We start from the raw sequence: 72,089 nt of genomic DNA, 5'->3' as shown, positions 1-72,089 counted from the left end.
CATTGGACCAGCTATGCCTGCCTCTTTGTTGGATATGTGGAACAGTCCATCTTCCGCAGCTACGCTGGCACCACCCCCCACCTCTTCCTCCGCTACATCGATGACTGTATCGGCGCTGCCTCGTGCTCCCACGAGGAGGTTGAACAGTTCATCCACTTTACTAACACCTTCCACCCCGACCTAAAATTCACCTGGACCGTCTCAGACTTCTCCCTCCCCTTCCTAGACCTCTCCATTTCTATCAACACGGACATTTACTATAACCCGCCTGACTCCCACAGCTACATAGACTACACCTCCTGCCGTCCTGTCCCCTGTAAAAACGCCATCACATATTCAGAATTGTATGCCTCCACCGCATCTGCTCCCAGGAGGAACAATTCCAATACCAAACAACCCAGATGGTCTCCTTCTTCAAAGACCGCAATTTCCCCTCAGACGTGGTTGACGATGCTCTCCACTGCATCTCGTCAACTTCCTGCTCCTCCGCCCGTGAACCCCTGCCCTCTAATCACCACCAGGGAAAAAACCCACTTGTCCTCATCTACCACCCCATCAACCTCCAAATACTTCGTATCAGCCTTTGTCATTTCCACCACCTCCAAACGGACCCTATCACCAAGAATATATTTCGCTCCCCACCCCTATCAGCGTTGCGGAAAGACCACTCCCTACGTGACTCCCTCGTCAGGTCCACACTCCCCACCAACCCAACCAACACTTCCGGCACCTTCTCCTGCAACCACAAGAAATGCAAAACTTGTGCCCACACCTCCCCTCTCACTTCCCTTCAATGCCCCAAGGCCAAATCCGTCACAAATTCACCTGCACCTCCACACACATCGTTTACTGCATCTGCTGTAGCTGATGTGGCCTCCTCTACATTGGGGAGGCAGGGCGCCTACCTGTGGAACATTTCAGAGAACACCTCTGGGACACCCGCACCAACCAACCCAACCACCCCGTGGCTGAACACTTTAACTCCCCCTCCCACTCCACCAAGGACATGCAGGCCCTTGACCTCCTCCATCGCCAGACCATGGCAACATGACGCCTGGAAGAAGAGCGCCTCATCTTCGCCTAGGAACCCTCCAACCACAAGGGATAAATGCAGTTTTCTCCAGCTTCCTCATTTCCCCTCCCCCCCACCTTACCTCAGTCCGAACCCTCGGACTCAGCACCGCCTTCTTGACCTGCAATCTTCTTCCCGACCTCTCCACCCCCATCCCCTCTCCGGCATTTCACTCTCACCTTAACCTCCTTCCACCTATCGCATTCCCAAGCCCCTCCCCAAGTCCCTCCTCCCTACCTTTTATCTTAACCTGCTTGGCACATCTTCCTCATTCCTGAAGAAGGGCTTATGCCCCAAACGTCGATTCTCCTGCTCCTTAGATGCTGCCTGACCTGCTGCGCTTATCCAGCAACACATTTTTCAGCTCTCACCTGGGATAATCCATCAGACAACCATTACCACCAAGCCAATCTACGGTTCAGTGCTGTATGAATGAACGTGCCAGTTTTAGAACCATGTGTGCCTAAACCTGATGGAAACCCGCTGAACCTACCACAACTGACTGCATGTATTCCAAACAGTAGAACTAACATCTGATAGAGAGGGTGCAATTCACCCGTGGCCAACTGACCAACCATCCTGCCACATTCAGTCATAAATGTCGATGGACCATGAAACAGCTCACTGTCAGAGAGGGCTCCACAAATATCACCATCCTAAATAATGGAACAGCCCTGTACATCAATGTAAAACACAATAATGTTTTATCTGCACCATCTTCAGCCAGAAGTGTTGAGTGGATGATCCACCTTGCCCACATCATGATTCCAAAGGAATCAAAGATGCCAGTCTTCAATTAATTTGATTCACTGCACATGACATCAAGTAACAGCTGAACACAGTAGTTACGAGAAAGGCAATGGGCCCTGACCCCATTCCTGCAATAGGACTGAGGACCTGTGTTGCAACAAGCCGTGTCCCTAGGGAAGCTTTTTCATTCCACTTCCAACTCTGACATCTCCCTGACAATGTGGAAAATTGTTCAGCTATGTCCAGTCCTGTAAGGGGGGAATACTTGCAATTTGACCAGTTATCGACCCCTCAATGCCATCACGATAGTCAAATTGGTGGGAGTTCTTTTTGACAGAGCTGTTAAGCAGCACAGAAATAACCTGCTCAGTGTGGTTTCCGTTAGGTCCCCATGTGGAGATGGTGCTGTTGTGGAAATGGTATTTTATTACTAATCCAGATCAGGCTAATGGTCTGGCAGCTGATGGATGTTAAATACAACTAATGAAATACCGACATTTAAAATCTGGTGTCAGTAGCAGTTACCCTGAAAGCAATGATAATTGTCAACTTCAATTTGCTTCCCCAATGTACTTTAGGGAAATGAACTCTGTTCTGGTAAATTCTATCCTTTCCTGGCCTGGCCTAAAAGTGACTCCAGACACACAGGCATGTGATAAACCTTTCAATGGTCTCTAAACCGGTCAATCAAGACACTAAATTGTACTGATGTGCTCCGAGGTTTGGGAGGGTAATACCGACAGAACCCCCAGCTGCAACCTCGTTTCGGAAAAGAGAATGGGAAACACAGTCGTGTTGACCCCGCAGAGACCTCCTTCCAAATATCTCTGAGGTTGTGACAGCCATACCCCAGCTGTCTCCTGATCCTTTTAGTGTCTAGAAATCCTTATTCATATCCCGTGATTTTCTTCCACAGCCTGATGCGGTAGAGAATTTCCGAGAGTCACCACGCTCTGAGGGCACCACTCTCATCTCAGTACAGAGCGGCCTGCCTGTATCTAACACTGTGACCTCTTTTTTTAGACAACCCAACCAGGGGAATTATCATCCTTGCTTCCAATCTGCCTCGCCCTGTCAGTGTTTTAAATATTTCATTGAGATCTCCACTCATATTCCTAAAGCCCAAGGAATACAGGTCCAGTCACCCCAAACTCTACTCCCTCAACAAGTCTGTCATCCCAGAGATCAGTCTGGTCATCCTTCACTGCTCTTCCACAATGGCAGGTTTGTCCTTTATTAAGTAAGGAGACCAACATTGCACACAATATTGCAAAATGTTCGAGAAGGGCGTCTCCCCAAGGGTCTGTACAGTTGCAGTAAGACACCCTTACTCTTGTGTTCAAATCCACTTGAAATGATAGTCAACACACCCTTTACCTTCCTACCTGTTTTGTGTTTCTGCAATATTGCTTTCATGACTGTTGTACAGGGAGATCCTGAATTTTCAATGCTGCAGCTACTCACTTGGTAGGTCTGTGTACGCTGGTTAATGTGCCAATATCATTCCCAGTATTGACTTCTGGCTTCAGAACTCGTTGCCCTGCACTGACCATGGAGGTCTGCGCAGAAGAAACTAAAAAATTAGTGCCGTCAACAGACTGGGTAATACTGCAGTTGATTCTCTCGACCAAATGTTTGTGATGTATTGGGAATAATTGAGGCCAAAACACCGATCCCTGCAACACGCAAAGATCCTTGCACTTCAACACAGAATGTTCTATTCCTGTTCACTGTTTCCTGTCAGCTCTTCCATTCTAAAATCATGTTCATATTTTAGCCCCAACCCTGTAACATTTGACTTTGCACACAAGGCCAGAGTCTTTACCAAAATCTTCCTGAAAATCCAAATGCACTACATCCATTGCTTCACCGTATGTATAGACCAGGCATTTTCTCAAATATGATTCCCATTTCATGTTGACCCATTACATAAGAACTACGAAAATTAATAAGAACATGGCTGATCTTTTCATGGCCTCAGCTCTACTTGCCCGTCCGCTCACCATAACCATTAGTTCCTTTACTGCTCAAAACATTATCTATCTGAGCTTCAAGCACATTCAATAACAAAGCTTCAACTATTTCACTCAGCAGGGAATTCCACCAATTCACAAGCTTCTTGGTCAAGATATTCCTTCTGAATTCAGTCCTGAATCTGCTCTACCTAATTTTGAGACTTTGCCCTTTTGTCCTAGTTTCACCTACTACTGGAAAGGTCCTCTCTATTTCTATCTGATCTATTTCCTTCATAATTATATATGTTTCTATCAGATCCTCCCTCATTCTTTCAAGTTCCAATCAATATATACTTCCAGTCTAATCAGTTTCTCCTCATAAGCGAACCCCTTCAACTCTGGAACCAACCTAGTGAACCTCCTCTACATCCACCGCAGTGCCAGGACATCATTTCTCAAGTGAGGAGACCAAAACTGCACACAATACTCCAGGTGTGGTCTCAACAGCACCTTGTACAGCTGCAACATAACCTCCTGCTTTTAAACTCAATCCCTTTAGTAATTCTATTTGCCTCATTAATTACCTGTTGCATCTAAAGACCAACTTCTGTGATTCATACACAAGGACACCCAAGACCCTCTGCATATAAACATGCTGCATTTGTTTTAGCATGCAAGCAATAGTCCTTTCACTGGTATTCCTACCAAAATGGATGATTTCACATTTATTACAATTGTACTCCATCTGTCAGACCTTTGCCCATTGACTTGAACTATTGATGTTCCTTTATAAAGTTTAACATTCCTCTGTACACTTTGCTCTGACACCCATTTTAGTATCATCTGCAATCTTTGAAACACTACACGTGGTGTCCACCTACAAATCGTCCATGTAAGCTGTGAATAATTGCAGTCCTAGCACTGATCCCTGAGTCACACCACTAGTCAATGATCAGAAACCAGAAAAAAAACACACTCATGTATTCCCACTCCTTGTTTCTTGTTAGGTAACCAATCCTCTATCCATGTTAATGCATTACCCGTAATGCCACACATCTTTACCTTATGCGGCAGCTTTTTTGGCGGCACTGTGTCGAATGCCTTTTGTAAATCTCGGTACACCGCATCTACTGGGTCTCCGTTGTCATAATGTCTTCATAGATTTCCAGTAAATTAGTTAAGCATGATTTGCCTTTCATGATCTGATCCTGTGTCAACCCAATGGGACGATTCCTCTCAAGTTGCTTTGTTATTCATTCCTTGATTACATGTTGAAATATTTTCCCCACTCCACTTAATGGCTAACTGGTCTATAGTTCCCCACCTTTGTCCACATCTCTTTTTAAACGGTTGTGTCTGATTTCCTGTTTTACAATCTGCTGGAACTGCACCAGAGTCCAGTGCATTTAGAAAAATTTCCACAAACGCATTTACTATTTCTCCCACTACCTCTGTTAGTAAATTGTGATGCATTCCATCAGAGTCAGGAGACTTATCTACCTTTGGCTCCATTAGCTTGCTTAACACTATCTCTTTCGTAGGAATGATTGTTTCCAGTTCCTCGCCTATCTTTCATCTGACATGTTACTAATCTATTTCACAGACAAGATCGACAAAATATGTGCTCAAATCCGCGGCCATTTCCTCATACCCCATTACTGAATCCCACGTCTCACCCTCGAAAGGACAATTGCTTACCTTAGCCACTATTTTTGTTTTATATATTTGTAGAATCTTTTGGTACCTGTCTTTATATTCTGAGGAAATTTACTCTCATAGTCTATCTTATGTTTTTTGATAGCTTTTTTGTTGCTTTCTTTTCACGTTTATATTTTTCCAAATCCTTTAGTTTCCCAGTGGTCTTTGTCATTATTTATGCCAGTTATTTTAATTCGATAGCTTCCCTTATTTCCTGAGAAATCCACGACAAATTACCTTTTTCCTACAGTCCTTCCATTTCCCTGTTATATATTGTTGCTGAGCACTTGGAGAAATTGCATTGAAAGCCAGCCAATGTTCATCAACGGTTCCACCTTAAAGTCTTTGCTTCCAACCAACTTTTGCCAACTCCTCCCTCATCCTATTGTAGTCTCCTTTGTTTAAGCACAATATTCTGGTATTGGATTTTATCTTCTTACCTTCCATCTGTACGCTGAGTTCAACCATACTTTAAGTCCCAATAATTTATTCCAATGCATTTACTTGTTAATCTCATTCTTTATCTATCGAAGCTAAGGCGTCCCAGTCTTGCTGGGAAGATCTGACTTTCTTTTCTTCTTCTGTGAAGACAGAACTAACGTATTTGCTTCTTAGTTCTGTCACTTCTCTGCTGTAATGCTGTATTTTCTGGTTTCAGACTGTAACGAAGTTGCACTTGTTTTCTCTGACCCTTTCCTTTGACAGTTCACTCCTATAACTCTTGTTAATAATCGCTTCAGAAACCCACCAATTCATGTTCAAACCATGCAATCACAGGAGCATAGACTTTGTTCTGTCAGAAATTTTCATTAGAAAAGGACATCAGATCCGTATACAATATTCCAGGTACAGTCTCATCAACACTGGAACTCATGCAGAATGTCTTTACTTCTGGTCGGAATAAATTACTGTAGAAGCTTCAATCTGTACTGAAACCAACACGTGGTAGATATCACAGTAAGTCAGACAACATCGGTGGAGAGAGAGCATGGAACTTTACACCGCCTATATACTGATTTTCTTTAAACAAAATCAAACCTAAATTTTACCTTGCTCAATGTGCGTATGTTTCTCCCAGTACACTTTGTTTTTTTTCTCTCTGCTAACTTACTGCATGAGTTCTTGAAAATTCTTCTGACTGTCCAACTATACCATATTCACTGGTTTCCATTGTTTACATTCACAAGGGCTACCTTCAAGCAAAAAGTTTGCAAATTTTGACTATCCTTTCAGAAATCTAGAATCATTCTCTTGACGTTTGCTATTGCTCTCTCAGTGTCGAATATCAGATTCTTTATAATAAATTTCAACAGATTCCCTACGTGGATAACAGGTTAGCTAACCTGTAGGTATCCACTCTCCCTCCTCTTCCCTTCTTAAATCCTTGGAATGCATTCATTATCTTCCAAATTGGACATGGAAAAATACAATGATCCTCAATGCAATCAATCTGTGCACTGCTGCTTTCTCTGAAATTTCAGTATGAATTGTATCTGGTCTGTCAGACCTATCAATGCTCAATACACATATGTTTTCAAATACTACCTCATCACTGATATGGATGATTTTAGCGTTTAGTTACACAAGTCCCATGATCACTTGATATTTCCTCCATGAAAACAGACACTAAATAACTGGTTAGTTTCCCTGTCCTTTTTTCTGTTCTCTACAATAAGTACTACCTTCTGATCACACAACACCAATTTCAAAACAGTCTGAACTCTAGCTCGGTGTTCAAAATACTGTTAAAGCAACCCATCTCACACACACTCATGAAGTCCATTTCGCAAGCATTAAAATTCACTTGGATTAACACTGTTCAGATATAACTCGAAGCTGTCCATTTTTATTGTAGTACTCACAAAACTTGGACATGCAATTTCCTGTTTTGACATATAAACAACATCTGTAACACAATTTTGTCTTTGAGATATAACTCGCACCAATGTTTGCTTCTACTTGCTGTTTCAGAGCTCCACCTTACCAGATTCTGTGGAATCTGAGTGACATAGGCTCTGGGGAGATTAATGGCAGATTCAGGCAAGATGTGTAGTGAGGCATATCCCAACATTGATGTCATCTCACCACATCTTACCCATTTCTCTCAAGTGTCATTATGACATTTTCACCAGATCTCCGGTTATGCTGGTGAAGTAGAGAAGGGCAATGATCTTTCAACATGCTGTGTATTCCCCCAAACAGCTGAGACTGCTCTAACCTTGATGGGAACCTCACAGCAGGCTGGCGAAGTGTTGCTGCTGATGTACAGGATCTCGGTGAGATCACATCTGGGGTAGTGTGTACACAATTAATCTCCTCACTGGGGAAATTGGAATTAACTCAGAGATTATTCCCTCAACTGATTTGTGCAATGACGGTGTTAAACGTAGAATTCCTGCTTTGTGGAAGCAGGCCATTTGAGCCATCGACAGCACACTAATCCTCCAAAGACCATCACATTTAAGTCCCACTATATGCCCCTGCCCCCTAACTCAATCTCTGTAACCTGACATTTTCTTTGATTAATGCTCCTCACCTGCACATCCTGGGACTGGGAGGAAACTGGAATACCCGATGGAAACCCTTGCAGGCACAGGGAGAATGTGAGACAGTGACTCGAGTCTGAAATTGAACCTGGATCTCTGGTGCTGTGAGGCAGCATTGCTAACCACTGAGCTACACAGCATGGGAAACACAACGTGCCCGCGCAATCAGCCCTAGAAATGTGACTTAACAGCAGGGAGATTCTGTAAGTCCCCAAACCTGAGCAACAGAAGGAGGATATTGAGACCTTGAGCGGCTTCGTCAGGAACAGGAGCAAGACATGTACGCCATAGAGAATATAATGAAGGAACACCAGGAAGATATTCAGCCCATCGAGACTATAATGTAGGAACATCAGGAGGACAGTCAGCCCATCAAGTGTGTAAAGCAGGAACAGATTGAGTCCATTCAGCCACTCATGTCTATTACACAGCAATTTGAGCAGATCATTTATGACCTTGTGAATTGACATGGAATGTCGAGGTTATAGAAAGGGAAGAACTTCGAATAGCCAACTTCACTAGGGAATAAAAGGTGATGAACAAACTGTTGGGAATTTAAGACAAATTGATAGAATCAGTAATTAAGGAATTAATAACAGGAAATGTTCAAATCAAACCACAATCCATCGCAGTCAACATGAGTTACTGAAGGATAAATCAGGTTTGATTTTTTTGACTTACGTTTAAAAAAAAAATAATCTGACAAACATGGTGGATGAAGGGGAACCTATAGATGTCTTAGTTCTGGACTTCCAGAAGGCATTGCATAACGTGAGGCACAAAAGATTAATAGGCAAAATAAAAGCAAATGAGATAAGGAAAATATATTTTGTTGGAGAGGCGCTAACGAATAAAAGCCATGATATGGAGATGCTGGTTTGGACTGGGTTGGACAACGTTAGAAATGGCAAGATACCAGGTTATAGTCCAATAGTTTTATTTTGAAAAACACAAGCTTTGATCCCGCTGTTCCTTCATCAGGTGTTAGTGAGAGCAGAAGACCTTAGATATATAATTTATAAGGAAAAGATCAAAGGGTTGTACAATTCATGCACATGAATTTAACACATCGAAGATGTCTCCCAAATCTTTTATCAGTTAGAATGGAGGTGCGGGTTTTGATTGATCAATATGCAAAACTGAGAATTTATTTCAAGTCACTGCCTGGAGATAATGTAAGGCACTAACGATGTAAAGGAATGGACCCCTCCGGACAGGCTATGTTATTGAGGCGTGAGGTCTTGTTTCGAGTCTGTCTTTGTCTTCTGGTGTCAGACTGATTTTATTTTCAAAGTATGAGTTTATAAATTACAGCATTGACTGACCGTATACAAATTATATATTTTTCACAAAATCTGATTTGTTGGTATGAGAGACGGGAGTGTGTGGATGTACATGTGAGAGAGGGGAGTGTGAGTGTGCACGGGGAGGAGAGGGAGAGGTGCATGGGTGTATGTCGGGGGAGAGCGAGAGGTCGAGTTAAGACAGCCAGATTTGGCAGATCCCTTTTCCCCATACACTCACTCAGTGGGTTCAGAGCTTCCCCTCCCTGAATCTCTGCTCATTTTTTGTTGCTCATGTTACAGAACCAGATGCTGTAACTACAGTCCCTATGCTCCATTAAGATTTGGGTCACCAACTCATCAGGTCTCTCTGAATGTGAGAGGTAGCTCACAGCACGACCTGCAGCAAACCATCCCCAGCCCATCTACTAAGGTTTCAATAACAGGAGACAGTCTGAAGCTCTTCAGTTACAAGTTAGATGCCTGGTCCTTTATAATGATAGTCGAGGGGTTCCCTCGTGTTAATGACTGCACTGTTAGCTGAGAGCGAAAAACACAGGCGTTGAGTGGACAGGCACGTCTCTCAAAGCTACTGGAACCACTTGTCCAACATGGATAAGCACATGGGACACAACAGGAAGTCAACAACAGCTCAATAAACACTATTTCATTGTTTCAGAGTTTCACAATGCCAACATTCGATACACTCAGAAGCCAAACATAAAACACCAAGGAACGATACATAAAAACAAACAATGAATTATATGATAACATGTTGTGAAAAAATGGATAAGGAGACAGTGGAGTGAGAATAACTGGAGAAGTGAGACAATGGTGGGTCCAATCACAAAAATGGGAACATCAAATGAAAATATTGGCAGATCAGTTGAAATGCTTCATTACATCAAAATCTGAATCTGCCTCACAGAACCACCCCAGACACTGTACCCTGGGACAAGGTACTAGCCAGAACGGAGAGCTGTGCAGACCATGCTAGTGAAGTACTCCACAAACTGGACTACCTGCCCAGCATTGGGGCCATTGCAAATCAAAGTATATTGCTACTATACTTGCACTACCGAAATGCTTTTGACGGGAAGATTTGCAACCCATGCAGTGAGTGACAGTAAATGGGCTCCCACAAATATATGGCACTGTATCTCCACTGCATCAATATAAGACGAGAGAGAGAGAGAGAGAGAGAGAGAGAGAGACAGAGAGAGAGACAGAGAGAGAGAGAGAGTTTCATGGCGATAAGTATGAAAATTGTTGTTTGAGAGAAAACACACATGGAGGATATCAGTTTAAATGAGAACAAATGACAAGGGTTTGGGTAATCAATATAGAGACACTGATGGTTGTGCCACAGACAGAGGAAACGATGTGCTTCAAAATATTAAATTAAAGGCATTGACAGACCCAGCAACAACATAAATCGATCCTCACAGAAATGATGGGATTTTGGCGTGAGATGAGAACAGAGCCATGGAATATCGACTTAGATTTTCAGGTTTGAATTTGGGAGTGTCAGCAGCACATTATTGGGATCATTAAGAATACATTTCATAGCTCAGGCTTCAAATAGAATAAGCCAGTGAAGTATATTCAGGAGATGTTAATCATTACAAATCGGAATGGTTAAGAAATGTGTCAGGAATAAGCTCATGGCCAAAGGGATCACCAGAGTTGTTACTCGTCTGTTTCAGCCTCAGGTAATGGCCAGGGATGGGATAAAGTCAGAGGAAGGAAATGGTGTTTGTAACCAGAACAGAAGACAGTGACCTGCAAGCTTTCAGTATTTTAATAGGGCTGTGATACAATGAATTGTGTTCCATATCTGAAACTGAGTAGGTCAACCGACAAGGCGCGGAGCCAGATTGAAAGAAGGAAAGTTGTTCGTGGTGGTTTGGAGAGTGAATGTTTACAGAGTACAGTAATTGAAAAGAACAATAATACAGTCACACATGATTAATGCACATAATAAATGGACAGTGAAACTTACCAGGTACACCAACAAAAGCCAGGGTAGGATAATAAAAATATTGAATAATGTAAAGTACATATTCCATCCGCCATAGTAATGGCCAGAAAGGATATGTAGAAAGGATCCATACATTATAGGATAAACTCCTGTCCATTGTTGTTACATTCCAGTCTAATGTTCTCAGAGTCAGATCTCCCATTCCCCTCTCTCTGTAACTGCTGATCCCTGTTAGTGCTGTTGGTGATACTCCCACTCATACTATGGAATAACACATTGAACGGTGTCCATTGAATCTTTAAAATATGTAAACCCTCCACTGGGATAAGTACAATCTCTGGAGACTGCCATTCATCACAGTCACCAAACAAACAGGTTCAGTTAACCAGTTCCTTACATCTTTTTACACGTCCCAATAAAAGGGAACATTTACTCAGTCTGGACTGAGTGGATGACTGTTGCCGAAGGATAGATCATAAATCTTTTAATGTTTTTAATCATTCTACATTGTATGTTAGAGTATTGCTGGAACATTGCAGAGTTGTATATGTTCCACCCTGTTTATGACAGGAGACATGGATAGAATGACAGACCAGATGCATAAAATGCCTGGTAGGGAAATGTCTAGATACCTTGAGTAATGGTGCTCGTAGATTGAAATGCCCTGGAATCAAACCATTTCATAGCTTCGAGGCACCATTCAGCGCATTGAAATTGCTGCTCAGGAACAGGGAGAAACAATTCCGTCCCCCAAGTGCCTGCTATAGAGACATAAGAAGTCATAGGCATGTCAGCCTGTTAGAGTCGGACAGAAGGAGGAACTGATTAGCCTCTTTAACCTGTTACTCATTCACCTTCTCGGACCTGTATAACAAAAGCAGAGTCAGTTAGCATGATTGCTCAAATAAAACATAAATGCAACATTCTGATATTGATGGTATTTTACAGAAACAGCAGAAAGGTTTTCAGTGAATACGAACTGAATGGAATGTGAAAAGGCCATTCAGTCCGCCAGTTTCATTACACAGGGGCAGGTGGAGAACACACAGCTATCGGAGCATGTTAGTCGGGAGCAACAGGAGGAGTACACACAGCTATTGGAGCCTGTTACTCAGGAGCAGCAGGAGGTTAGCTCACAGCTATTGAATCCTGTTACTCAGGAGCAGCAGATGGAGAGAACACTGCTATTGGAGCCTGTTACACAGGGTCATCAGGAGGAGAGCACACACCTAGGGGCGGCAGTAGGAGACCAGGCAGTTATTGGATACAGTCACTCAGCAACAGCAGGAGGTTAGCTCACAGATATTGGAGCCTGTTACGCAGGAGCAGGGGTTGGATTTCACACCTATTTTGGAGCCTGTTACTCAGGAGCAGCAGGTGGAGACGACATAGCTATTGGAGCCTGTTACTCAGCGGCAGCAGGAGGAGAGCACACAGCTACTGGTGCCAGTTACTCAGGAGCAGCAGGAGGAGGGCACACAGCTAGTGGAGCCCATTACTCAGGAGCAACAGGGGGAAGGTGTACTGCTATTCGAGCCTGTTACTCAGATGTGGCAGGAGGAGAGCACACAGTTTTGGAGCCTGTTACTCAGGAGCAGCAGGTGGAGAGCACACAGCTCTTGGAGCCAGTTACTCAGGGGCAGCAGGTGGAGAACACACAGCTATTGGAGTCAGTTACTCAGGGGCAGAAAGAGGACAGCAGAGAGTTATTGGAACCTATAACTCTTGAGCAGGAGGAGGAGAGCACACAGCTATTAGAGACTTTTACTCAGGAGCAGAAGGAGGAGAGCGCATAGCTATTGGAGTATGTTACTCAGGAGCAACCGGAGGAGAGCACACAGCTATTGCAGCCTGTTCCTCAGTACCAGCAGGAGAAGAGCACACAACTATTGGAGCCTGTTACTCAGGGGCGGCAGGAGGAGAGCACACAGTTATTGGATCCTGTCACTCAGCGGCAGCAGGAGGTTAGCTCACAGCTATTGGAGCCTGTTACTCAGGGGCAGGAGTTGGAGAGCACACAGCTATTTGAGCCTGTTACTCAGGAGCAGCAGGAGGCGGGCACACAGTCATTAAAGCCTGTTACTCAGGAGCAGCAGGAGGACAGGAGACAGCTATTGGAGCCTGTTACTCTGGAGCAGGTGGAGTAGAGCACGCAGCTATTGCAGCCTGTTCCTCAGGGGCAGCATGAGGAGGGAACACAACTATTGGAACCTGTTACTCAGGGACGGCAAGAGGAGAGCACACAGCTATTGGTGAGTGTCACTCAGGAGCAGCAGGAGGAGAGCACACAGATATTCGAGCCTGTTAATCAGGGACTGCAGGAGGAGGGCACACATCTATTGGAGCTGATTACTCAGAAGCAACAGGGGGAGGGCGTAGTGCTCTTGGAGCCTGTTACTCAGAGGTGGCAGGAGGAGAGCACACAGCTATTGGAGCCTGTTACTCAGGGGCAGGGGTTGGAGAGCAAACAGATATTGGAGCCTGTCACTCAGCGGCAGCAGGTGGAGAGCACAAAGCTATTGGAGCCTGTTACCCAGCGGCAGCAGGTGGAGAGCACACAGCTATTTGAGCCTGTCACTCAGTGGTAGCAGGTGGAGAGCTCATAGCCATTGGTGCCTGTTACTCAGGGGCAGCAGGAGGTTAGCTCGCAGCTATTGGAGCCTGTCACTCAGATACAGCAGGAGGAGAGCACACAGCTATTGTATAATGTTAATGAGGGGCGGCACGTGGAGAGCACACAGCTATTGGAGCCTGTTTTTCTGATACAGCAGGACGAGAGCAAACAGCTGTTGGAGCCTGTTACGCAGGAGCAGCAGTTGGAGAGCACACAGCTATTGGAGCCTGTTACTCAGGGGCAACAGGGGGAAGGCATACTGCTATTCGATTTTGTTACTCAGATGCGGCAGGAGGTTAGGTCACAGCTATCTGAGCCTGTTACTCAGGGGCAGGAGTTGGAGAGCACACAGCTACTGGAGCTTGTTACTCAGGAGCCGCAGGTGGAGAGCACACAGCTATTGGAGCCTGTTAATCAGGAGCAACAGGAGGACAGCAGAGAGTTATTGGAACCTGTTACTCTGGAGCAGGAGGAGGAAAGCACACAGCTATTGGAGACTTTTACTCAGTAGCTGCTGGAGGAGAGCGCACAGCTATTGGAGCCTGTTGCTCAGGAGCAACAGGAGGAGAGCACACAGCTATTGGATCCTGTCACTCAGCAGCAGCAGGTTAGCTCACAGCTATTGGAGCCTGTTACTCAGGGGCAGGAGTTGGAAAGCACACAGCTATTGGAGCTTGTTACTCAGGAGCAGCAGGTGGAGAGCACACTGCTATTGGAGCCTGTTACTCAGTGGCAGCAGGAGGAGGGCACACACTTATTAAAGCCTTTTACTCAGGAGCAGCAGGAGGACAGCAGACTGCTATTGGAGCCTGTTACTCTGGAGCAGGAGGAGGAGAGCACGCACTATTTGAGCCTGTTACTCAGCGGCAGCAGGAGAAGGGAACGCAACTATTGGAACCTGTTACTCAGGGACGGCAAGAGGAGAGCACACAGTTAATGGATTGCGCAACTCAGAGGCAGCAGGAGGTTAGCTCACAGCTATTGGACCCTGTTTATCAGGGACAGCAGGAGGAGGGCACACAGCTATTGAAGACTGTTACTCAGGGGCAGCAGGAGGTTAGCTCACAGCTGTTGGAGCCAGTTATTCAGGGACAGCAGGAGGAGAGCACGCAGCTATTAGAGCCTGATACTCAGGGGCAGCAGGAGGAGAGCACACAGCTATTGGAGCCTGTTACTCAGGAGCAGCAGGTGGAGAGCACATAGCTATTGGAGCCTGTTACTCAGGAGCTGCAGATGGAGATCACACAGCTATTGGAGTCTGTTACTCAGGGGCAGCAGGAGGAGAGCACACAGCTATTGGAGCCTGTCACCCAGGACCAGCAGGTGGAGAGCACACAGCTATTGGAGCCTGTCACTCAGTGGCAGTAGGTGGAGAGCACACAGCTACTGGAGCCTGTTACTCAGCGACAGCAGGTGGAGAGCACACAGATATTGGAGCCTGTTACTCAGCGGCAGCAGGAGGTTAGCTCACAGCTATTGGAGACTGTCACTCAGCGGCAGCAGGAGGAGAGCACACGGCTATTTGAGCCTGTCACACAGTGGCAGCAGGAGGTGAGCACACAGCTTTTGCTGCTTGATACTCAGGAGCAGCAGGAGGAGAGCACACAGCTATTGGAGCCTGTTACTCAGGGGCGGCAGGTGTAGAGCACGCAGCTATTGGAGCCAGTTACTCAGGAGCATCAGGTGGAGAGCACACAGCTATTGGAGCCAGTTACTCAGGAGCATCAGGTGGAGGGCACAGAGCTACTGGAGTGTTACTCAAGAGCAGCAGGAGGATAGCTCACAGCTGTTGGAGCGAGTTATTCAGGGACAGCAGGAGGAGAGCACACAGATATTGGAGCCTGTAAATCAGGGTCTGCAGGAGGAGGTCACACAACTATTGGAGACGATTGCTCAGGAGCTACGGGGGAGGGCGTACTGCTCTTTGAGCCTGTTAATCAGAGGTGGCAGGTGGAGAGCACACAGCTATTGGAGCCTGTTACTCAGGGGCAGGGGTTGGAGAGCAAACAGATATTGGAACCTGTTACACAGGAGCAGCAGGTGGAGAGCAAACAGCTATTGGAGCCTGTTACTCAGGGGCAGCAGGTGGAGATCACACTGTTATTGGAGCCTGTCACTCAGGACCAGCAGGTGGAGAGCACGCAGCTATTGGAGCCTTTCACTCAGCGACAGAAGGTGGAGAGCACACAGATATTGGAGCCTGTTACTCAGCGGCAGCAGGAGGTTAGCTAACAGCTATTGGAGCCTGTCACTCAGCGGCATCTGGAGGAGAACACACAGCTATTTGTGCCTGTCTCTCAGTGGCAGCAGGAGGAGAACACACAGCTATTCGTGCCTGTCACTCAGTGGCAGCAGGAGGAGAGCACACAGCTATTGGAGACAGTCACTCAGCGACAGCAGGTGTATAGCACACAGATATTGGAGCCTGTTACTCAGCGGCAGCAGGAGGAGGACACACAGCTATTTGTGCCTGTCACTCGGTGGGAGCAGGAGGAGAGCACACAACTATTGGAGCCTGTTACTGAGGTGCAGCAAGAGGAGAGCACACAGCTATTGGAGCCTGTTACTCAGGAGCAGCAGGTGGTGAGCACACAGCTATTGGAGCCTGTTCCCCAGGGGCAGCAGGAGGAGACCACACAGCTTTTGGAGCCTGTTACTCAGGGGCAGCAGGAGGAGAGCACACAACTATTGGAGCCTGTTACACAGGAGCAGCAGGAGGAGAGCAAACAGATAATCGAGCCTTTCACTCATGTGCAGCAGGAGAACACACGGCTATTGGAGCCTGTCACTCAGCGGCAGCAGGAGGAGAGCACACAGCTATTGGAGCCTGTTACTCAGCGGCAGCAGGAGGTTAGCTCACAGCTATTGGAGCCTGTTACTCAGGGGCAGGAGTTGGAGAGCACACAGCTATTGGAGCCTGTTACGCAGTGGCAGCAGGAGCAGGGCACACACTTATTAAAGCCTGTTACTCAGGAGCAGCAGGAGGACAGCAGACAGATATTGGAGCCTGTTACTCTGGAGCAGGTGGAGTAGAGCAGCAGGCTTTAATAAGTGTGTGCCCTCCTCATGCAGCAGGAGAAGGGAACACAACTATTGCAGCCTGTTACTCAGGGGCGGCAAGAGGAGAGCACACAGATATTGGAGCCTATTAATCAGGGGCAACAGGAGGACAGCAGAGAGTTATTGGAACCTGTCACCCTGGAGCAGGAGGAGGAAAGCACACAGCTATTGGGGACTTTTACTCAGTAGCTGCTGGAGGAGAGCGCACAGCTATTGGAGCCTGTTGCTCAGGAGCAACAGGAGGAGAGCACACAGCTATTGCAGCCTGTTTCTCAGGACCAACAGGAGGAGAGCACACAGTTATTGGATCCTGTCACTCAGCGGCATCAGGAGGTTAGCTCACAGCTATTGGAGCCTGTTACTCGGGAGCAGCAGGTGGAGAGCACACAGCTATTGGAGCCTGTTACTCAGTGGCAGGAGTTGGAGAGAACACAGCTATTGGAGCCTGTTACTCAGTGGCAACAGGAGGAGGGCACACAGCTATTGGAGCCTGTTACTCAGTGGCAGCAGGAGGAGGGCACACACTTATTAAAGCCTGTTACTCAGGAGCAGCAGGAGGACAGCAGACAGCTATTGGAGCCTGTTACTCTGGAGCAGGAGGAGGAGAGCACGCACTATTTGAGCCTGTTACTCAGCGGCAGCAGGAGAAGGGAACACAACTATTGGAACCTGTTACTCAGGGACGGCAGGTGGAGAGCACACAGATATTGGATCCTGTCACTCAGCGGCATCAGGAGGTTAGCTCACAGCTATTGGAGCCTGTTACTCGGGAGCAGCAGGTGGAGAGCACACGGCTATTGGAGCCTGTTACTCAGAGGCAGGAGTTGGAGAGCACACAGCTATTGGAGCCTGTTACGCAGTGGCAGCAGGAGCAGGGCACACACTTATTAAAGCCTGTTACTCAGGAGCAGCAGGAGGACAGCAGACAGATATTGGAGCCGGTTACTCTGGAGCAGGAGGATGTGAGCACGCAGCTATTTGAGCCTGTTACTCAGCGGCAGCAGGAGAAGGGAACACAACTATTGCAGCCTGTTACTCAGGGGCGGCAAGAGGAGAGCACACAGCTATTGGAGCCTATTAATCAGGGGCAACAGGAGGACAGCAGAGAGTTATTGGAACCTGTTACCCTGGAGCAGGAGGAGGAAAGCACACAGCTATTGGGGACTTTTACTCAGTAGCTGCTGGAGGAGAGCGCACAGCTATTGGAGCCTGTTGCTCAGGAGCAACAGGAGGAGAGCACACAGCTATTGCAGCCTGTTCCTCAGGACCAACTGGAGGTGAGCACACAGTTATTGGATCCTGTCACTCAGCGGCATCAGGAGGTTAGCTCACAGCTATTGGAGCCTGTTACTCGGGAGCAGCAGGTGGAGAGCACACAGCTATTGGAGCCTGTTACTCAGAGGCAGGAGTTGGAGAGAACACAGCTATTGGAGCCTGTTACTCAGTGGCAAGAGGAGGAGGGCACACAGCTATTGGAGCCTGTTACTCAGTGGCAGCAGGAGGAGGGCACACACTTATTAAAGTCTGTTACTCAGGTGCAGCAGGAGGACAGCAGACAGCTATTGGAGCCTGTTACTCTGGAGCAGGAGGAGGAGAGCACGCACTATTTGAGCCTGTTACTCAGCGGCAGCAGGAGAAGGGAACACAACTATTGGAACCTGTTACTCAGGGACGGCAGGTGGAGAGCACACAGATATTGGATCCTGTCACTCAGCGGCATCAGGAGATTAGCTCACAGCTATTGGAGCCTGTTACTCGGGAGCAGCAGGTGGAGAGCACACAGCTATTGGAGCCTGTTACTCAGTGGCAGGAGTTGGAGAGCACACAGCTATTGGAGCCTGTTACTCAGTGGCAGCAGGAGGAGGGCACACAGCTATTGGAGCCTGTTACTCAGTGGCAGCAGGAGGAGGGCACACACTTATTAAAGCCTGTTACTCAGGAGCAGCAGGAGGACAGCAGACAGCTATTGGAGCCTGTTACTCTGGAGCAGGAGGAGGAGAGCACGCACTATTTGAGCCTGTTACTCAGCGGCAGCAGGAGAAGGGAACACAACTATTGGAACCTGTTACTCAGGGACGGCAGGTGAAGAGCACACAGATATTGGAGCCTGTTACTCAGCAGCAGCAGGAGGTTAGCTCACAGCTTTTGGAGAATGTCACTCAGCGGCAGCAGGAGGAGAGCCCACAGCTTTTGCTGCTTGATACTCAGGAGCAACAGGAGGAGAGCACACAGCTATTGGAGCCTGTTACTCAGGGGCGGCAGGTGTAGAGCACGCATCTATTGCAGCCAGTTACTCAGGAGCATCAGGTGGAGAGCACACAGCTATTGGAGTCAATTAGTCAGCGGCAGCAGGAGGAGAACACACAGCTATTTGTGCCTGTCACTCAGTGGCAGCAGGAGGAGAGCACACAGCTATTGGAGCCTGTTACTGAGGAGCAGCAGGAGGAGAGCACACAACTATTGAAGCCTGTTACTGAGGAGCAGCAGGAGGTTAGCTCAAAGGTATTGGAGCCTGTCACTCAGCGGCAGCAGGAGGAGGACACACAGCTATTTGTCCCTGTCACTCAGTGGCAGCAGGAGGAGAGCACACAACTATTGGAGCCTGTTACTGAGGAGCAGCAGGTGGTGAGCACACAGCTATTGGAGCCTGTCACTCAGCGGCAGCAGGAGGAGAGCACACAGCTATTGGAGCCTGTTACTGAGGAGCAGCAGGAGGAGAGCACACAACTATTGAAGCCTGTTACTGAGGAGCAGCAGGTGGTGAGCACACAGCTATTGGAGCCTGTCACTCAGCGGCAGCAGGAGAAAAGCACACAGCTATTGGAGCCTGTCACTCAGTGACAGCAGGAGGAGAGCACACTGCTATTGAAGCCTGTTACCCAGGGGCAGCAGGAGGATACCACACAGCTTTTGGAGCCTGTTACTTAGGGGCAGCAGGAGGAGAGCACACAACTACTGAAGCCTGTTACTGAGGAGCAGCAGGTGGTGAGCACACAGCTATTGGAGCCTGTCACTCAGCGGCAGCAGGAGGAGAGTACAAAGCTATTGGAGCCTGTCACTCAGCGGCCGCAGGAGGAGAGCACACAGCTATTGGAGCCTGTTACTCAGTGGCAGCATGAGGAGGGCACACACTTATTAAAGCCTGTTACTCAGGAGCAGCAGGAGGACAGCAGACAGCTATTGGAGCCTGTTACTCTGGAGCAGGAGTAGGTGAGCACGCAGCTATTTGAGCCTGCTACTCAGCGGCAGCAGGAGAAGGGAACACAACTATTGCAGCCTGTTACTCAGGGGCGGCAAGAGGAGAACACACAGCTATTGCAGCCTGTTACTCAGGGGCGGCAAGAGGAGAGCACACAGCTATTGGAGCCTGTTAATCAGGGGCAACAGGAGGACAGCAGAGTGTTATTGGAACCTGTTACTCTGGAGCAGGAGGAGGAAAGCACACAGCTATTGGAGACTTTTACTCAGTAGCTGCTGGAGGAGAGCGCACAGCTATTGGAGCCTGTTGCTCAGGACCAACAGGAGGAGAGCACACAGTTATTGGATCCTGTCACTCAGCAGCAGCAGGAGGTTAGCTCACAGCTATTGGAGCCTCTTACTCAGGAGCAGCAGGTGGAGAGCACACCGCTATTGGAGCCTGTTACTCTGGAGCAGGAGGAGGAGAGCACACAGCTATTAGAGCTTGTTACTCAGGAGCAGCAGGTGGAGAGCACACTGCTATTGGAGCCTGTTACTCAGTGGCAGCAGGAGGAGGGCACAAACTTATTAAAGCCTTTTACTCAGGAGCAGCAGGAGGACAGCAGACAGCTATTGGAGCCTGTTACTCTGGAGCAGGAGGAGGAGAGCACGCACAATTTGAGCCTGTTACTCAGCGGCAGCAGGAGAAGGGAACACAACTATTGGAACCTGTTACTCAGGGACGGCAAGAGGAGAGCACACTGTTAATGGATTGCGCAACTCAGAGGCAGCAGGAGGTTATCTGACAGCTATTGAAGACTGTTACTCAGTGGCAGCTGGAGGTTAGCTCACAGCTATTGGAGCCTGTTACTCAGGAGCAGCAGGAAGAGGGCACACAGCTATTGGAGTGTTACTCAGGAGCAGCAAGAGGAGAGCACACAACTATTAGAGCCTGTTAGCGAGGGGCAGCAGGAGGAGAGCACACAGGTATTGGTGCCTGTTACTCAGTAGCAGCAGGGGGAGAGCAAACAGCTAATCGAGTCTGTTACTCATGGGCAGAAGGAGGACAGCAGAGAGTTATTGGAACCTGTTACTCTGGAGCAGGAGGAGGAGAGCACACAGCTACTGGAGACTTTTACTTGGGAGCAGCAGGAGGAGAGCGCACAGCTATTGGAGCCTGTTGCTCAGTAGCAACAGGAGGAGAGCGCACAGCTATTGGAGCCTGTTCCTCAGGACCAGCAGAAGGAGAGTACACAGCTATTGGAGCCTGTTCCTCAGGACCAGCAGAAGGAGAGTGCACAGCTATTGGAGACTGTTAATTATGTGCGGCAGGAGGAGAGCACACAGTTATTGGATCCTGTCACTCAGCGGCAGCAGGAGGTTGGCTCACAGATATTGGAGCCTGTTACTCAGTGGCAGCAGGAGGAGGGCACACACTTATTAAAGCCTGTTACTCAGGAGCAGCAAGAGGACAGCAGACAGCTTTTGGAGCCTGTTACTCTGGAGCAGGAGGAGGTGAGCACGCAGCTATTGAAGCCTGTTACTCTGGAGCAGCAGGTGGTGAGCACACAGCTATTGGAGCCTGTTACTCAGCGGCAGCAGGAGGTTAGCTCGCAGCTATTGGAGCCTGTTACTCAGGGGCAGGAGTTGGAGAGCACGCAGCTATTGGAGCCTGTTACTCAGTGGCAGCAGGCGGAGGGCACACACTTATTAAAGCCTGTTACTCAGGAGCAGCAGGAGGACAGCAGACAGCTATTGGAGCCTGTTACTCTGGAGCAGGAGGAGGTGAGCACGCAGCTATTTGAGCCTGTTACTCAGCGGCAGCAGGAGAAGGGAACACAACTATTGCAGCCTGTTACTCAGCGGCAGCAGGAGGTTAGCTCACAGCTAATGGAGCCTGTCACTCAGTGACAGCAGGAGGAGAGCACACAGCTATTGGAGCCTGTTACTGAGGTGCAGCAGGAGGAGAGCACACAACTATTGAAGCCTGTAACTCAGGGCCAGCTGGAGGAGAGCACACAGCTATTGGAACCTGTTACTCAGGGGCAGCAGGAGCAGAGCACACAACTATTGAAGCCTGTTACTGAGGAGCAGCAGGAGGAGAGCAAACAGATAATCGAGCCTTTTACTCAGGGGCAGCAGTAGGAGATCACACGGCTATTGGAGCCTGTTACTCATCGGCAGCAGGAGGAGGGCACACAGCTATTGGAGCCTGTTACTCAGGGGAGGCAGGAGGAGAACACACAGCTGTTGGAGCCTCTCATTCAGCAGCAACAGGAGGTGAGCACTCAGCTATTGGAGCCTGTTGCTCAGGGGCAGCATGCGGAGAGCACTCACCTAATGTGCCTGTTACTCAGGGACGGCAGTAGGAGAGCAGAGAGTTATTGGATACTGTCACTCAGCAACAGCAGGAGGTTAGCTCACTGCTATTGGAGCCTGTTACGCAGGAGCAGGGGTTGGATTGCAAACATCTATTGGAGCCTCGTACTGAGGAGCAGCAGTTGGAGAGGACACAGCTATTGGAGCCTGTTACTCAGGGGCAGCAGTAGGCGAGCACACAGATATTGGAGCCTGTAAATCAGGGTCTGCAGGAGGAGGGCACACAACTATTGGAGCCGATTGCTCAGGAGCTACAGGGGGAGGGCGTACTGCTCTTTGAGCCTGTTAATCAAAGGTGGCAGGAGGAGAGCAGACAGCTATTGGAGCCTGTTACTCAGGGGCAGGGGTTGGAGAGCAAACAGATATTGGAGCCTGTTACTCAGGAGCAGCAGGAAGACAGCAGACAGCTATTGGAGCCTGTTACTCAGGGGCAGCAGGAGGAGGGCACACAGCCATTGGAGCCTGTTACTCAGGGGCGGCAGGAGGAAAGCACACAGTTATTGGATCTTGTCACTCAGCGGCAACAGGAGGGTAGCTCACAGCTTTTGGAGCCTGTAACTCAGGAGCAACGGGGGTGGGTGCAATGTTATTGGTGCCTGTCACTCAGAGTTGGCAGGAAAAGAGCACACAGTTATTGGAGCCTGTTACAACGGGGCAAGAGTAGGAGAGCACACAGCTATTGCAGCCTATTACTCATGACCAGCAGGAGGAGAGAACACAGCTTTTGGAGCCTGTTATTCAGGGGCGGCAGGAGGAGAAAACACAGTTGTTGGATCCTGTCACTCAGGGGCAGCGGGAGGTTAGTTCACAGCTAATCGAGCCTGTTACTCAGGTCCCGCTGGAGGAGAGAAAACACAGCTATTGGAGCCTGTTACTCATGAGCAGCAGGTGGAGAACACACAGCTATTGGAGCCAGTTACTCAGGAACAGCAGGAGGAGAGCACACAGCGATTGGAGCCTGTTACTCAGGAGAAGCAGGAGGAGGAGAGCACACAGATATTGGAGCCTGTAAATCAGGGTCCGCAGGAGGAGGGCACACAACTATTGGAGCCTATTACTCAGGCGCAACGGGGGTAAGGCGTACTGGTATTCGAGCCTGTTACTCAGATGTGGTGGGAGGAGAGCACACAGCTATTGGAGCCTGTTACTCAGGGGCAGGAGTTGGAGAGCACACACCTACTGGAGCTTGTTACTCAGGAACAGCAGGTGGAGAGCACACAGCTATTGTAGCCTGTTACTCAGGGGCAGCAAGAGGACAGCAGAGAGTTATTGGAACCTGTTACCCTGGAGCAGGAGGAGGAGAGCACACAGCTAATGGAGACATTTCCTCAGGAGCAGCAGGAGGAGAGCTCACACCTATTGGAGCCTGTTACTCAGGAGCAACAGGAGGAGAGCACAAAGCTATTGTAGCCTGTTCCTCAGGACCAGCAGGAGGAGAGCACACAGTTATTAAAGCCTGTTACTCAGGAGCAGCAGGAGGACAGCAGACAACTATTGGAGCCTGTTACTCAGGAGCAGCAGGAGAAGGGAACACAACTATTGGAACCTGTTACTCAGTGGCAGCAGGAGGAGGGCACACAGTTATTAAAGCCTGTTACTCAGGAGCTGCAGGAGGACAGCAGACAGCTATTGGAGCCTGTTAATCAGGGACAGCAGAAGTGAAGCACTCAGCTATTGGAGCCTGTTCCTCAGGACCTGCAGTAGGGGAGCACACAGCATTTGGAGCCTGTTACTCAGGGGCAGGAGTTGGAGACCAGACTGCTAATGGAGCCTGTTACTCAGGAGCAGCATTTGGAGAGCACACAGCTATTGGAGCCTGTTACTCATGGGCAGCAGGAGGAGGGCACACAGCTATTGGAGCCTGTTACTCAGTGGCAGCAGGAGGAGGGCACACAGTTATTAACGCCTGTTACTCAGGAGCAGCAGGAGGACAGCAGACAGCTATTGAATACCGTAACTCAGCGGCAGCAGGAGGTCAGCTCACAGCTATTGGAGCCTCTTTATCAGGGACAGCAGGAGAAGGGCACACAGCTATTCAAGACTGTTACTCAGGAGCAGCAGGAGGACAGCAGACAGCTATTGGAGCCTGTTACTCTGGAGCAGGAGGAGGAGAGCACGCAGCTATTGGAGCCTGTTACTTAGGGGCAGTAGGAGAAGGGAACACAACTATTGGCGCCTGTTATTCAGGGACAGCAGTAGGAGTGCACACAGCTATTGCAGCCTCTTACTCAGGGACAGCAGGAGGAGGGTACGCAGCTGTTGGAGAATGTTACTCAGGAGCTGCAGGAAGACAACGCACAGGTATTGAAGCCTATTAGTCAGGAGCAACAGGAGGAGGGCGCACTGCTATTGAAGCCTGTCACTCAGGGAGAGCAGCAGGAGGGCACAGAGCTATTGGAGCCTGTTACTCAGCGGCAGGAGTAGGAAAGCACACAGCTATTGCATCCTGTCTCTCAGCGGCAGCAAGAAGTTAGCACACAGCAATTGGAACCTGTTACTCAGGGACAGCAGGTGGAGAGCACACAGATAATGGAGGCTGTTACTCAGGGACGGCAGTAGAAGAGCACACAGTTATTGGATCGTGTCACTCAGCGGCAGCAGGAGGTTAGCTCACAGCTATTGGAGCCTGTTACTCAGGGACAGCAGGAGGAGAGCGCACAGATTTTGGAGCCTGTTACTCAGAAGCAACATGGGGAGGGTGCACTGTTATTGGTGTCTGTCACTCAGAGGTGGCAGTAGGAGAGCACACAGCTATTGGAGCCAGTTACAAAGGGGCAGGAATAGGAGAGCACATAGCTATTGCAGACTGTTACTACGGACTAGCAGGAGGAGAGCACACAGCTATTAGAGCCTGTTACTAAGGGGCGGCAGGAGGAGAGCACGCATATATTTGATCCTGTCACTCAGCGGCAGCAGGAGGTTAGCTCACAGCTATTGGAGCCTGTTACTCAGGAGCAGCAGGAGGAGGGCACCCAGCTATTGCAGCCAGTTAATCAGGGACTGCAGGAGGCGGGCACACATCTATTGCAGGCTATTACTCAGGAGAAACAGGGGGAGGGCGTACTGCTCTTGGAGCCTGTTACGCAGAGGTGGCAGGAGGAGAGCACACAGCTATTGGAGCCTGTTCCTCAGGGGCAGTGGTTGGAAAACAAACAGCAATTGGCGCCTGTTACTCAGGAGCAACAGGTGGAGAGCACAGAGCTATTGGAGCCTGTTACTCCGGACCAGCAGGTGGAGAGCACACAGATATTGGAGCCTGTTACTCTGCGGCAGAAGGAGGAGAGCACACAGCTATTGGAGCCTGTTACTCAGGAGCAGCAGGAGGGGAGCACACTGCTATTGGAGCCTGTTACTCAGCGGCAGCAAGAGGAGAGCACACAGCTATTGGAGCCTGTTACACAGCGGCAGCAGGTGGAGAGCACACAGCTCTTGGAGCCTGTCACTCAGCGGCAGAAAGAGGAGAGCACACAGCTATTGGAGCATGTCACTCAGTGCCAGCTGGAGGAGAGCACACAGATATTGAAGCCTGTTACTTAGGAGCAGCAGTTGGTGAGCACACAGCTATTGGAGCCTGATACTCAGGAGCAGCAGGAGGTGAGCACACAACTATTGGTGCCTGTTACTCAGGCGTAGCAGGAGGAGAGCAAACAGGTATTGGAGCCTGTCACTCAGCGGCAGCAGGACGAGAGCACACAGCTATTGGAACCTGTCAAACAGGGGAAGGAGGAGGTTCGCTCGCAGCTATTGGGGCCTGTTACTCTGGGGAAGGTGTAAGAGTGCACACAGCTATTGGAGCTGGTTACGCAGGGGCAGCAGGAGGAGGGCACACAGCTATTGGAGCCTGTTACTCAGGAACAGCAGGAGGAGAGCACAGAGCTATTGGAGCCTGTTACACAGGGGCAGCAGGAGGAGAGCACACACCTATTGGTGCCTGTTACTCAGGGGCAGCAGTAGGAGAGCAGATAGTTATTTGATACAGTCACTCAGCAACAGCAGGAGGTAAGCTCACAGCTATTGGAGCCTGTTAGCAGGAGCAGGGGTTGGATTGCACACATCTATTGGAGCCTCTTTCTCAGGAGCAGCAGGTGGAGAGGACACAGCTATTGGAGCCTGTTACTCAGGGGCAGGAGGAGGAGGGCACACAGCTATTGGAGCCTGTTACTCAAGGCAGCATGAGGAGGGAACACAACTATTGGAGCCTGTTACTCAGGGGCAGCAGGAGGAGGGCACACAAATATTAAAGCCTGTTACTCAGGAGCAGCAGGAGGACAGCAGACAGCTATTGGAGCCTGTTACTCTGGAGCAGGAGTAGGAGAGCACGCAGCTATTGGAGCCTGTTACTCAGGGCAGCATGAGGATGGAACACAACTATTGGAGCCTGTTACTCAGGGGCGGCAAGAGGAGAGAACACAGTTATTGGATCCCGTAACTCAGCGGCAGCAGGAGGTTAGCTCACAGCTATTGCTGCCTGTTACTCAGGGACAGCAGGAGGAGGGCACACTGCTATTGGAGCCTGTCACACAGGGACAGCAGGAGGCGGGCACACATCTATTGGAGCCTGTTACTGAGGGGCAGAAGTAGGACAGCACACAGCTATTGGATCCTGTCACTCAGCGGCAGCAGGAGGTTAGCTCACGGCAATTGGAGCCTGTCAGTCAGGGACAGCAGGAGGAGGGCACACAGCTATTGGAGCTTGTTACTCAGGAGCAGCAGGAGGAGAGTACACAGTTATTGGAGCCTGTTAATCAGGAACTGCAGGAGGAGGACACACAACTATTGAAGCCTATTACTCAGGAGCTACAGGGGGAGGGCGTACTGCTCTTGGAGCCTGTTACTCAGAGGTGGCAGGAGGAGAGCACACAGCTATTGGAGTCTGTTCCTCAGGGGCAGTGGTTGGAGAGTACACAGCTATTGGAGTCTGTTACTCAGGAGCAGCAGGTGGTGAGCACACAGCTATTGAAGCCTGTTACTCAGCGGCAGAAGGAGCAGAGCACACAGCTATTGGAGCCTGTCAGTCAGCGGCAGCAGGAGGAGAGCACACAGCTATTGGAGCCTGTCACTCAGTAGCAGCAGGACGAGAGCACACAGCTATTGGTGCCTGTTACTGAGGAGCAGCAGGAGGAGGGGACACAGCTATTGGAGCCTGTCACTCAGCGGCAGCAGGAGGAGGGCACACAGCTATTCGAGCCTGTTACTCAGGAGCGGCAGGAGGAGAGCACACAGCTTTTGGAGCTTCTAATTCAGCAGCAACAGGAGGTGAGAACACAGCTATTGGAGACTATTTCTCAAGAGCAGCAGGAGGAGAGCACGCAGCTATTGGACCCTGTTACACAGCGGCAGCAGGACGTTAGCTCACAGCTATTGGAGCCGGTCACTCATTGACAGCAGGAGGAGAGAATAAAGCTATTGGTGCCTGTTACTCCGGAGCGACAGGAGGAGGGCACACATCTATTGGAGTGGTACTCTGGATCAGCAGGCGGAGAGCACACAGACATTGCAGCCTGTTACTGAGGAGCACCATGTGTGAGCACACAGGTATTGGAGCCTAATACTCAGGAGCAGCAGGTGGAGAGCACACAGCATTTGGTGCATGTTACTCAGGAGCAGCAGGAGGAGAGCAAACAGCTATTGGAGCCTGTTACTCAGGGGCAGCAGGTGGAGAGCAAACAGCTATTGGAGCCTGTCACTCAGCGACAGCAGGTGGAGAGCACACAGATATTGGAGCCTGTTACTCAGCGGCAGCAGGAGGTTAGCTAACAGCTATTGGAGCCTGTCACTCAGCGGCATCTGGAGGAGAACACACAGCTATTTGTGCCTGTCACTCAGTGGCAGCAGGAGGAGAGCACACAGCTATTGGAGACAGTCACTCAGCGACAGCAGGTGTATAGCACACAGATATTGGAGCCTGTTACTCAGCGGCAGCAGGAGGAGGACACACAGCTATTTGTGCCTGTCACTCAGTGGCAGCAGGAGGAGAGCACACAACTATTGGAGCCTGTTACTGAGATGCAGCAAGAGGAGAGCACACAGCTATTGGAGCCTGTTACTCAGGAGCAGCAGGTGGTGAGCACACAGCTATTGGAGCCTGTCACTCAGTGACAGCAGGAGGAGAGCACACTGCTATTGAAGCCTGTTCCCCAGGGGCAGCAGGAGGCGACCACACAGCTTTTGGAGCCTGTTACTCAGGGGCAGCAGGAGGAGAGCACACAACTATTGGAGCCTGTTACACAGGAGCAGCAGGAGGAGAGCAAACAGATAATCGAGCCTTTCACTCATGGGCAGCAGGAGAACACACGGCTATCGGAGCCTGTCACTCAGCGGCAGCAGGAGGAGAGCACACAGCTATTGGAGCCTGTTACTCAGCGGCAGCAGGAGGTTAGCTCACAGCTATTGGAGCCTGTTACTCAGGGGCAGGAGTTGGAGAGCACACAGCTATTGGAGCCTGTTACGCAGTGGCAGCAGGAGCAGGGCACACACTTATTAAAGCCTGTTACTCAGGAGCAGCAGGAGGACAGCAGACAGATATTGGAGCCTGTTACTCTGGAGCAGGAGGAGGTGAGCACGCAGCTATTTGAGCCTGTTACTCAGCGGCAGCAGGAGAAGGGAACACAACTATTGCAGCCTGTTACTCAGGGGCGGCAAGAGGAGAGCACACAGCTATTGGAGCCTATTAATCAGGGGCAACAGGAGGACAGCAGAGAGTTATTGGAACCTGTTACCCTGGAGCAGGAGGAGGAAAGCACACAGCTATTGGGGACTTTTACTCAGTAGCTGCTGGAGGAGAGCGCACAGCTATTGGAGCCTGTTGCTCAGGAGCAACAGGAGGAGAGCACACAGCTATTGCAGCCTGTTCCTCAGGACCAACAGGAGGAGAGCACACAGTTATTGGATCCTGTCACTCAGCGGCATCAGGAGGTTAGCTCACAGCTATTGGAGCCTGTTACTCGGGAGCAGCAGGTGGAGAGCACACAGCTATTGGAGCCTGTTACTCAGAGGCAGGAGTTGGAGAGAACACAGCTATTGGAGCCTGTTACTCAGTGGCAACAGGAGGAGGGCACACAGCTATTGGAGCCTGTTACTCAGTGGCAGCAGGAGGAGGGCACACTGCTATTGGAGCCTGTCACACAGGGACAGCAGGAGGCGGGCACACATCTATTGGAGCCTGTTACTGAGGGGCAGAAGTAGGACAGCACACAGCTATTGGATCCTGTCACTCAGCGGCAGCAGGAGGTTAGCTCACGGCAATTGGAGCCTGTCAGTCAGGGACAGCAGGAGGAGGGCACACAGCTATTGGAGCTTGTTACTCAGGAGCAGCAGGAGGAGAGTACACAGTTATTGGAGCCTGTTAATCAGGAACTGCAGGAGGAGGACACACAACTATTGAAGCCTATTACTCAGGAGCTACAGGGGGAGGGCGTACTGCTCTTGGAGCCTGTTACTCAGAGGTGGCAGGAGGAGAGCACACAGCTATTGGAGTCTGTTCCTCAGGGGCAGTGGTTGGAGAGTACACAGCTATTGGAGTCTGTTACTCAGGAGCAGCAGGTGGTGAGCACACAGCTATTGAAGCCTGTTACTCAGCGGCAGAAGGAGCAGAGCACACAGCTATTGGAGCCTGTCAGTCAGCGGCAGCAGGAGGAGAGCACACAGCTATTGGAGCCTGTCACTCAGTAGCAGCAGGACGAGAGCACACAGCTATTGGTGCCTGTTACTGAGGAGCAGCAGGAGGAGGGGACACAGCTATTGGAGCCTGTCACTCAGCGGCAGCAGGAGGAGGGCACACAGCTATTCGAGCCTGTTACTCAGGAGCGGCAGGAGGAGAGCACACAGCTTTTGGAGCTTCTAATTCAGCAGCAACAGGAGGTGAGAACACAGCTATTGGAGACTATTTCTCAAGAGCAGCAGGAGGAGAGCACGCAGCTATTGGACCCTGTTACACAGCGGCAGCAGGACGTTAGCTCACAGCTATTGGAGCCGGTCACTCATTGACAGCAGGAGGAGAGAATAAAGCTATTGGTGCCTGTTACTCCGGAGCGACAGGAGGAGGGCACACATCTATTGGAGTGGTACTCTGGATCAGCAGGCGGAGAGCACACAGACATTGCAGCCTGTTACTGAGGAGCACCATGTGTGAGCACACAGGTATTGGAGCCTAATACTCAGGAGCAGCAGGTGGAGAGCACACAGCATTTGGTGCATGTTACTCAGGAGCAGCAGGAGGAGAGCAAACAGCTATTGGAGCCTGTTACTCAGGGGCAGCAGGTGGAGAGCAAACAGCTATTGGAGCCTGTCACTCAGCGACAGCAGGTGGAGAGCACACAGATATTGGAGCCTGTTACTCAGCGGCAGCAGGAGGTTAGCTAACAGCTATTGGAGCCTGTCACTCAGCGGCATCTGGAGGAGAACACACAGCTATTTGTGCCTGTCACTCAGTGGCAGCAGGAGGAGAGCACACAGCTATTGGAGACAGTCACTCAGCGACAGCAGGTGTATAGCACACAGATATTGGAGCCTGTTACTCAGCGGCAGCAGGAGGAGGACACACAGCTATTTGTGCCTGTCACTCAGTGGCAGCAGGAGGAGAGCACACAACTATTGGAGCCTGTTACTGAGATGCAGCAAGAGGAGAGCACACAGCTATTGGAGCCTGTTACTCAGGAGCAGCAGGTGGTGAGCACACAGCTATTGGAGCCTGTCACTCAGTGACAGCAGGAGGAGAGCACACTGCTATTGAAGCCTGTTCCCCAGGGGCAGCAGGAGGCGACCACACAGCTTTTGGAGCCTGTTACTCAGGGGCAGCAGGAGGAGAGCACACAACTATTGGAGCCTGTTACACAGGAGCAGCAGGAGGAGAGCAAACAGATAATCGAGCCTTTCACTCATGGGCAGCAGGAGAACACACGGCTATCGGAGCCTGTCACTCAGCGGCAGCAGGAGGAGAGCACACAGCTATTGGAGCCTGTTACTCAGCGGCAGCAGGAGGTTAGCTCACAGCTATTGGAGCCTGTTACTCAGGGGCAGGAGTTGGAGAGCACACAGCTATTGGAGCCTGTTACGCAGTGGCAGCAGGAGCAGGGCACACACTTATTAAAGCCTGTTACTCAGGAGCAGCAGGAGGACAGCAGACAGATATTGGAGCCTGTTACTCTGGAGCAGGAGGAGGTGAGCACGCAGCTATTTGAGCCTGTTACTCAGCGGCAGCAGGAGAAGGGAACACAACTATTGCAGCCTGTTACTCAGGGGCGGCAAGAGGAGAGCACACAGCTATTGGAGCCTATTAATCAGAGGCAACAGGAGGACAGCAGAGAGTTATTGGAACCTGTTACCCTGGAGCAGGAGGAGGAAAGCACACAGCTATTGGGGACTTTTACTCAGTAGCTGCTGGAGGAGAGCGCACAGCTATTGGAGCCTGTTGCTCAGGAGCAACAGGAGGAGAGCACACAGCTATTGCAGCCTGTTCCTCAGGACCAACAGGAGGAGAGCACACAGTTATTGGATCCTGTCACTCAGCGGCATCAGGAGGTTAGCTCACAGCTATTGGAGCCTGTTACTCGGGAGCAGCAGGTGGAGAGCACACAGCTATTGGAGCCTGTTACTCAGAGGCAGGAGTTGGAGAGAACACAGCTATTGGAGCCTGTTACTCAGTGGCAACAGGAGGAGGGCACACAGCTATTGGAGCCTGTTACTCAGTGGCAGCAGGAGGAGGGCACACACTTATTAAAGTCTGTTACTCAGGAGCAGCAGGAGGACAGCAGACAGCTATTGGAGCCTGTTACTCTGGAGCAGGAGGAGGAGAGCACGCACTATTTGAGCCTGTTACTCAGCGGCAGCAGGAGAAGGGAACACAACTATTGGAACCTGTTACTCAGGGACGGCAGGTGAAGAGCACACAGATATTGGAGCCTGTTACTCAGCAGCAGCAGGAGGTTAGCTCACAGCTTTTGGAGAATGTCACTCAGCGGCAGCAGGAGGAGAGCACACAGCTATTTGAGCCTGTCACTCAGTGGCAGCAGGAGGAGAGCACACAGCTTTTGCTGCTTGATACTCAGGAGCAACAGGAGGAGAGCACACAGCTATTGGAGCCTGTTACTCAGGGGCGGCAGGTGTAGAGCACGCAACTATTGCAGCCAGTTACTCAGGAGCATCAGGTGGAGAGCACACAGCTATTGGAGTCAATTAGTCAGCGGCAGCAGGAGGAGAACACACAGCTATTTGTGCCTGTCACTCAGTGGCAGCAGGAGGAGAGCACACAGCTATTGGAGACAGTTACTCAGCGACAGCAGAGGTATACCACACAGATATTGGAGCCTGTGACTCAGCGGCAGCAGGAGGTTAGCTCAAAGGTATTGGAGCCTGTCACTCAGCGGCAGCAGGAGGAGGACACACAGCTATTTGTCCGTGTCACTCAGTGGCAGCAGGAGGAGAGCACACAACTATTGGAGCCTGTTACTGAGGAGCAGCAGGTGGTGAGCACACAGCTATTGGAGCCTGTCACTCAGCGGCTGCAGGAGGAGAGCACACAGCTATTGGAGCCTGTTACTGAGGAGCAGCAGGAGGAGAGCACACAACTATTGAAGCCTGTTACTGAGGAGCAGCAGGTGGTGAGCACACAGCTATTGAAGCCTGTTACTCAGCGGCAGCAGGAGGTTAGTTCAAAGGTATTGGAGCCTGTCACTCAGCGGAAGCAGGAGGAGAGCACACATCTATTGGAGCCTGTTACTCAGGAGCAGCAAGAGGAGAGCACACAACTATTAGAGCCTGTTACCGAGGGGCAGCAGGAGGAGAGCACACAGGTATTGGTGCCTGTTACTCAGTAGCAGCAGGGGGAGAGCAAACAGCTAATCGAGTCTGTTACTCAGGGGCAGCAGGAAGAGAGCACACAGCTATTGGAGCCTGTTACTCAGCGGCAGTGGAAGGAGAGGACACAGCTATTGGAGCCTGTTACTCTGGGGCAGGAGTTGCAGAGCACACACCTACTGGAGCTTGTTACTCAGGAGCAGCAGTAGGAGAGCACACAGCTATTGGAGCGTGTTACTCATGGGCAGAAGGAGGACAGCAGAGAGTTATTGGAACCTGTTACTCTGGAGCAGGAGGAGGAGAGCACACAGCTATTGGAGAATTTTACTTGGGTGCAGCAGGAGGAGAGCGCACAGCTATTGGAGCCTGTTGCTCAGTAGCAACAGGAGGAGAGCACACAGCTATTGGAGCCTGTTCCTCAGGACCAGCAGAAGGAGAGTACACAGCTATTGGAGACTGTTAATTATGTGCGGCTGGAGGAGAGCACACAGTTATTGGATCCTGTCACTCAGCGGCAGCAGGAGGTTGGCTCACAGATATTGGAGCCTGTTACTCAGTGGCAGCAGGAGGAGGGCACACACTTATTAAAGCCTGTTTCTCAGGAGCAGCAAGAGGACAGCAGACAGCTATTGGAGCCTGTTACTCTGGAGCAGGAGGAGGTGAGCACACAGCTATTGAAGCCTGTTACTCTGGAGCAGCAGGTGGTGAGCACACAGCTATTGGAGACTGTCACTCAGCGGCAGCAGGAGGAGAGCACACAGCTATTGGAGCCTGTCACTCAGTGACAGCAGGAGGAGAGCACACTGCTATTGAAGCCTGTTACCCAGGGGCAGCAGGAGGAGACCACACAGCTTTTGGAGCCTGTTACTCAGCGGCAGCAGGAGGAGAGCACACAACTATTGGAGCATGTTACTCAGGAGCAGCAGGAGGAGATCAAGCAGATAATCGAGCCTTTCTCTCAAGGGCAGCAGGAGAACACACGGCTATTGGAGCCTGTCACTCAGCGGCAGCAGGAGGAGAGCACACAGCTATTGGACCCTGTCACTCAGCGGCAGCAGGAGGAGAGCACACAGCTATTGGAGCCTGTTACTCAGCGGCAGCAGGAGGTTAGCTCGCAGCTATTGGAGCCTGTTACTCAGGGGCAGGAGTTGGAGAGCACGCAGCTATTGGAGCCTGTTACTCAGTGGCAGCAGGCAGAGGGCACACACTTATTAAAGCCTGTTACTCAGGAGCAGCAGGAGGACAGCATACAGCTATTGGAGCCTGTTACTCTGGAGCAGGAGGAGGTGAGCACGCAGCTATTTGAGCCTGTTACTCAGCGGCAGCAGGAGAAGGGAACACAACTATTGCAGCCTGTTACTCAGCGGCAGCAGGAGGTTAGCTCACAGCTCATGGAGCCTGTCACTCAGTGACAGCAGGAGGAGAGCACACAGCTATTGGAGCCTGTTACTGAGGTGCAGCAGGAGGAGAGCACACAACTATTGAAGCCTGTAACTCAGGGCCAGCTGGAGGAGAGCACACAGCTATTGGAACCTGTTACTCAGTGGCAGCAGGAGCAGAGCACAAAACTATTGAAGCCTGTTACTGAGGAGCAGCAGGAGGAGAGCAAACAGATAATCGAGCCTTTTACTCAGGGGCAGCAGTAGGAGAGCACACGGCTATTGGAGCCTGTTACTCATCGGCAGCAGGAGGAGGGCACACAGCTATTGGAACCTGTTACTCAGGGGAGGCAGGAGGAGAGCACACAGCTGTTGGAGCGTCTCATTCAGCAGCAACAGGAGGTGAGCACTCAGCTATTGGAGCCTGTTGCTCAGGGGCAGCATGCGGAGAGCACACACCTATGGTGCCTGTTACTCAGGGACGGCAGTAGGAGAGCAGAGAGTTCTTGGATACTGTCACTCAGCAACAGCAGGAGGTTTGCTCACTGCTATTGGAGCCTGTTACGCAGGAGCAGGGGTTGGATTGCACACATCTATTGGAGCCTCTTACTGAGGAGCAGCAGTTGGAGAGGACACAGCTATTGGAGTCTGTTACTCAGGAGCAGGGGTTGGATTGCAAACATCTATTGGAGCCTCTTACTGAGGAGCAGCAGTTGGAGAGGACACAGCTATTGGAGCCTGTTACTCAGGGGCAGCAGTAGGAGAGCACACAGATATTGGAGCCTGTAAATCAGGGTCTGCAGGAGGAGGGCACACAACTATTGGAGCCGATTGCTCAGGAGCTACAGGGGGAGGGCGTACTGCTCTTTGAGCCTGTTAATCAAAGGTGGCAGGAGGAGAGCAGACAGCTATTGGAGCCTGTTACTCAGGGGCAGGGGTTGGAGAGCAAACAGATATTGGAGCCTGTTACTCAGGAGCAGCAGGAGGACAGCAGACAGCTATTGGAGCCTGTTACTCAGGGGCAGCAGGAGGAGGGTACACAGCCATTGGAACCTGTTACTCAGGGGCGGCAGAAGGAAAGCACACAGTTATTGGATCTTGTCACTCAGCGGCAAAGGAGGGTAGCTCACAGCTTTTGGAGCCTGTAACTCAGGAGCAACGGGGGTGGGTGCAATGTTATTGGTGCCTGTCACTCAGAGTTGGCAGGAAAAGTGCACACAGTTATTGGAGCCTGTTACAACGGGGCAAGAGTAGGAGAGCACACAGCTATTGCAGCCTATTACTCATGACCAGCAGGAGGAGAGAACACAGCTGTTGGAGCCTGTTATTCAGGGGCGGCAGGAGGAGAAAACACAGTTGTTGGATCCTGTCACTCAGGGGCAGCGGGAGGTTAGTTCACAGCTAATCGAGCCTGTTACTCAGGTCCCGCTGGAGGAGAGCACACAGCTATTGGAGCCTGTTACTCATGAGCAGCAGGTGGAGAACACACAGCTATTGGAGCCAGTTACTCAGGAGAAGCAGGAGGAGGAGAGCACACAGATATTGGAGCCTGTAAATCAGGGTCCGCAGGAGGAGGGCACACAACTATTGGAGCCTATTACTCAGGCGCAACGGGGGTAAGGCGTACTGGTATTCGAGCCTGTTACTCAGATGTGGTGGGAGGAGAGCACAGAGCTATTGGAGCCTGTTACTCAGGGGCAGGAGTTGGAGAGCACACACCTACTGGAGCTTGTTACTCAGGAACAGCAGGTGGAGAGCACACAGCTATTGTAGCCTGTTACTCAGGGGCAGCAAGAGGACAGCAGAGAGTTATTGGAACCTGTTACCCTGGAGCAGGAGGAGGAGAGCACACAGCTATTGGAGACTTTTCCTCAGGAGCAGCAAGAGGAGAGCTCACACCTATTGGAGCCTGTTACTCAGGAGCAACAGTAGGAGAGCACAAAGCTATTGTAGCCTGTTCCTCAGGACCAGCAGGAGGAGAGCACACAGCTGTTGGAGCCTGTTACTCAGGAGCAGCAGGAGGAGGGCACACAGTTATTAAAGCCTGTTACTCAGGAGCAGCAGGAGGACAGCAGACAACTATTGGAGCCTGTTACTCAGGAGCAGCAAGAGGACAGCCGAGAGTTATTGGAACCTGTTACCCTGGAGCAGGAGGAGGAGAGCACACAGCTAATGGAGACATTTCCTCAGGAGCAGCAGGAAGAGAGCTCACACCTATTGGAGCCTGTTACTCAGGAGCAACAGGAGGAGAGCACAAAGCTATTGTAGCCTGTTACTCAGGACCAGCAGGAGGAGAGCACACAGTTATTAAAGCCTGTTACTCAGGAGCAGCAGGAGGACAGCAGACAACTATTGGAGCCTGTTACTCAGGAGCAGCAGGAGAAGGGAACACAACTATTGGAACCTGTTACTCAGTGGCAGCAGGAGGAGGGCACACAGTTATTAAAGCCTGTTACTCAGGAGCTGCAGGAGGACAGCAGACAGCTATTGGAGCCTGTTAATCAGGGACAGCAGGAGGGGAGCACTCAGCTTTGGCGCCTGTTCCTCAGGACCTGCAGGAGGGGAGCACACAGCATTTGGAGCCTGTTACTAAGGGGCAGGAGTTGGAGACCAGACTGCTAATGGAGCCTGTTACTCAGGAGCAGCATTTGGAGAGCACACAGCTATTGGAGCCTGTTACTCGGGAGCAGCATTTGGAGAGCACACAGCTATTGGAGCCTGTTACTCAGTGGCAGGAGTTGGAGAGCACACAGCTATTGGAGCCTGTTACTCAGTGGCAGCAGGAGGAGGGCACACAGCTATTGGAGCCTGTTACTCAGTGGCAGCAGGCGGAGGGCACACACTTATTAAAGCCTGTTACTCAGGAGCAGCAGGAGGACAGCAGACAGCTATTGGAGCCTGTTACTCTGGAGCAGGAGGAGGTGAGAACGCAGCTATTTGAGCCTGTTACTCAGCGGCAGCAGGAGAAGGGAACACAACTATTGCAGCCTGTTACTCAGCGGCAGCAGGAGGTTAGCTCACAGCTAATGGAGCCTGTTACTCAGTGACAGCAAGAGGAGAGCACACAGCTATTGGAGCCTGTTACTGAGGTGCAGCAGGAGGAGAGCACACAACTATTGAAGCCTGTAACTCAGGGCCAGCTGGAGGAGAGCACACAGCTATTGGAACCTGTTACTCAGGGGCAGCAGGAGCAGAGCACACAACTATTGAAGCCTGTTACTGAGGAGCAGCAGGAGGAGAGCAAACAGATAATCGAGCCTTTTACTCAGGGGCAGCAGTAGGAGATCACACGGCTATTGGAGCCTGTTACTCATCGGCAGCAGGAGGAGGGCACACAGCTATTGGAACCTGTTACTCAGGGGAGGCAGGAGGAGAGCACACAGCTGTTGGAGCGTCTCATTCAGCAGCAACAGGAGGTGAGCACTCAGCTATTGGAGCCTGTTGCTCAGGGGCAGCATGCGGAGAGCACTCACCTATGGTGCCTGTTACTCAGGGACGGCAGTAGGAGAGCAGAGAGTTATTGGATACTGTCACTCAGCAACAGCAGGAGGTTAGCTCACTGCTATTGGAGCCTGTTACGCAGGTGCAGGGGTTGGATTGCAAACATCTATTGGAGCCTCGTACTGAGGAGCAGCAGTTGGAGATACACAGCTATTGGAGCCTGTTACTCAGGGGCAGCAGTAGGCGAGCACACAGATATTGGAGCCTGTAAATCAGGGTCTGCAGGAGGAGGGCACACAACTATTGGAGCCGATTGCTCAGGAGCTACAGGGGGAGGGCGTACTGCTCTTTGAGCCTGTTAATCAAAGGTGGCAGGAGGAGAGCAGACAGCTATTGGAGCCTGTTACTCAGGGGCAGGGGTTGGAGAGCAAACAGATATTGGAGCCTGTTACTCAGGAGCAGCAGGAAGACAGCAGACAGCTATTGGAGCCTGTTACTCAGGGGCAGCAGGAGGAGGGCACACAGCCATTGGAACCTGTTACTCAGGGGCGGCAGGAGGAAAGCACACAGTTATTGGATCTTGTCACTCAGCGGCAACAGGAGGGTAGCTCACAGCTTTTGGAGCCTGTAACTCAGGAGCAACGGGGGTGGGTGCAATGTTATTGGTGCCTGTCACTCAGAGTTGGCAGGAAAAGAGCACACAGTTATTGGAGCCTGTTACAACGGGGCAAGAGTAGGAGAGCACACAGCTATTGCAGCCTATTACTCATGACCAGCAGGAGGAGAGAACACAGCTGTTGGAGCCTGTTATTCAGGGGCGGCAGGAGGAGAAAACACAGTTGTTGGATCCTGTCACTCAGGGGCAGCGGGAGGTTAGTTCACAGCTAATCGAGCCTGTTACTCAGGTCCCGCTGTTGGAGAGAAAACACAGCTATTGGAGCCTGTTACTCATGAGCAGCAGGTGGAGAACACACAGCTATTGGAGCCAGTTACTCAGGAACAGCAGGAGGAGAGCACACAGCGATTGGAGCCTGTTACTCAGGAGAAGCAGGAGGAGGAGAGCACACAGATATTGGAGCCTGTAATTCAGGGTCCGCAGGAGGAGGGCACACAACTATTGGAGCCTATTACTCAGGCGCAACGGGGGTAAGGCGTACTGGTATTCGAGCCTGTTACTCAGATGTGGTGGGAGGCGAGCACACAGCTATTGGAGCCTGTTACTCAGGGGCAGGAGTTGGAGAGCACACACCTACTGGAGCTTGTTACTCAGGAACAGCAGGTGGAGAGCACACAGCTATTGTAGCCTGTTACTCAGGGGCAGCAAGAGGACAGCAGAGAGTTATTGGAACCTGTTACCCTGGAGCAGGAGGAGGAGAGCACACAGCTATTGGAGACATTTCCTCAGGAGCAGCAGGAGGAGAGCTCACACCTATTGGAGCCTGTTACTCAGGAGCAACAGGAGGAGAGCACAAAGCTATTGGAGCCTGTTACTCAGGAGCAGCAGGAGAAGGGAACACAACTATTGGAACCTGTTACTCAGTTGCAGCAGGAGGAGGGCACACAGTTATTAAAGCCTGTTACTCAGGAGCTGCAGGAGGACAGCAGACAGCTATTGGAGCCTGTTAATCAGGGACAGCAGAAGGGAAGCACTCAGCTATTGGAGCCTGTTCCTCAGGACCTGCAGGAGGGGAGCACACATCATTTGGAGCCTGTTACTCAGGGGCAGGAGTTGGAGACCAGACTGCTAATGGAGCCTGTTACTCAGGAGCAGCATTTGGAGAGCACACAGCTATTGGAGCCTTTTACTCATGGGCAGCAGGAGGAGGGCACACAGCTATTGGAGCCTGTTACTCAGTGGCAGCAGGAGGAGGGCACACAGTTATTAAAGCCTGTTACTCAGGAGCAGCAGGAGGACAGCAGACAGCTATTGAATACCGTAACTCAGCGGCAGCAGGAGGTCAGCTCACAGCTATTGGAGCCTCTTAATCAGGGACAGCAGGAGAAGGGCACACAGCTATTCAAGACTGTTACTCAGGAGCAGCTGGAGGACAGCAGACAGCTATTGGAGCCTGTTACTCTGGAGCAGGAGGAGGAGAGCACGCAGCTATTGGAGCCTGTTACTTAGGGGCAGTAGGAGAAGGGAACACAACTATTGGCGCCTGTTATTCAGGGACAGCAGTAGGAGTGCACACAGCTATTGCAGCCTCTTACTCAGGGACAGCAGGAGGAGGGTACGCAGCTGTTGGAGAATGTTACTCAGGAGCTGCAGGAAGACAACGCACAGGTATTGAAGCCTATTAGTCAGGAGCAACAGGAGGAGGGCGCACTGCTATTGAAGCCTGTCACTCAGGGAGAGCAGCAGGAGGTCACAGAGCTATTGGAGCCTGTTACTCAGCGGCAGGAGTAGGAAAGCACACAGCTATTGCATCCTGTCTCTCAGCGGCAGCAAGAAGTTAGCACACAGCAATTGGAACCTGTTACTCAGGGACAGCAGGTGGAGAGCACACAGATAATGGAGGCTGTTACTCAGGGACGGCAGTAGAAGAGCACACAGTTATTGGATCGTGTCACTCAGCGGCAGCAGGAGGTTAGCTCACAGCTATTGGAGCCTGTTACTCAGGGACAGCAGGAGGAGAGCGCACAGATTTTGGAGCCTGTTACTCAGAAGCAACATGGGGAGAGTGCACTGTTATTGGTGTCTGTCACTCAGAGGTGGCAGTAGGAGAGCACACAGCTATTGGAGCCAGTTACAAAGGGGCAGGAATAGGAGAGCACATAGCTATTGCAGACTGTTACTACGGACTAGCAGGAGGAGAGCACACAGCTACTAGAGCCTGTTACTAAGGGGCGGCAGGAGGAGAGCACACATATATTTGATCCTGTCACTCAGCGGCAGCAGGAGGTTAGCTCACAGCTATTGGAGCCTGTTACTCAGGAGCAGCAGGAGGAGGGCACACAGCTATTGAAGCCTGTTACTGAGGAGCAGCAGGAGGAGAGCAAACAGATAATCGAGCCTTTTACTCAGGGGCAGCAGTAGGAGAGCACACGGCTATTGGAGCCTGTTACTCATCGGCAGCAGGAGGAGGGCACACAGCTATTGGAACCTGTTACTCAGGGGAGGCAGGAGGAGAGCACACAGCTATTGGAGCCTCTCATTCAGCAGCAACAGGAGGTGAGCACTCAGCTATTGGAGCCTGTTGCTCAGGGGCAGCATGCGGAGAGCACACACCTATGGTGCCTGTTACTCAGGGACGGCAGTAGCAGAGCAGAGAGTTATTGGATACTGTCACTCAGCAACAGCAGGAGGTTAGCTCAGTGCTATTGGAGACTGTTACGCAGGAGCAGGGGTTGGATTGCACACATCTATTGGAGCCTCTTACTGAGGAGCAGCAGTTGGATAGGACACAGCTATTGGAGTCTGTTACTCAGGAGCAGGGGTTGGATTGCAAACATCTATTGGAGCCTCTTACTGAGGAGCAGCAGTTGGAGAGGACACAGCTATTGGAGCCTGTTACTCAGGGGCAGCAGTAGGAGAGCACACAGATATTGGAGCCTGTAAATCAGGGTCTGCAGGAGGAGAGCACACAACTATTGGAGCCGATTGCTCAGGAGCTACAGGGGGAGGGCGTACTGCTCTTTGAGCCTGTTAATCAAAGGTGGCAGGAGGAGAGCAGACAGCTATTGGAGCCTGTTACTCAGGGGCAGGGGTTGGAGAGCAAACAGATATTGGAGCCTGTTACTCAGGAGCCGCAGGAGGACAGCAGACAGCTATTGGAGCCTGTTACTCAGGGGCAGCAGGAGGAGGGCACACAGCCATTGGAACCTGTTACTCAGGGGCGGCAGGAGGAAAGCACACAGTTATTGGATCTTGTCACTCAGCGGCAACAGGAGGGTAGCTCACAGCTTTTGGAGCCTGTAACTCAGGAGCAACGGGGGTGGGTGCAATGTTATTGGTGCCTGTCACTCAGAGTTGGCAGGAAAAGAGCACACAGTTATTGGAGCCTGTTACAACGGGGCAAGAGTAGGAGAGCACACAGCTATTGCAGCCTATTACTCATGACCAGCAAGAGGAGAGAACACAGCTGTTGGAGCATGTTATTCAGGGGCGGCAGGAGGAGGAAACACAGTTGTTGGATCCTGTCACTCAGGGGCAGCGGGAGGTTAGTTCACAGCTAATCGAGCCTGTTACTCAGGTCCCGCTGGAGGAGAGAAAACACAGCTATTGGAGCCTGTTACTCATGAGCAGCAGGTGGAGAACACACAGCTATTGGAGCCAGTTACTCAGGAACAGCAGGAGGAGAGCACACAGCGATTGGAGCCTGTTACTCAGGAGAAGCAGGAGGAGGAGAGCACACAGATATTGGAGCCTGTAAATCAGGGTCCGCAGGAGGAGGGCACACAACTATTGGAGCCTATTACTCAGGCGCAACGTGGGTAAGGCGTACTGGTATTCGAGCCTGTTACTCAGATGTGGTGGGAGGAGAGCACAGAGCTATTTGAGCCTGTTACTCAGGGGCAGGAGTTGGAGAGCACACACCTACTGGAGCTTGTTACTCAGGAACAGCATGTGGAGAGCACACAGCTATTGTAGCCTGTTACTCAGGGGCAGCAAGAGGACAGCAGAGAGTTATTGGAACCTGTTACCCTGGAGCAGGAGGAGGAGAGCACACAGCTATTGGAGACTTTTCCTCAGGAGCAGCAAGAGGAGAGCTCACACCTATTGGAGCCTGTTACTCAGGAGCAACAGGAGGAGAGCACAAAGCTATTGTAGCCTGTTCCTCAGGACCAGCAGGAGGAGAGCACACAGCTATTGGAGCCTGTTACTCAGGAGCAGCAGGAGGAGGGCACACAGTTATTAAAGCCTGTTACTCAGGAGCAGCAGGAGGACAGCAGACAACTATTGGAGCCTGTTACTCAGGAGCAGCAGGAGAAGGGAACACAACTATTGGAACCTGTTACTCAGTGGCAGCAGGAGGAGGGCACACAGTTATTAAAGCCTGTTACTCAGGAGCTGCAGGAGGACAGCAGACAGCTATTGGAGCCTGTTAATCAGGGACAGTAGGAGGGGAGCACTCAGCTATTGGCGCCTGTTCCTCAGGACCTGCAGGAGGGGAGCACACAGCATTTGGAGCCTGTTACTCAGGGGCAGGAGTTGGAGACCAGACTGCTAATGGAGCCTGTTACTCAGGAGCAGCATTTGGAGAGCACACAGCTATTGGAGCCTGTTACTCATGGGCAGCAGGAGGAGGGCACTCAGCTATTGGAGCCTGTTACTCAGTGGCAGCAGGAGGAGGGCACACAGTTATTAAAGCCTGTTACTCAGGAGCAGCAGGAGGACAGCAGACAGCTATTGAATACCGTAACTCAGCGGCAGCAGGAGGTCAGCTCACAGCTATTGGAGCCTCTTAATCAGGGACAGCAGGAGAAGGGCACACAGCTATTCAAGACTGTTACTCAGGAGCAGCAGGAGGACAGCAGACAGCTATTGGAGCCTGTTACTCTGGAGCAGGAGGAGGAGAGCACGCAGCTATTGGAGCCTGTTACTTAGGGGCAGTAGGAGAAGGGAACACAACTATTGGCGCCTGTTATTCAGGGACAGCAGTAGGAGTGCACACAGCTATTGCAGCCTCTTACTCAGGGACAGCAGGAGGAGGGTACGCAGCTGTTGGAGAATGTTACTCAGGAGCTGCAGGAAGACAACGCACAGGTATTGAAGCCTATTAGTCAGGAGCAACAGGAGGAGGGCGCACTGCTATTGAAGCCTGTCACTCAGGGAGAGCAGCAGGAGGGCACAGAGCTATTGGAGCCTGTTACTTAGCGGCAGGAGTAGGAAAGCACACAGCTATTGCATCCTGTCTCTCAGCGGCAGCAAGAAGTTAGCACACAGCAATTGGAACCTGTTACTCAGGGACAGCAGGTGGAGAGCACACAGATAATGGAGGCTGTTACTCAGGGACGGCAGTAGAAGAGCACACAGTTATTGGATCGTGTCACTCAGCGGCAGCAGGAGGTTAGCTCACAGCTATTGGAGCCTGTTACTCAGGGACAGCAGGAGGAGAGCGCACAGATTTTGGAGCCTGTTACTCAGAAGCAACATGGGGAGGGTGCACTGTTATTGGTGTCTGTCACTCAGAGGTGGCAGTAGGAGAGCACACAGCTATTGGAGCCAGTTACAAAGGGGCAGGAATAGGAGAGCACATAGCTATTGCAGACTGTTACTACGGACTAGCAGGAGGAGAGCACACAGCTATTAGAGCCTGTTACTAAGGGGCGGCAGGAGGAGAGCACACATATATTTGATCCTGTCACTCAGCGGCAGCAGGAGGTTAGCTCACAGCTATTGGAGCCTGTTACTCAGGAGCAGCAGGAGGAGGGCACCCAGCTATTGCAGCCAGTTAATCAGGGACTGCAGGAGGTGGGCACACATCTATTGCAGGCTATTACTCAGGAGAAACAGGGGGAGGGCGTACTGCTCTTGGAGCCTGTTACTCAGAGGTGGCAGGAGGAGAGCACACAGCTATTGGAGCCTGTTCCTCAGGGGCAGTGGTTGGAAAACAAACAGCAATTGGCGCCTGTTACTCAGGAGCAACAGGTGGAGAGCACAGAGCTATTGGAGCCTGTTACTCCGGACCAGCAGGTGGAGAGCACACAGCTATTGGAGCCTGTTACTCAGGGACGGCAGAAGGAGGAGAGCACACAGCTATTGGAGCCTGTTACTCAGGAGCAGCAGGAGGAGAGCACACATTGCTATTGGAGCCTGTTACTCAGCAGCAGCAAGAGGAGAGCACACAGCTATTGAAGCCTGTTACACAGCGGCAGCAGGAGGATAGCACACAGCTCTTGAAGCCTGTCACTCAGCGGCAGAAAGAGGAGAGCACACAGCTATTGGAGCATGTCACTCAGTGCCAGCTGGAGGAGAGCACACAGATATTGAAGCCTGTTACTTAGGAGCAGCAGTTGGTGAGCGCACAGCTATTGGAGCCTGATACTCAGGAGCAACAGGAGGTGAGCACACAACTATTGGTGCCTGTTACTCAGGCGTAGCAGGAGGAGAGCAAACAGGTATTGGAGCCTGTCACTCAGCGGCAGCAGGACGAGAGCACACAGCTATTGGAACCTGTCAAACAGGGGAAGGAGGAGGTTCGCTCGCAGCTATTGGGGCCTGTTACTCTGGGGAAGGTGTAAGAGTGCACACAGCTATTGGAGCTGGTTACGCAGGGGCAGCAGGAGGAGGGCACACAGCTATTGAAGCCTGTTACTCAGGAGCAGCAGGAGGAGAGCACAGAGCTATTGGAGCCTGTTACACAGGGGCAGCAGGAGGAGAGCACACACCTATTGGTGCCTGTTACTCAGGGGCAGCAGTAGGAGAGCAGATAGTTATTTGATACAGTCACTCAGCAACAGCAGGAGGTAAGCTCACAGCTATTGGAGCCTGTTAGCAGGAGCAGGGGTTGGATTGCACACATCTATTGGAGCCTCTTTCTCAGGAGCAGCAGGTGGAGAGGACACAGCTATTGGAGCCTGTTACTCAGGGGCAGGAGGAGGAGGGCACACAGCTATTGGAGCCTGTTACTCAGGGCAGCATGAGGAGGGAACACAACTATTGGAGCCTGTTACTCAGGGGCAGCAGGAGGCGGGCACACATCTATTGGAGCCTGTTACTGAGGGGCAGAAGTAGGACAGCACACAGCTATTGGATCCTGTCACTCAGCGGCAGCAGGAGGTTAGCTCACGGCAATTGGAGCCTGTTAGTCAGGCACAGCAGGAGGAGGGCACACAGCTAGTGGAGCTTGTTACTCAGGAGCAGCAGGAGGAGAGTACACAGTTATTGGAGCCTGTTAATCAGGAACTGCAGGAGGAGGACACACAACTATTGAAGCCTATTACTCAGGAGCAACAGGGGGAGGGCGTACTGCTCTTGGAGCCTGTTACTCAGAGGTGGCAGGAGGAGAGCACACAGCTATTGGAGTCTGTTCCTCAGGGGCAGTGGTTGGAGAGTACACAGCTATTGGAGTCTGTTACTCAGGAGCAGCAGGTGGTGAGCACACAGCTATTGAAGCCTGTTACTCAGCGGCAGAAGGAGCAGAGCACACAGCTATTGGAACCTGTCAGTCAGCGGCAGCAGGAGGAGAGCACACAGCTATTGGAGCCTGTCACTCAGTAGCAGCAGGACGAGAGCACACAGCTATTGGTGCCTGTTACTGAGGAGCAGCAGGAGGAGGGGACACAGCTATTGGAGCCTGTCACTCAGCGGCAGCAGGAGGAGGGCACACAGCTATTCGAGCCTGTTACTCAGGAGCGGCAGGAGGAGAGCACACAGCTTTTGGAGCCTCTAATTCAGCAGCAACAGGAGGTGAGAACACAGCTATTGGAGACTATTTCTCAAGAGCAGCAGGAGGAGAGCACGCAGCTATTGGACCCTGTTACACAGCGGCAGCAGGACGTTAGCTCACAGCTATTGGAGCCGGTCACTCATTGACAGCAGGAGGAGAGCATAAAGCTATTGGTGCCTGTTACTCCGGAGCGACAGGAGGAGGGCACACATCTATTGGAGTGTTACTCTGGATCAGCAGGCGGAGAGCACACAGATATTGCAGCCTGTTACTGTGGAGCACCAGGTGTGAGCACACAGGTATTGGAGCCTAATACTCAGGAGCAGCAGGTGGAGAACACACAGCTATTGGAGCTTGTTGCTCAGGGGCAGGAGTTGGAGAGCACACAGCTATTGGAGCCTGTTACTCAGGAGCAGCAGTAGGAGAGCACAAAGCTATTGGAGCCTGTTACTCAGGGGCAGCAGGGTGTGTGCACACATCTATTGGAGCCTGTTACTCAGGAGCAGCAGGTGGAGACTGGGACACAGGAACAGGAGGCTGATATTCAACTGCTGTAGATTGGGATGTAGGAACAGGAGGCCGTCTCTCAACTGCTCGAGACTGGGATACAGGAACTGCAGGGAGTCACTCAACTGCTCGAAACAGGGACTCAGGAATAGGAGGCCGACACTCAACTGCTCGAGACTGGGACACAGGGTTGAAGGCAATTAATCTCTGATCTGATTGTGATTCCCTCATTCCATTTTGAAACGTAACTGAGCGGCAGCAGGAGGTTAGCTCACAGCTATTGGAGCCTGCTACTCAGGAGCAACAGGGGGAGGGTACACTGTTATTGATGCCTGTCACTCAGAGGTGGCAGGAGGAGAGCAAAGAGCTTATGGAGCCTGGTACTCAGGGGCAGGAGTAGGAGAGCACACAGCTATTGCAGCCGGTTACTCAGGACCAGCAGAAGGGGAGCACACAGCTATTGGAGCCTGTTACTCAGGTGCGGCAGGAGCAGAGCACACATATATTGGATCCTGTTAATCAGGGACTGCAAGAGGAGGGCACACAACTGTTGGAGACTATTACTCAGGAGCAACAGGGGGAGGGCGTACTGCTCTTGGAGCCTGTTACTCAGAGGTGGCAGGAGAGCACACAGCTATTGGAGCCTGTTACTCAGGGACAGCAGGAGGAGGGCACACAGCTATTGCAGCCTATTACTCAGGGACAGCAGGAGGAGGGCACACAGCTGTTGGAGACTGTTACTCAGGACTTACAGGAGGACAACGCACAGCTATTAAAGCCTGTTACTCAGGGACAGCAGGAGGACGGCACACAGATATTGCAGCCTATTACTCAGGGACAGCAGGAGGAGGGCGCACTGCTATTGGAGCCTTTCACTCAGGGACTGCAGGAGGAGGGCACACAGCTATTGGAGCCTGTTACCCAGCGGCAGGAGTAGGAGAGCACACAGTTATTGGATCCTGTCACTCAGCGGCAGCAGGAGGTTAGCTCACAGCAATTGGAGCCTGTTACTCAGGGACAGCAGGAGGAGGGCACACAGCTGTTGGAGACTGTTACTCAGGAGCTGCAGGAGGACAACGCACGGCTATTGAAGCCTGTTACTCAGGAGCAACAGGAGGAGGGTGCACTGCTATTGGAGCCAGTAACTCAGGGACTGCAGGAGGAGGGCACACAGCTATTGGAGCCTGTTACCCAGGGGCAGGAGTAGGAGAGTACACAGTTATTTGATCCTGTCACTTAGTGGCAGCAGGAGTTTAGCTCACCGCAATTGGAGCCCGTTACTCAGGGACAGCAGGAGGAGGGCACACAGCTATTGGAGCCTGTTACTCAGGGGCAGGAGGAGGTTAGCACACAGCTATTGGAGCCTGTTACTCAGGAGCAGCAGGTGTAGGCTGGGACACAGGAACAGGATTCAGTCATTCAACTGCTCTAAACTGGGACACAGGAACAGGAGGCCGTCTCTTAACTGCTCGAGTCTGGGATACAGGAACTGCATGGAGTCACTCAACTGCTCGAAACTGGGACACAGGAACAGGAGGCCGTCACTCAACTACTCGAAACTGGGATACAGGAACAGGAGGCAGTGACTCAACTGCTCGAGACTGGGACACAGGGATAGGAGGCAGTAATTCTCTGATCTGATTGTGATTCCCTCATTCCATTTTGAAGAGATTCCCCTCTCTGTAGCCTCTGATCCTTTTGATGGTCATGTTGCAGATCCAGATGCTGTCACCAAGTCACCATGACTCATCCAGAGTGGGTCACCAAAGCATCTGGTCCTCCTGAATTTCCACAGCAGCTTAAAGCACAACATTCAGGAAACCGTCCCCAGCTTTTCCCCGCAAGTTCCAAAACTAGAATTAAGTCAAATGTCACTCTAGTGCTAGTGAGAAGCCTGATCTGGATCAGTAACAGTGGAAGCGATTCCTTGTGTTACTGAGCACATGATCAGTACAGAGTGATTACCACAGGCGTTCAATTGATAGGCGCAGAGCAAGTTAGAAAGGTGTGCATTAAAACTGCTGAAACTCCACTGTCCAACTTGGAGAACAGGGCAGGACACCGGGAAGTCAAATAAAACACATGCTATGCTTTTTGCACATTATTTTTAAGCTGCTTAATGTTGGAAGCTGATGCTCACTTTAAATACCAACAGTTTAAATAGCAACAAGAGGGAGGGATTTGGGAAATACACGGACGGATAGAGACTCAGAGTCAGTGTTGTGGAAAGATGTGTTCGCAGGTTTCGAAATGCTGAAGTGAATACATTTCGATAGCATCAAGTAACATAGGCTGGTATTTCTGGCAATGGTGAATAAATGGGATATTGGCGTGAGGTCAGACATGAATTATAGACTCTCGGAGATGTACAGCACAGAAATAGACACTTCAGTCTAACTCGTCCATGCCGATAGGGTATCACAAATTAAACTAGTCCCATTTGCCAACATTTGACCCATAACAATGTAAATCCTTCCTCTTCATGTATCCATCCAAATGTCTTTTAAATGTTGTAATCATAACAGCCTCCAACGCCTCCACTGGCAGCTCATTCCACACATGCACCATTCTGTGTTCGAAAACAAGTTGGCCTTGGGTCTCACCTGAAATCCATGCCCTTTAGTTTTGCGAAAAAGGTCCTGGCTATTCACCCTATATATGTCTTTCATACTCCAAGAAAAATCACCCCAACCTACTCACCCTCTCCCTATAGCTCAAATCCTGACAACATCCTTGTTTATCTTTTCTGGCTCCCTTCAAGTTTCACAATATGTTTCGATAGGAGGGAGACCAGAATTGAATACAATACTCCAAAACAACCGAATTAATGTGCTGTACAGCAGCAGCATGGCCTCCCAATTCATATAGTGAAAGCACTGACCAATAAAGGCAAGCATACCAAATGGCTTCTACAGTATTCTGTCGCACTGTAACACAACTTTCAAGGAATTTTGAGGCTGATGACGATGATATATCTATTTTTGATTGTTTGAAATACCTAACTAGTTCGCTGATGCCCTTGAAGGAAGCAAATAGCCATCCTTACCTGGTCTAGGTTGCATGTGACTCCAGACCCACAACAATATGGTTCACTGTTAACTGCCCTCTGGACAATTAGTGATGGGTAATAAATGCAGGCTAAGCCAATTATACTCTCATCCCATGAATGAATACAGTAAAAACATTGACTCCTGGTATCTCTGCATGACATTGGCTTCCCTCTTAGCCGTGACCAGGCCATCAATTTATCCAGTCCGCCAGCATTCCTTACACCTCCCAGCCTTACCCTACACCCTAATAGGGGCATACTCTCCCTGGGTTCTTGACATCTCATTTTTGAAGGTTTCCCTCTTCTCAGCTGGCCCCTGATCTGTGAATATCTATTCCAATCCAGTTTAGAAGTTAGTGTCGTAGAGTCATAGAGATGTACAGCATGGAAACAGACTCTTCGGTCCAACTCGTCCATTCCGACTAGATATCCCACCTGCCAGCATCTGGCTCATATCCCTCCAAACCCTTTCTATTCATGTACCCATCCAAATGCCTCTTAACTGTTGCAATTGTACCAGCCTCCACCATGTCCTCTGGCAGCTCATTCCATACACGTACCACCCTCTGTGTGAAAACATTGTCCCTCAGGTCACTTTTATATCTTTCCCCTCTCACCCTTAACCTATACCCTCTAATTCTAGCCTCTATGGGCGGCACGGTGGCACAGTGGTTAGCACTGCTGCCTCACAGTGCCAGAGACCTGGGTTCAATTCCCGCCTCAGGCGACTGACTGTGTGGAGTTTGCACGTTCTCCCCGTGTCTGCGTGGGTTTCCTCCGCGTGCTCCGGTTTCTTCCCACATTCCAAAGATGTGCGGGTCAGGTGAATTGGCCATGCTAAATTGCCCGTAGTGTTAGGTAAGGGGTAAATGTAGGGGTATGGGTGGGTTGCGCTTCGGCGGGTCAGTATGGACTTGTTGGGCCGAAGGGCCTGTTTCCACACTGTAAGTAATCTAATCTAATCTTGGACCCCAGGGAAAAGACTTTGTCCATTTCCCCTATCCAAGTTCTTGACTAATATCATCAAATTAGCCTACCTCCAATTTAAAACATTATCTTTTAGACCCACTTCATCCTTTTCTATCTCTATTTTAAAACTAATAGAATTATGATTACTTGTTCCAAAGTGCTTCCCCACTGATAATTCAATCTCCTGCCCTGCCTTATTTCCCAAGGGTAGGTCAAGTTTCTGTCCTTCTCTGTGATGGAGAGCATTGGACAGGCAACTGCAGATTTGTGAATGTTAGTGGTTTCAACAGAATCTATGACTCACTGGGCTGAATCTAACAATACTGAAAATGTGTTGCTGGAAAAGCGCAACAGGTCGGGCAGCTTCCAAGGAACAAGAGATTCGACGTTTCGGGCATAAGCCCTTCTTCGGGAATCAAGAAGGGCTTATGCCCGAAACGTCGAATCTCTTGTTCCTTGGATGCTGCCTGACCTGCTGCGCTTTTCCAACAACACATTTTCAGCTCTGATCTCCAGGATCTGTAGACCTCACTTTCTCCTTGAATCTAACAATAATTTGTCTCAGTGACATTTTCATTGAGTGTGACAGAGGGATTGTCTGTACGAGGCTGAACAAGTTTCCTGGTGCTATCTTATCAACCTAACCTCATTAACTACCCACCCCACCCCATGTTGTCCCTCTTATTCACTACCATCCCGATTCTCCCAAAAATCATGGCTGGAGGTACTCACCATCGCTCGGATGCCCCAGGATATTCCGTGATCCCTGGCATTGGTGCCATCTTCAAAAGGCCAATGGGCACACGGTTGAGCTTTCTTAGTTAGAAGTTGCCATGCACAGTTTACCCTGAGCATGGCAGATAAGGCGCAAATACACCACCGTTTTCTGACAGGGGTTTGGAAATCCTGGTGAATGGGCTAGTACAGAGGTGGAACATTCTCTTCCCAGAGGGAATCACACCACCAGACCCACTGAGCATTGTCCGAGCTCAACATCCAGCTCAGTGCAGTATCTGCGGTCTGAGGAAATGTCCAGCAATGCGGGACAAGCATCAATAACCCTCCCGTCTCTGATAGGATAAGGGTCACTGTATTTTCTCTGCTCCCTCACACTCACTGTATATTTGTTATAGCACCGACCACCGAACTAGGCTCATGCTCCACCACTCTCCCTCTTGCACCTTCTCTCTCTCTCTCTCTCTCTCCCAATTTCCCTCCACACTAATAACACAGCATGGACATAACACTATGGACTGACTCCCTCCTGACACCTCACCATTTCCCCTGTCGCACCTACACTAGAAATAGGAGCAGGGCCACCCACTGTAACCATCTGTCCTTCCCTCCCTCCGTTCCTTTGTCCCATTCCAGGAGAAACAGCCTGGAATAGGACAGAAAGGGTCAAGCCGGGTGGTGGAGTGCCCGATATCCGCTCCCTCAACACCGCCCCCCCCCCCCGCCCCCGCCACATGGGGAGGACCCTGGTACGAATCGGAAAGGACTGGGATGTCTTGTGTGGAGATTCTGAAACATGCACGTCCCACCAACCGAGTATGGAGCAATGTTCAGTGAAGGGCAATTCTCACTTTAAACCCACTGGCAGTTCCGTGCCCCCCGGCACAACTTAGAAGCCATGGCCCTGATGCCATCTCTCTTTTGTGTCGAGCTGGTATAAATGGAAACCCTACCGTCTCGGTGGGCAGGAGGGTGGGCTCACATCACATCATCAACACTACCTCCCAGGAAGGGAGCACGGAGGCTCCCTCCTATACCTCCTCCTGTAATAAGCTCAGATACTGAAAATAATCTGTGACATTTACTGCTCTCCTCGCTTGTCCTTCCATGTTCAATAATCTGTCCTCATACACATCCAGCATCCTGTGCTCCTGCAGACCTTTTATAATGGTACAGATGTTTTATATTGTCTGTCAATGCTATTCCTACCAAAGTGCATCATTTCACACTGCTCTGCATCGATGCTCATCTGCCATAAAACAGAACACTACACCAATTTATCACAGCCCTTTTGGAGTTCCACACTATCCTCCTCACACGTTACAATTCTTCCAAGTTTGCTTTCTGCAAGCATTGAAATTGTCCTACAATCACACTCCACACATAAATACTGACTCTCTCACTAGTGCGAACAAGCGCAAAACAAAAACATTCTCAAAGAACAGACTGAAAAAAAACTGACACACACCAGAGACCAAGTGATATATTGACAAAGTTACCAGAGCAAGAGAAATACTGACAGACACTCCATGTCTGTATTAGTGTCAATGTATGACTGATTGTCACTATGTCTCTGTGTTAGTGTGTGTTTATCTGTGTGTATCAGTGTGGGGCGAGTCTGGCAGTCTCTCTGGTGTTACTGTGATGTACTATCCCCCTGACATGAGTTTCTGAGGAAGGGGTAGTCAACCAAGACATTAACTTTCATTTCTGTCCACAGATGCTGACAGACTTGCTGAGCTTTCTGCTGTTGTCAGTCTCTGTTGGTCTCCCCACCCCTCTGTACAGGTGACAATGGAGGGTGAAAATCATCAGGGATTCAGTTTAGGAAGGACAGAGGGAGTGTATCAGCTCACAGCTCAATCCAAACTGAGAGCACCATCAACACACATACGCGCACACACTACAAACGCGCGGACACACCCAGACATGTACACACATAGAGCTGCACACAGCCACTCACGCACAGATACACAATACTCATAGCCACCCCACACACACTTGCACACACATTACAAACGCGCGGACACACCCAGACATGTACACACATAGAGCTGCACACAGACACTCAGACACAGATACACATACTCATAGCCACCCTACACACGCGCTCACAAACACACACATGCACCCGACACACACCCAGACGCAGGGAGACACACAGACACAAAGAGACATACAAACGCCCATGACACACACAAACACGCACACACGTTTACACTCTTGCAGACATATATACATACACGCACACATACGCGTGCACTCTCGCATACAGACACAACCGCAAAACACACACAACCACAGATTTCATTCGTTTCTTCATTCCAACCCCCCACCAGAACTTATCCCAGATCAATCCTTCCAACTCGGCACTTCCCCTTGAACTGTAATACCTGTCCATCTTCATTCCCACTATCCACTTCGCCCGTTGCTCCAATCTATCACCTTCACCCCACCTTCATTTAATTGCCGCCTTCCCAGCTACCTTACCCAAGCACCACCCCTTCCCATTTATCGTTCAGCCCACTTGATCCACAAGCCTCATTACTAATGATAGGATTATGCTAGAAATTTCAACTTTCCTCCTCCTTGGATGCTGCCTGAAATTCTGTGCTTTTCCAGCAAAATACTCTTTGCCACAAACACACACGCACACACAGACACAGAAGCGCGCACACACACACATACACACACACACAAACACAAAGACAGCCATGCTTCCCACACACGAAAACACCCACACTGCCCACACACACCCACATACGCTCACACACAGACACAGACAGCCAGGCATACACACACAAATATGCACACACACTAACACACAAAGGCACCCACATTCCCACACACACACACACTCACACACACAGACACACACAGAGGCAGACAGACAGACACACTCAAACAGATATGCACACTAACACACACAGACACCCACACTCCCCACAAATGCACACGTACGCTCATACACAGACAGACACATTCCGCCAGACACACAACTAACACACATGCAGACACACAAAAAACACATGTACGTACATACATGCGCACAGAAACATACACAGACGCAAATACAGACACTTACACACAGGCACATGGATACACAATGATACGCACATACACAGGCATACAGACCGAGGCAAACACATTGACACAAACCACATAGAAAACACCCTTACAAACCGACACGCAGGCACACACACACAAACACGCAGATACCAACAATCCCCCTACACACAGACACCCAAACTCCTCACACACACGCAGAATCACAGATACACACAGACACAAAAGCACACACACAAAAAACAAACACATATGTTATCACACACACACACACAGATACACTGAGACATGTACACACCGACACACATAAACACAGGCACACAGACATGCACACACAGAGGCAGACATACATTGACACACGCACGCACACTTACTGTAAAATGCAATGTTTAGTAACTTATTCGTCCATATAATCTTATGTGTGAGAAAGGATTGAAAACTCCGAAGGCAGACTCACAGAGTGTGGCATTATATCACTTTAAACAAAAGTGGGACAGACAGAGAGAGAGGGAGAAAGGCTTTGAACCCCATTTCAATGATTCACCCCCAAAACAAAAGAATTCCCATTGCACAGAGATGCAGAGACAGAGGCACAAACATACATCCACACACTAATGCACGAGCACACATAACATGCACAGAGGAATGGATGCACACACAGAGACACATATAGACACACACAAATGGACAAGCGCAGACAGAAATATGCAGATAGAGACTTGGATACACAAACATACATGGTGTCATAGAGTTATACAGTGGGTTTGGAAACAGACCTATTTGCCCAGAAACTCAATGCTAACGATAACCTGGAACGAGACTAGCCCCACGTTCCTGGGTTTGGACCTTATATTTCCAAAACTTCTCGTATTCTTTTACTTTAAAAAGTCTTCTAACTGTTGAGACTTTACCCACATCCATCATTTCATAGGACATTCATTCCATTTACAAACCAAGTGATGTGTAAAAAAGCGCACTTCATGGATCCTGATCAGATATATACAAGAACTCTATCGGAAGCTCGGGAAGTGATTGCTTGGAATCTTGATGACATGTTCTTATCATTTTTAGCCACAGGTAAGGTGCTGGAGGATACGAGATGACCAACGTGGTGATATTATTAAACAAACCGGGAAGGAAAAGCCAGGGAACAGTAGACCAGTTAGCCCGGCATCAGAGGTGGGCACATTGTTGGAGGGAATCCTGAGGGACAGGATGTACATATGTTTGGAAAGGCAAGGACTGATTATGAATAATCAACATGGTGTTGTGATGGGAAATCATGTCTCACAAACGTGATTTTTGTTTTGTTGAACTAACAAAGTGGATTGATGAGGGCAGAGTGGTAGATGTGATCTATATGTATTTCTGTAAGGCGTCCGACACAGTTCCCCATGGGAAACTGGTTAGCAAGGTTAGATCTCACGGAATTCATGGAGAACTAGCCATTTGGATACAGAACTGGCTGGAAGGTAGAAGGCAGAGGGTGATGGTGGTGGGTTGCTTTTCAGACTGGAGACTTGTGACTATTGGAGTGCCACATAAGTTGGTGCTAGGTTCACTGCTGTTCGCCAGTTATATAAATAAATTGGATGTGAAAGTAGGTGGAATGGTTAGTACGTTCATAGATGACACCAAAATTGGAGGTGCAGTGGACGGAGAGGAAAGTCACCTCGGATTAAAACAGGATCTTGATCAGATGGGCCAATGACCTAAGGAGTGACAGATGGACTTTATTTTATGTAACTGTGAGATTCTGCATTTCGGAAAGGAAATCAAGGTTTGACTTATACATTTAATGTTAAGTCCCTCAGAAGTGTTGCGAAATAAAGAGACCTTGGAGTGCAGGTTCATAATACTTTGAAAGTGGAGTCACAGGTATATAAGATAGTGAATAAGTTATTTGATATGCTTGCGGTTGTTGGTTAGTGCATTGAATATAGGAGTTGGGAAGGCATATTGCGGCCGTACAGGACATTGGTTAGGCCATTTTGAATACTTTATGCAATTACGGTCTTGCTCATAGAGGAAAGATGTGTGAAACCTGAAAGGATTCAGAAAATATTTATAAAGATGTTGTAAGGGTTGGAGGCTTTGCGATTTATGGAGAGTCTGAATAGGCTGGTGTTAGTTTCCCAGAACACCAGTAAGATCCTTGTTTCATCAGGGTATTACGTTCCAAAGTTAAAGGGCACAGGTTGAAGGTGAGAGAGGAACTAACTAAAAGGGATCTAAGGGGCAACGTTTTCAAAGAGAGGGTGCTGTCTTTGTAACGTTGCCAGAGAAAGCTGTGGAGGCTGGTATAATTGCAACATTTAAAAGGCATCTGGATGGGAACATGAGTAGGAAGCGTTTAGGGGGATATGGGTCAAATGCAAGCAAATGGAACTATATTAATGTAGGACATCTGGTCAGTAGGGACGAGTTGGATAGAAAGGTCTGTTTCCATGCTGGTCAGCTCTATGACACCAAGTCTTCTGTAAAACCGACTCCTCTCAACATAAAATCACACCCTAGTCTTGAAATACACCAACCGAATGAAAGGACACCTAACATTCAACATTATCTATACTTCCCATTGTTTTATAAACCTCTATAACGTTGATAAAGTTTCAAAGTCCTACGTTGCAGTGGAAAAGGTCCTAGACGTCCATTCAGCCTGTTCTTATAACCTAAACACTCCATTCCCAGCAACAGCGTGGTAAATCTATTCTGAACCGTCTCCAGTTTAATAATATCCTCAATGTGACTGGGTGACCTATTCTGCACACAGTACTCCAGGAGAGACTTCACGAATGTCCTACACAACCTGAAGATAATGTTCCACCTCCTGTATTCAAAGGTCTGAGCAATGAAGGCCAGCAACCCATACGCCTTCATACCCATCCTGCCTACACATGGTACAAACTTCAAAGAAATATATGAGAACCCCTAGCTCTCTCTGTTCTACAACACTACCAGTGGCCTGACATTTAATTGTAAATGTCCTCTCCTTTATTGTTTTACCAAATTGTGATACCTTTCATTTATCGAACTTAAACTCTATCTGCCACTCCGCAGCCCAGTGAGTGATAGTACTGGCGAAGACAGGCTGGAAAGTAATCAGCTGCCTTGTATCATTTAATGGCTTTTGGAGGAGGATAGTCATACGTTAGAGGCGGGAAATGGTGATTGGTGTTTTGGGCACAGAAAGAATGCTCTTCCTTCGTTTCTGATGTTCAGTAATATATATCTATTTGAAGTCCTTTAACGTACAGAGTGTGTCTGCAGGGTGTCTTTCCCTCATATTGCAGATGTCAGATAATAGCCGCTTAAGGTGGAAATCATCGCCAAATGATTAACGATCTTCACAGTTTATCATGAAGGCAAAGCACATAAACTCAACATCCTGTAGTCGAAGTGAGTCTGTTGAACAATGTAATTCTTTTAGTTGTGTAATTCAGTAAAAGTGAACCAAATTTTAATGAATCCACACAGAGCTGAAAGCTGACATTTAAAATGTGACCCACAATCTGGGCATGGTTTAAGTCTTGTGTAGTGGGTAACGCCCATGTCTCTGAGCCAGAGCTCTGGGTTAGATTCCAATACCTGAATTTGCGTGGTAGTGCCTCTAAATCTGAACCAGAAGGTCTAGATTCAAGTCTTGCCTGTCACGAAGGTATGTTACAGTATTTCAAAACAAGTTGATGCACAAACACACAGGAGAATAATGTTGCAGCTTCAGGGATTGTGACTCTATTTCTATCACTGGCCGTGCATTCCTCCCCCACCACTCTCTGTGTAAAGAACCTACCTCTGACATCTCCCCTAAACCTTCCTCCAATCACCTTAAAATTAAGCCCTTTGTAGATAGCCATTTTTGGCATGGGGAAAGACTCCCATATCCAATCTTTATCTCTCAACATCTTGTACACCTCTATCAAGTCAGCTGTCATTCTTCTTCGCTACAGGGAGAAAAGCCCTAGCTCCCTCAAACTTTCTTCTAAGACATGATCTCCAGTCCAGGCAGCATCTTGGTAAATCTCCTCTGCACTCTTTCTAAGGCTTCCACATCCTTCCTATAATGAGACAAACAGAACTGAACACAGTATTCCAAGTGTGTTTGAACCACAGCTTTATGGAGCTAAGCATTAACCTCGCCGATCTTAAACTCAATCCTCCGCTAATGAAAGCCAACACACCATACACCTTCTTAACAACTCTATCAACTTGGGTGACAATTCTGTTGGACCTATGGACATGGACCCCAAGATCCCTCTGTTCCTCCCTATTGCCAAGAATTCTGCCTTTATCCTCTGTATTCTCTATTCAAATGCAACTTTCCAAAACAAATCACTTCACACTTTTTAAGGTTGAACCTTATCTGCCACTTATTAGCCTAGCGCTGCATCCTGTCAATGTCCTGTTGCAACCTACCACAGCCCTCCACACTATCCACAACTCCATCAACCTGCATGTCTTCGGTAACCTTATTAATCAACCATTACACTTCTTCATCAATGTCATTTATAAAAATCACAAACAGCACAGGTCCCAGAACCGATCCCTGTGGAACATCACTGGTCACTGAGCTCCAAGCTGAATACTTTCCATCTGCTACCATCCTCTGTATTCTATGGGCCAGCCATGCCCGTATCCAGAGAGCCACATTTCCCTGCATCCATGCCTCCTTACCTTCTGAATAAGCCTACAATTGGGAACCTTATCAAACGTCTTGGTAAAATTCGTGTTCACCGTTTGTGAGACGATTTGTAGCTCGGGTGCTCGTTGTTGTGGTTCTGTTCGCTGAGCCTTCACAGGAGGCTCCCAAGCACTGAGGATGTCACCTAGACAGGGGATGAAACGTCTGCCACACAAATTCCAACTCGGCGAACAGAACCACAATATTCGTGTTCACCACATCTACCGGTCTACCTTCATCAACATGTATTTTTCACATCTTCAAATAATTCAATAAGGTTTGTGAGGCATGACTTGCTCCTCAAAAAGCCATGCTGATTATCTCTAATCAAATTATCATTTTCTAAGTAATTGTAAATCCTGTCTCTCAGAAGCGTCTCCAATACTTTGCCCACCACTGATGTAAGACTGACTGTTTGGTCATTCTCAGGGCTATCCCTATTCCCTTCCCTGAACAAGGGAATAAGATTTTCCACACTCCAATCATCTGGCACCACTCTAGTGGACAGTGAAGGCACAACGATCATCACCAACGGCACAACAATCTCTTCCATCACCTCCTGGAGTAAACTCGTGTATACCCCATCTGACCCAGGGGATTTATCTATCATTATGTTTGTACTTCAATCAGTATGTACTTCACCTCAACTTGTCTACACCCTGTCCAACAAACTGATTGATTGCTTTCCATTTCAGTGTCATATACAGTGCTGCCTTCCTGAGCAAGTGCGGTTCCCAACGTCCTGTGAATCACGGAATCAAAGGAAAAAGGAATGTACCAATCCCTTCCTGATAAAGAGCTCATGCACGAACGGTCGACTCTATTGCTCATCGGATGTTTCCTGACCTGCTGTGCTTTCCAGCACCACACCTTTCGACTCTGATCTCCATCAACTGCAGTCTTCAGTTTCTCCATTACTGAGTGCTGTCCCCTCTGCACACTGTGGGGGGAATTAACCATCAGAAACTCATTGTATGTGGAGCTGACTGCACAGTTCTGGAAAGTTGCACTTGATGAATACATCTTTTAAAAAAAGAAATTCCAATTCAACAAATAGCCATTCAGTCCCAGAGTTACAATGTTGGTCCATGGTTTGGGCAGCCTGATCACAAATCGTGAATGATTGAAGAACCCTGAGGTACAGAGTATTCCAGGTGTTATATTCCAGCTTACGTTAATACTGGCATTATTATCAGACAGTCTGATGTGATAATGACATGAGTTGTCATGTGGAGGTGGAACGTTTTTGCCATCACAGAGACGTGTTTGAGAGGGGTGAGGGCTAACAACTCAATATTCTGTTGTACTGGAACTATACGCAGGACAGAAGAGGGTGTTTAAGAGGAGGCGGTGTTGCATTATCAATTAAGGAACAGTTACTGCAGTGAGGAAGGGCAATACCTTGGACGTGTCTTCAAATGAGGCTTTATGGGTCGAGGTTAGGATCCAAACGATGACACACTGCTGGGGATATATTATAGAGCCCCAGGAAAAAGAAAATGCAGGAGAAAATATATAACCAATTCACTGAGGTGTGAAGGAAAGCAAGTCCGAAGATGTTACAGAGATAGGAAAGTAAGGCTGGAGATGTTACAGAGAGAGAAAAGCAAGCCAGGAAATATTACAGAGAGAGGAATACAAGGCCAAAAATGTTACAGAGACAGGAAAGCAAGGTGCGAAATGTTACAGAGAGAGGAAAGCAAGACGGGAAGTATTACAGAAATAGTGTGGCCTGCGCATGCTAGAATAGGTTAGTGAGATATTTTTGAACTCATTTACGGATATGCGGAAAGGTAAAGCAGCTAGAGTTCAGAGAGATAGGGAGGGGTGTAGGGGCTGGCGGAATTTACAGTGATAGACGGGGCGGTAGTATGATATAAAGGTTGTAGCGATACGGAGGGTTACTGAGATACAGACGGACGTAGCGGCTGGAGGAGACGACTGGGAAAGATACAGAGATACACGTAGATAGTTTAAAAATTGAATTGTGCAATGTCTTAACAGAGAACATTTTGTAGAAATCTGTGGAATAGATGAGGCACTTGGAGGAACTGAAGGAGGGAGACCTTGGACTGTCCAATCACAGGAGTTATAGAGTCAGTGTCATACAGCACAGAAGAGGCCCTTTGATTGATAGTGACAAAAAAGTAAAAGCCCTGCAGAAAATGGACACTGGAAATCCCTCTTTCCTAACGTCTGGGGGCTAGGGTAAAATGTGGGAGGGACGTCCTACAGACTCCTCAAGCAACAATGTGACATAACGAAGCCTCACATGTCAGATCAAACACAGAGACGGAAACCTGCTGACTCCCTTCCCTCAGCTGATGGATCAGTGTCCCTCTACAATGAACACTTGGAGGACTGACAGAGTGAATGAGCTGGAGAACGTATACTGGGTGGGCTATTTCAAAATCACCAGCAGCAGCATTGCTGATCGAGATGGTCGTTTCCAAAAGAACATAGCTGCGAGACTGGGTCTGCACCGGGTGGGGAGGGAACGACTGACAGGGAGAAACATACTTGACCTCATCTTCACCGCGGCTGCAGAGACATTGATCGATGGCCATATTGGGAACTCAGCACTGGCCTGTGTGAGGTGATTCGGATCATTACCAACAGCAGCGGAATAGTACTCCAGCACAATTTTCACTGTCACTGCCTGTCATATAGTCCACTTTACCCTGACCATCAGGCAAGGGGATAAACCCTTGTCCAATAGAGAATACTGGAGGGCTGGCCAAGAGCAGCACCAGGTACACCTCAAAATGAGGAGACGTTACCAAACAGGACCACATACTCACCAAATAGCATAAACAGCTCGTGACAGACAGATCTAACCAACAAATCTGACCTAATCCCCACAATCCTGTCACATGCAGTCAGGTTGAATGGTGGTGTCAATCAAACATCTCACTGGAGGAGGAGGATCCCCACGTATCACCTTCCTCAATGATGGAAGAACCCGACACAACAATAGAAAAGCTAAGGCTGAAACGACCACAACAATGTTCAGACAGACGTATCGATAGGAGGATCTATTTTAGTCTCCTCCAGATGGCAGTCTTCAGCTAATTCGATTCACTGTGTGTGGGAATTCCAAACGCCTGGAGGGCTGGGGAATACAAAGGCTGTGGGCCCTGATAACATTCCATTGAAGCTGTTCCTGCTGGGATACAGCACTGGCATAGACCTGTCAATGTGGGAAACTATCCGAGTGTGTCCTGTACACACACAGACAAACCAGACAATCAATGACTGCCCCATTGCTCTCATCTCTATCATTAGTAAAGGGATGGAAGATGTCACCCACAGTGGGATCAGGCAGAACTTCCTCAGCACCAACCTGATCACTGAAGCTCAGTTTGGGCTCTCATCCCTTGGGCTCATTGGAGCCTTGGTTTAATGATGTACAACAGGATAACACACAGCTGAATTCTAGAGGTGAGCCGACAGTGACTGCACTTATCATCATCATAACTGCATTTGACCAAGTGTCGTATCCAGGATTAACGGCAAAACTGGAGCAAATAGGAATCATTTGCACTGGCTGGAGTTATACCTGGTACAAAGGAAGGTGGCTGGGATTGTTGGAGAGCAGCCATCTCAGCTCCAGGACATCTCCGCCACAGTTCCCCAGGGGCGGGGTTTCTGGGTGAGCCTGTAGATCAGAAATGGAAAAGTAAGGCACCATACTCCTACAGGATGATAGAGCTGCTCTCTCGTTAGACAGAGATGACTGGTGATAGTTTTACTGGACAATCATCATGTCACAAGCAAGGGAGAGGTTGAATAGGACAGCCCTTTTCAGTCACCTCAGTCAGTGAAGAATTGAATGCACACTCTTGGTATTAATCTGTATTACAAACCAGCCGTCCAGCAAGTCCTCACTCAGCTTCCTGTGGTAGATATTATAATATTATTCCATTCAGATATGTTGTTTGACACCTCTGGAGCTGGTGGAACCAGAGGCCAGTTTCATAGCTCAGAGAGAAGGACAGCATCAGTGAGCTATGAGTGTTCTCTGCCCTGGGCCCAATAATTTTCAGCTGCTTCATAAATGACTGTAAAATCACAAATGGGGATGTTTGCCAATGATTGGGCAGTGTTCAACACCATTCGTGATTTACTCAGATACTGAAGCAGTCCTTGTCCAAATGTACCAGGACCTGGAAATATGCAGGTGTGTGCTTAACAGTGACAATACCATTTCCATTACACATGTGCCAGACAACAATTACTTCTAACAATGGAAAATTGCACCACATCCTCTAACGTTCAATGCCACCACCATAACTGAACACACACCAAGCAATATTGTGGGAATTACCGTTAACCTGAACTGGACTGACCATATGATTTCATTACCTATTCCTGTGAAGGGCTTATGCTAAACCATTGACTCTCCCGTACCTCAGATGCTGCCTGACCTGTTTTGCTTTTCCAGCGCCACTTTTTGAAGCATATAAATTCATTGGCTACAAGAATATGTCAGGGGCTAGAAATACTGCAGGAATAACTCACCTCAACATTTCCGAAAGCCTGTCCCCTATTGCTAAGACACATGTTGAATTCGTGCGTGTTAAATGCTTTCATTTGCCTGTGTGAGTGCAGCTTCACCCATCATCCACTGACGCTCAGGAGCAGCAATACCTGCCATGTACTCGGTGCTCTGCAGAAATTTACCAAGGCTCCTTACAACGTACCTCTGAACCCCCGACCATCAGAAAAGACACGGGAAGCAGATACACGGAACATGTTCGCATTCTGTTCTAAGCCATCTACCATCCTGATTGGGAAGTATATTGCCGTTCCTTCACTGTCAATGTTTCAAGTTCGCTATCTATCAATAAATGCCATCCCAATCACATTTCATGGATAAATTAATATAAGAATATTGTCCAGACCTGTTCAACGCTGGACACTGTGTTTTGGGGTTTTGTGAGCTCAGGCAGGTTGGTCCAGGTAGTACCTTGCTTTTTGTGAACAGCTGGAGGGATGTGCTGTTTGAAACAATCTGTCAGTCTCTCAGAGGCATGGCCTACATACCGAGCATCACAAACACTGACATTCTCATCCCACATTACTGAGCACTGAGGTAGACAGAAGCAACTGAAAACGTACTCAGATCTGACTGGAACATGTTTAAATACATAGTGACATTGTTGTCACGAAAATGATTATGAGTGAATATTAGCAGGGAGAAAGTGTGGACTGCAGAAGTTGGAGATCAGAGTCAAAAAGTGTTATTCTGAAAAAAAAACCCTGAGACGTTCAGGCAGCATCTGAGGAGCATGAGAATCGACTATTAGTTAACAATATTAATACAAAGGAAAATAATTGTGTATTTTCAAAGTCGTTGTACTTAATAATAATTTGGTCTTGGGTGTGGCAATGAGACTCATCATTTCAATGCTCCTTCCTGTGAGTTTTCATCATATTGTTGTTCTAACAGTGTACTGAATAAATGGGTGGATTTTGTGCTTATTGGACAATCTAAAAGTTGGCATTATGAAAAGATATCGGACCTTCAGTAAAGAGACTTTACTTAATGCCAGTTAACGGTTAGAACAATGCTGCAAACATTTACACAGAGATTTCCAGCTCAAGTCACACACGAGGTCGTTGGGCTGGGATCACGCTGGCCATCAATGGAGCTGTGCAATTCTGTTTGGATACTGGCATTTTGGGGCTAACTTACACTGGATATGGTTTATGAGGTATTCAATGTAAGATGCCATGTGCTGCCGGAGCCCCTTTATAACACCTTCATTCAGGATCAGGTCCAAGGTTCAGAATTACAGAGTTGAGGTGGCACACAAGAAGTGATATACTTGCAAGACATGGTTGTTTACAGGTCGTTGTTATAAATATTGAACTGCATCTGGACCAGCCCCATATGCTAGACCATTGACCAGTCTGCCCCATACACATCTCCCTGTTGTTCAGGTATGTCTCCAGTCAGTCTATTGTGAGGGATTGTGTGAATAACTGCCCAGCTCCAGTTTGGGAGCTCTCTGGACAGAGTTTGGAGATGGCCATTGTTTTGGAGGTCGTGGTGAGGACCAATAACACTGTGTCTGAATTCAGGCTTTTCCACAAAGTTATTTTCAACAGCTTTGCTGCCTGCAAGATGGTGTGTTCACTGATCTGAACATGGATCGGCTGTTTACTACAGTCACTCAATTGTGTAATAGTTAGCTATGCGCTCTGGTATTTCAATTATTGTTCACTTCAATAGTTTTCAACTGAAAAATAATGATGTTTGGTTTATTTTAAAATATGTAAGGAATAAAGTGATATTAACTCTTCATTACAGAAAATGTGAAAGTGACCTGGTATATATTTCCCATGGACTAATCAAGCAACAGTCAGATATTATCTGTAAAGCAGGATTCTGTGAACAGGACTATGTCAACGGCAACATCACCATCCTCTCTGGTAGGTTCTGTCCCACTGAAAGGACACAGTCAGGCAGAGGGGGACAGCTCCTTGGTATATAGTCAACATAAGGTGGCATGGTGGTTCAGTGGTTAGCACTGCTGCCTTATTGCACCAGGGTCCCAGGTTTGATTCCAGCCTCGGGCAACTGCCTGTGTGGAGTTTGCACACTCTCTGTGTGTCTGCGTGGGTTTCCTCCCACAGTCCAAAGTTGTGCAGCTCTCGTGAATTGGCCATGGTAAACTGCCCATGGTGTTCAGTGCATTAGTCAGAGAGGCGTGTGTTGCTCTTCGGAGGGTTGGTATGGACTGATTGGGCCAAAGGGCCAGTTCCCATACTGTATGGGATCTAATCTAATGATAGTGCTCAGCATTGATGCTGGATGTGTGGCTGCTAGACTGCTCTGTGACAGGTTATGGGGAACCAATAAAAGGGAAACACATAATTGACCACATCGTCACCGATCTGCCTGCTGCAGATACACCTCGCCATTTCAAATATCAGGAAAAATGGTAACTGCACAATGGGGAGCAATGGCTATCTTTACATTTTGAAGACCGTCCTCGCCATGATACGCAGCCCCTTGAGTACTGAATGGGACAGATTTTAAACAGATTGAATAATTAATGATGATGCAGCCATGAGATGCAGAGGGCCATCGGCCGCAGCAGAATCATACTCTGTACAGCTCATACAGTCTGCAAACTCACAGCCAGACATACCTCCCACTGTACAGTAAGCCTCACGGCCTAACATATCTCCCACTGTACAGTAACCATCACGGCCCATCATATGCCCCACTCTACGGGAGCCATCAAGAGTGGCATGGTGGTGCAGTGTTTAGCACTGCTACCTCACAGGCCAAGGTCCTGGGTTTGATTCCAGCCTTGGGCGACCGTCTGTATGGAGTTTGCACATTCACCCCGTGTCTGCATGGGTTTCCTCCCATAGGCCAGGTGAATTGGCCATACTAAATTTTTAAGTGTTTTAGTCAGAGGGAATTGGGTGTGGGTGGGTTACTCTTCGCAGGGTTGATGTGGACTGGCTAGGCCAAAGGGCCTGTTTCTACACTGTAAGGAATCTAATCTTCTCTGCAAGGTTCATGTCAAGAATATGATGGAATAATCACTTGTCTGAATGAGTGCAGCTCCAACAGTACTCTAGTATGAACTTACTAGCAACAGGCAACACAGTTGTGTGGGGAAGATCATGTCTCACAAACTTGATTGATTATTTTGAGGAAGTGACAAAATTGATTGAGGAGGGCATGGGGCTGGATGTTGGCCAAATGGACCTTGGGAGGCTCATACAGAAGGTGAAGTGAAATGGGATCAGCGGTCAGTTACTAAGATGGATAGAGAACTGTTTGGCCATAGAAGACAGCAGTGTTAGAACAGTGTTTTTGTGACTGGAGATCTGTAAATAGATTAGCGGAGTTGCAGATTGTGAGGATGATTGCCAGAGAATACAGCAGGATAGAGGTTAGCTGCAGACTTGGACAGAGAAAACGCAGATGTAACTTTATTTGGACAATTGTGACGTGGTGCATTTTGGAAGGTCTCATGCAGGAGAGAAGTATTCAGTAGATGGAAAAAATACCGATTGCATCAACATCCGAAGGGATCTTGGTGTACAGCTCCACAGTTCCCAGAAAGTGGCAACACGGGCGGATAGGGTGATCAAGAAGACTGATGGCAAACTTGCATACACGCATCGGAGCGTGCTGTATGAACATTATCAGGCCAGATTGCAGGTGAAGAGAAACTTAGTTCGAGGTACATTCAGAATATTGTGTACAGTACCGGTTGCCACACGATGTTGAAGTATTGGAGATGGTGTGGAAAAGTTTTACCAGGATGTTGTCTGGTTTGGAGGGTATTAACCAGAAGGAGAAATTGAACACACATGGTTTGTTTGCACCTGGGCATCATTGGCTCTGGGGCTACCTGATAGATATTTACAAAATTATCAGAGCCATAGATAGGACAGTTAGAGGCTTTTTTTCCCCCAGAGTAGAAATATCAATTACTCAGGACCGTAGGTTTGAGGTTAAAGGGAGAACGTTCAGGGGATGTGATAGGTAAGTTTTTTCTTGCTGTTCCAGACAGAATGTGAAAGTGCCTGGAATGCACTGATAGAGGGGAAGAAACCAATATAGCAAGGTTTAAGAGGGATTTTGGCTCAAGGGAACATAATGATATTGAGGGTGTTGGAACAAAAACTTTTGTTTTAACTTTAGAAGGGCATCATGTGTCAGTGCGGGCTTGCTGAGCTTAACGGCCTGTTACTGTACTGTACTATTCTTTAAGACAAGATTTGCGCGCCTGAGTGGCGAGATGCTCACTGAATGATTACTGATGATCAACAGACACATTGTGGATCCCTCCCCTCATTAACTTGCAGCTTCTTTCTTTCCCCACTGTCGGGAAACTCAATATTGAGAATTTGACATGAGATGGTACCTGGTGACGCCATCTTGACCCTCGCTCCTGTAACCTTCTATCTTGGACACCAACGTCTCTGGGGACACAGCACTGACAGAAGCTGCATGTACTCCACACCCACTAATGCTGGCATCTGACACATGCCAGCCTCACCATGCCATCCCAGCACATCTCCGACCCACTGACGGTACGCTTCTGTACTTCAATGCTGCAGCTCAGGGTACACTGCCAATTCTCATTGCAATGCTGCTGCAATGGCACTTTGCTCAGGGGCACACACCCAGCTCATGGACTGTCCCTCTGGGCTTCTCGCTCCGTGTTTGTACACACTCACATTGACCTACGTTGAATGTTCACAGAAAGATTTGCCTTGCCTTACCCTGCTTTTCGCAGCATTTCCCCTCAGTTGAGCTACCAGGCTCACCCGTCGGCTGTGTTGTCTTGGTGTTTAGCAGGGACACAAACCCAGGAAGCTTGATATCATTGTCCACAGTTAGTGACGGTGCCCAGCACAGTGAGACTAGGAGAGTCTCAGATCGCAGTCCGGGATCTTGGACACGGTCAGTCAGCCTCTCGTGGTTCTTAGGATCAGGATTCTTCCCCTGTGAGGGGGTGAGGAGCTGATTGTTATGCTGACCCATATCCCTTTTCGCTGTTTGTGCTCTAGTGTGGGATGGTTCCTTACAGAATGTGAGAATTACCAAGAAGGATTAGGGAAATGGAAGTGGTTGTTATAACTGTTGGTGCGGGGACAGCTGGGGGAAAGGTGTCGAGGTGTTCTGAGTGAGTGAGTCGGCAGCACAGACACCAGGCAGAGTTGGCCAGTGGGGCAGAGAAGAGATTACAGAGAGACTGAGAGAAGATGCTGCATTCACTGAGGGTGGGAGAACATGAGCCTTGGTGGGAGGTGGGTGCAGTAACAGAGAGAGTGAGGGTGAGGTCACAAAGTGCAGATGGTGACACTTACCCTGGTGGAGTGGAGAAGGTCACTGACCTCCTTCCTACACTGCTGGGCATTCCTCCAGAAGGCTGGCACCTCATTGACCCAGGAGTCAGCCTCGGACCTAGCTGGAAGGGTCTGGTGTCATAGCTTCCCCTGCCCACCCTGGAGGAAGATAATGTTCTTCTCATGCCCCATATCATACAGCAGGACCAGGGGCTTGGCCACAAATTGGCACCCCATTTTTATCCCCTCTGCCATGTCCAGGCCAGTTTCGGATTCACAATCCAAGAGTAAAATGACATTTTAAAGATGTCTCCGGGAAACAGGGATACCGGCACATTCTGGGATATCTAGGCAGAGAGCAGTTGTTATGACGAAGGGGAAAATCATCGGGTTATGTCAGATGAGAGGAAGACCACGTGGGCAGGGAAGGAAGGTAATTAGTCAGATTGGGGATGGTGTTATGAGAAAATGCAATTCACCTTGTGGAGAGAAATCCTCCATGAAACTCGACTAAAATGGGACTTGACCAAATCATAAGATGGTTTAGGCCTCTGTCTGTCTGAATCAAAATAGGGATGAAATATTGGGAGCAACAAACTTGGAGTGGAGAATTATACAGGAGATTCAATTCCTAATAAAGGGGTAACACAATGTTCCAGACTGTTGAAAGGATCCGGGCCAAATCGCCTCCCTTATAATTACCCACATTATTCAATCCTCCCTGGACGCAGGGATGGTGCTGGAGGACAGGAGAATGGCTACCACCGCAACTTTGTTTAATGTAGAGCAAGGGACTGACTGAATAGGTCATGGCTGGAATTCCGAGATAGTGGATAAGCGGTTACTGAAGAAGTTCCAGGGACTCCAGGACAGTCGGTCTGGATTTGTGCAAGGAAGGTCGTGTGTAATTAATCTGACTGTGTCGGTTTGAGGCAGTAACCTGTAACTGCATGTGACTTACTTGATTTGACGAGAGATCCCATGGCAGGTTGCTTAAAAACAGAAACTACGGGATCCAGGTGAATGGAGCAAACAACACAGACAAATGTGAGGCAAGGCATTTGGGAACATCAATAATAGAGAGGAACACACAATAAATGAGAATATGGTCAGTGTGGGCAGATAAATGAAGGTAGCTGGAAACACCAATAATCTCGTTAATGTAGCAAATGGCACTATTTCCTCTGTCAGCCACAATACAGAATTTCAGAGCAGGAATCTTATGCAGGAACTGTATAAATAATGAGTTCAGTCACAGCCTGGGGACTGTGTGCACTTCTGGTCACACTATCACATGGGAGGATGGAATTGGACTGGACAGGGTACAGAGGAGATTCTTCACCCTGTGACAGTGGAAGTGCAGTTATGGGGAAAGATTGGAGCGGAGGATACTGAGAGGCGATTTGATTGGGGTGCACATATTGTCAGGAGCCTGGGTAGGAAGAGAAAGAACACCTTGTTCCTGTTGGAGAGCTCAGTTACCAGTGGCGAATATTTAATGTAATAAATTGAAATATTAGAGAAGTGATGCGGAAAGTTGTTATTTCACGCAGTTTATGGTCAGGCTCTGGGGTCACACATAGAAGTGGAGTATAGGCAGAAATTCTCAAACCATTTTAAAAAGGTGCCGGGATCTGCACCTGAAGTCCTTCACTGTCTGGGGAGACAGAACTAGGGCTGTAAAAAAAACATTACATCTTGACCAATGCAGACAGTGGAAGAGTGATCTCCTCTTTAGTATGCTATTTTCTGAAGTATTCAAAGGTTACCAACATCTGATAGTATCAATATGCAGGGATGCGGGGAGTGGGCAGGGAGGAGCAGTGTGTGAATTGATTGGCATCACAATAATATTGATCCCATCGTTTATACACAATGCTACTTCACTGTGTTGGCCTGTTTATTCTTCCTGTATAAATGGGGAAAATGTTGGATTATCCAGGTCTGTCGTGGTCACACTGCAGCCCCATCTCCATAATGACAGCTACATCCAACCTGGTTCACATTATTTAAAGCTACCATTTCACTGGCCTTGTTGAAAATTTCCCAGCTTCATTCTTGCCCCATTGAAGGCGGCTCGCAGTCAACTCATGTTTCTCACTCTCATTTATTGCATTTCATTCTCTACCATCATCTTGAACTTTACAATGAAATGATCACTCCACCCTAAAACGTTCCCCTACTGACACTGGATCCACTTGCCCCATCTCTTTCCCAAGAACCAGGTCCAACACCACATGCTCTGTTCGGCTGGATACATACTCCTGAAGTCAGCTCTCCTCCATGTAATCCAGGAACACTTGGCCCTCATGACCCTTCATCCCCAGTATCCCTGTCTATATCTGGAAATATTAAGTTTCTCAGTATAACTAATCTGTAGTATTGTCATAGATCTCAAATGACCCTATATGTTTATTCTCTCCATCATTTCTTTGGTTGCTGGCAGACAGACTGTACCTCACAGTTTACTTGTACACTTGTCATACTGGAGCTCCAGCCAAATTCATTCTGTCCTTGGACGGATCCTCTTTCTCTTGGACTCCTTAACTAACGCTAATCTAAACCAATACTTCTACCTTCATCCTTTCCCTTCTATCATTTAGGAATCCTTTCTACCCAACAATATTAAACACCCAGTCCTGACATCCTTGCGCCAGCTTTAGGTGATCAGTATATTAGATATCCCCACACCAATCTGCATCTGGAACTCGCCACACTCCGAGTATTCATGTCCATGCAGAGTACCTCAGATTAAGGCTTTCTTTCTTACTCCATCTTCCACTGTTAAACTT

The 72,089-nt window shown here is 49.2% G+C and overlaps 1 protein-coding gene across 1 annotated transcript; it reads left to right on the top strand.

Annotated features, from left to right (window-relative positions):
* The first annotated feature begins 14,182 nt into the window (after nucleotides 1-14,182).
* On the top strand, nucleotides 14,183-48,176 carry LOC132811945 (trichohyalin-like). Its single transcript, XM_060822862.1, has 29 exons — nucleotides 14,183-14,378; nucleotides 14,726-14,865; nucleotides 16,201-16,425; nucleotides 16,606-16,749; nucleotides 17,149-17,292; nucleotides 17,775-17,921; nucleotides 18,138-18,281; nucleotides 19,033-19,221; nucleotides 20,431-20,529; nucleotides 21,328-21,651; nucleotides 24,748-24,918; nucleotides 26,149-26,283; nucleotides 28,747-28,890; nucleotides 29,287-29,430; nucleotides 31,351-31,494; nucleotides 31,891-32,034; nucleotides 32,382-32,615; nucleotides 32,742-32,855; nucleotides 33,732-33,947; nucleotides 34,137-34,484; nucleotides 34,590-34,685; nucleotides 40,345-40,532; nucleotides 41,786-41,909; nucleotides 43,768-43,938; nucleotides 44,901-45,068; nucleotides 45,174-45,308; nucleotides 45,841-46,038; nucleotides 46,612-46,761; nucleotides 47,940-48,176. The coding sequence occupies exons 1-29, from the start codon at nucleotides 14,183-14,185 to the stop codon at nucleotides 48,174-48,176; spliced, it is 5,013 nt and encodes a 1,670-aa protein (XP_060678845.1).
* Nucleotides 48,177-72,089: the final 23,913 nt, after the last annotated feature.

This window comes from Hemiscyllium ocellatum, unplaced genomic scaffold (genome assembly GCF_020745735.1).
Source record: "Hemiscyllium ocellatum isolate sHemOce1 unplaced genomic scaffold, sHemOce1.pat.X.cur. scaffold_246_pat_ctg1, whole genome shotgun sequence".
In the NCBI taxonomy this organism is placed as follows: Eukaryota; Metazoa; Chordata; class Chondrichthyes; order Orectolobiformes; family Hemiscylliidae; genus Hemiscyllium; species Hemiscyllium ocellatum.
The sequence above is the reverse complement of the archived record's forward strand: the minus strand, read 5'-3'. Positions and strand labels throughout refer to the sequence as shown.

Bases quoted from the DNA above. Each gene is read 5' to 3' on its own strand.
- LOC132811945 (XM_060822862.1), top strand. From the start codon at position 14,183: ATGCGGCAGGAGGTTAGGTCACAGCTATCTGAGCCTGTTACTCAGGGG. The intron at 17,293-17,774 runs GTTAGCTCACAG...CCTGTTACTCAG, and splicing joins TCACTCAGCGGCATCAGGAG to AGGCAGGAGTTGGAGAGCAC. The intron at 32,856-33,731 runs GTATTGGAGCCT...CCTGTTCCTCAG, and splicing joins AGCAGGAGGTTAGCTCAAAG to GACCAGCAGAAGGAGAGTAC.